The sequence below is a fragment of the Electrophorus electricus genome, chromosome 4 (assembly GCF_013358815.1).
Source record: "Electrophorus electricus isolate fEleEle1 chromosome 4, fEleEle1.pri, whole genome shotgun sequence".
Taxonomy (NCBI): domain Eukaryota; kingdom Metazoa; phylum Chordata; class Actinopteri; order Gymnotiformes; family Gymnotidae; genus Electrophorus; species Electrophorus electricus.
Window position 1 is genome coordinate 8,307,162 of NC_049538.1, and position 70,883 is coordinate 8,378,044.

The 70,883-nt window shown below is 43.5% G+C and overlaps 3 protein-coding genes, 1 long non-coding RNA gene and 5 other non-coding genes across 14 annotated transcripts; 4 read left to right on the top strand and 5 right to left on the bottom strand.

Moving 5' to 3' along the window:
• Positions 1-17,008: 17,008 nt before the first annotated feature.
• Positions 17,009-27,038, top strand: ctps1a (CTP synthase 1a). The gene is made up of 19 exons (XM_027009785.2): positions 17,009-17,177; positions 18,037-18,217; positions 18,446-18,616; positions 20,049-20,149; positions 20,286-20,402; positions 20,566-20,649; positions 20,804-20,884; positions 21,618-21,769; positions 21,976-22,108; positions 22,433-22,521; positions 22,796-22,890; positions 22,983-23,045; positions 23,193-23,236; positions 23,345-23,441; positions 23,547-23,602; positions 23,735-23,831; positions 24,563-24,707; positions 26,359-26,453; positions 26,630-27,038. The coding sequence occupies exons 2-18, from the start codon at positions 18,040-18,042 to the stop codon at positions 26,441-26,443; spliced, it is 1,788 nt and encodes a 595-aa protein (XP_026865586.2). The 5' UTR covers positions 17,009-17,177; positions 18,037-18,039; the 3' UTR covers positions 26,444-26,453; positions 26,630-27,038.
• Positions 27,039-27,072: 34 nt separating this feature from the next.
• On the bottom strand, positions 27,073-30,446 carry LOC113577246. Its single transcript, XR_003410603.2, has 8 exons — positions 30,432-30,446; positions 29,316-29,388; positions 28,744-28,807; positions 28,007-28,068; positions 27,782-27,821; positions 27,573-27,622; positions 27,338-27,400; positions 27,073-27,154 (listed from the first exon to the last, which is right to left on the bottom strand). It is a non-coding gene; the product is annotated as an uncharacterized LOC113577246 (long non-coding RNA).
• On the bottom strand, positions 27,466-27,536 carry LOC113577259. Its single transcript, XR_003410609.1, has one exon. It is a non-coding gene; the product is annotated as a small nucleolar RNA SNORD99 (small nucleolar RNA).
• Positions 27,885-27,966, bottom strand: LOC113577255. Its single transcript, XR_003410605.1, has one exon. It is a non-coding gene; the product is annotated as a small nucleolar RNA SNORD103/SNORD85 (small nucleolar RNA).
• LOC113577256 lies at positions 28,334-28,469 on the bottom strand. Its single transcript, XR_003410606.2, has one exon. It is a non-coding gene; the product is annotated as a small nucleolar RNA SNORA16B/SNORA16A family (small nucleolar RNA).
• Positions 28,888-29,021, bottom strand: LOC113577257. Its single transcript, XR_003410607.1, has one exon. It is a non-coding gene; the product is annotated as a small nucleolar RNA SNORA16B/SNORA16A family (small nucleolar RNA).
• A 194-nt stretch (positions 30,447-30,640) lies between the features above and the next one.
• rab42a (RAB42, member RAS oncogene family a) lies at positions 30,641-36,168 on the top strand. Its single transcript, XM_027009754.2, has 2 exons — positions 30,641-30,987; positions 32,472-36,168. The coding sequence occupies exons 1-2, from the start codon at positions 30,773-30,775 to the stop codon at positions 32,896-32,898; spliced, it is 642 nt and encodes a 213-aa protein (XP_026865555.1). The 5' UTR covers positions 30,641-30,772; the 3' UTR covers positions 32,899-36,168.
• Positions 36,169-38,278: 2,110 nt separating this feature from the next.
• Positions 38,279-38,414, top strand: LOC113577258. Its single transcript, XR_003410608.1, has one exon. It is a non-coding gene; the product is annotated as a U11 spliceosomal RNA (small nuclear RNA).
• Positions 38,415-38,611: 197 nt separating this feature from the next.
• On the top strand, positions 38,612-46,321 carry gmeb1 (glucocorticoid modulatory element binding protein 1). Of its 6 annotated transcripts, none has more exons than XM_035525693.1 (10): positions 38,612-38,695; positions 40,668-40,820; positions 41,865-41,911; positions 42,169-42,290; positions 42,739-42,842; positions 43,243-43,391; positions 43,706-43,837; positions 43,917-44,054; positions 44,383-44,505; positions 44,890-46,321. In XM_035525693.1, the coding sequence occupies exons 2-10, from the start codon at positions 40,687-40,689 to the stop codon at positions 45,750-45,752; spliced, it is 1,812 nt and encodes a 603-aa protein (XP_035381586.1). In that variant the 5' UTR covers positions 38,612-38,695; positions 40,668-40,686; the 3' UTR covers positions 45,753-46,321. The 6 variants fall into 6 exon arrangements, with proteins under 6 accessions (XP_035381586.1, XP_035381588.1, XP_035381587.1 ...); XM_035525695.1 differs by having other exon boundaries at positions 38,674-38,700; XM_035525694.1 differs by lacking the exon at positions 38,612-38,695 and adding an exon at positions 38,721-38,854.
• Positions 46,322-70,883: the final 24,562 nt, after the last annotated feature.

The following is a 70,883-nucleotide window of genomic DNA, read 5'->3' on the forward strand; positions in this document are numbered from 1 at the left end:
GGACCTTAAGCTCCATCTGCTGCTACTGTGATTGGGCCACTGGACCCACCGGCACACAGTGACCTGGGGCTCCAGAGGGTGGCTGCTACTCTGGTAGGTGGCGTTTGCCCTGGAGTGGAAGATCTCAGTAGCTTATATCTGAGAGCCAATGAAATATCAGTACATGTAATGGGACTGACTTTGTGTGTAACGGGTCTGACCTCAAACCCTACATGTGGGGCTGTGGAGTTGGATTTTTAGCTCACTTTGCTCTGTCTCATCTTCTCTCTTTCTCTGCCTCTTTACCCCATTGTCTTGTTTGCTTTCTCATAAGGGATATTGTTACCAGTTTTTGGGAGGAGGGGATGTCCTGAAAGAAGGACAAAATACAAAAAACAGCTTTTCTCTCTCTCTCAGGCAAACACGAACACACCCACACACACCCACACACACACACACACACACACACACACACACACACACTCTTCATGAAGCTTAAGCATGCTGCCAAAGTGTGGCATTGCACTGTCAGTCCCATCCCCCTCCCCCTTAATCACTTCCTCTTATTGTGAACCGCAGGAAGTGGATGGGCAAAGAGAGACGATTTCCTCTCTAAACTGACAAGGACAAACTCCTACGAGAGGAGGAAAAGCCGGCTCCCTTCCACCGAGCTCTGCTCCAACACCATTGTTCATGCCACATCCGTGTTTTTCAGAGAAGGAAAGAGGACGCTAAGATGAAAGCTGGAATGATGTGCAGACTATAACCTGGACAGCAGCCAGCCATTCCCACGTGGAACAGGTTTCTGATGTTCACATTATTTATGTTATATGTTACAGTATTTAGAGCACACTCTTACGCTGAGTGACTTACATATATTTGTTACTATACCAAATAACCTTGATGGTGGGAGCAGCTGTAGATGTAGACGTAATGTAGACGGGATACTATCTGGTGGTACCTTACATCAGCATACAAACAGACGAAGCCAAAATTTCATAAAGAATGCAAAAAGATCCAAGTTGGGAGTGTTATTCTATCTTAATCGAGTTTAAATGTAACTTATAGGTCCAAATAGTGCAATAGCACATTAACCCAGTGTCATTTACATTTATCAATCAAAAGCATACTATCAAGAGGTTGGATTAGTTATAGCAAAGTGCGTATGCTGTACATCAAGACACAAACCGTAGATTAGTGTTCACTGGCCAAGGAACTGAAGTGTCTGGAGAGAGTGGAAAGGTCATGTCCCATTCCTGAGGGTCAAGGGCACCAAAGCCGTAAAGGTCCTGGTTTGCTTCAGGCGCAGTGTAATCGTTTTTCCAGAGTCAACCCAAATTCAACCACATGCAGACACTGTAAACTTTCCCCCACCTAATCACAGTTTCTGATTGGGTGGAAGCAAGAAGCCGACCAGTGACACACTGACATCGGGACCGAGGTGCGGCTTATTCACTAAACCATTTCATTCTGATATTAAAGAAAGAATGTAAAGTTGTCTTTGCAGTGGTAAAATACTGATGATGATATCTGGTCACAGCATAAATCAGCAAATTTCCCCTCAGCTATCAACCAACGACTGAAAAATGAAACTAGGTGTTACTGTGTTGCTTAACTGCTGAAATACTTCAACAGTTATTTCTGTTAGAATCAGCCTAAATGAGTAATGAGCCATGTCCTCCTTCATCAACATTACAACTGACCCAGGTCATCAGTTTAATCATGTTCCTAATGTACATGACCTGTAAATAGACCAGCAGTGTTGACATGGAAAAGATAACACTGAAATATGTTTAAATAAAAAAAGCCATTTTATTTGAATCTAATTAAACATACATTAAACATATAACATATAAACAGACATTAAAACATACACTATTGAGTTTAGGCAGGTTTTGTTAAATGTAACAAAGTAAACCATCTAATGACTTGATCGGATTGTCTGATGCTTGGTAAAATGTGGAAGCGTTCTGTCAATAAAATTATTTTAACTGAGACCAAAGGACTGTGGTTTATAAAAATAACATGATGAATGTTCTCTGACTGCTCTCAAGTGCATTAGCATTGCATAAACAAATGACTCCCCCCACCAACATGCTCAAACACACACACGCGCACACACACACCTACACACACGCACACACACCTACACACAAGGCACACACACACACACACACACACACACACACACACACACACACACACACACACACACACACACACACACACTCCAAGACTACCAAGTCCACAGTAACACTACACTCACATAAGCACGTGTGCAGCCACCAAACCACTCGATGAATCATTAACCATCTGTTGTTCAGAAAGAGAGAGAGAGAGAGAGAGAGAGAATCAAGTCAACACCAGAGACTTGATATGAACAAAGTCTGCTCTTTATGACATCTTCTCTGGTCAACAACAACGACTCTGTTTAGGAAAATAAAGGATTGGCTAGCTGAAAGAGAAAGAAAGAAAGAGAGAGAGAGAGAGAGAGAGAGAGAGAGAGAGAGAGAGAGTAGAAGGACAGACCGAGGGAAAGCAGAGGAGGAAAACAGAGAGACGCTCTGTGCTTAGTGAGGGGTAACCGACGAGAGCCACTCAGTGAGAGTAACTCAAGCAGCTGTAGGGCAGACTGTAGTGAGCCTTGCAGGCCCATCAGCTGGAGCAGCTGCTGACAGGCAGGCAACAGACAAAGAAGCCAACAAACACAGACAAGGCAGTCTTAATAAATAAAGGGCAATCACGTATTACCTGGTACAGCTCATCTCTTGATTTTACGCTTCCCAAATCCACTTGATTTTACACATTTCAGATCCACTACTGCATAACAAACAAAATAACCCAACGAATGAATGAATACACAAATAAATAAATAAATAAATCACATGCATTCATTGGCAAAAAGAGGCGACTGATATATGATACCGCTGCTGGTGGTAGTAACACGTTCATCACTCAAGCCTATAGGTCCAGCTAGCCTTCTCCTCAAACTGCAGTCTTCTCTGGGGAGGCTACATGCAGCATATAGAGGCTTTAGCCTTATTTATCATCCAACATTCCAGTGTTGGAAAGGGCTGCCAGATGTTCACGCAATGACACTGGTATCACAAACAGAGTCTATAGAAACAAAAACAAATTCTGTGTGTGTGTGTGTGTGTGTGTGTCTCTGTGTGTGTGTGTGTGTGTGTCTCTGTGTGTGTGTGTGTGTCTCTGTGTGTGTGTGTGTGTCTCTGTGTGTGTGTGTGTGTGTGTGTGTGTGTGTGTGTGTGTGTGTGTGTGTGTGTGTGTGTGTGTGTGTGTCTCTGTGTGTGTGTGTGTGTGTCTCTGTGTGTGTGTGTGTGTGTGTGTGTGTGTGTGTGTGTGTTGGCAGGGGGTAAGGATAGTGCATATCTCCAAGCTGTCACACGTTTTGACTTTAAGGGGAGGGTCTTCTGTCTCGAGCCGCCACACTCGCTGGCTAAAAGGCTTTATTGTCAACGGCAAGTTAGTATGCAAGAGACAAAAGCGGCATTGTCATTCATGCAAACACACACACACACACACACACACACACACAGGGAGAGATGCACAGACAACCACAAGATGCAAGATGCGGCCCACTGTCGGAGTGCCAAACAGACCACAGGACAAAAGGGGGTACATAGAATGGCCTTTGAGAGAGAATTAAAGGGAGGGGGGCAGGTTTTTGGGGGAGGTCCTCATGGATACAGACGCTGGAGAGAGCTGTGTGCTTCTGTTCTCTCTCTGCACTCCTGCATTACTCTGAGGGCTCTCAGTGAGACTGATTCAGTCCTCCAGCATGTATGTTTCACTGAGAGTGATGGTGACAGGGTCCTCTCCTTCTGGACAATGGACAAATATCACCTTGTACATGTACTGATTTTTTAATAAGGCTGCATTATTACTGCCACCTAATTAGTTATCACCCTCCTGTAATGCAACCTTTAGCAGTATTCAGAGTGTTCCTTTAGCAGTATTCAGAGTGTTCCTCTAGGATTATTTATAGAGTGAGTTTAGCAGTCTTCATAGTGTACCTTTACCTGTATTCGTTGTGTTTGTTTAGCAGTATTTGTAGTGTGAGTTTAGTAGTATTTATAGGCTTTGGCTGTATTCATAGTGTGCCATTAGCAGTACTTGTATTGTGCTTTTAGCAGTATTCAGTGTGCCTTTACCAGTCTTCATAGTATGTGTTATGGTAGGCGGCCATCCAGCAGGAGGGACACACATACACACAGGCGCACACACACACTGCCCCTATCCCCTATCTCCTGCCTATTAGACAATGCACACCTGTTTCTTGTTTCCTTTATTTGAGCACACAGGTTTCTACCATCGGTGCTGCACGCTGCCTGCGCCGCTTTACTCTGTGCAAACCTTTGCTACGCTGTTCTTTCTTTTGTTTGGCTTACTGCAGTCGCTTCTTTCTTTCGCTCGCTCCAGTCACGGATAATAAAGACCCGCTGAACTCTTTCCTTCGCCTCTTGCTCCCTCTGTGCCGCCACCGTCACTGTGCGACGTTAGCAGCATTTATAGTTACTTCAACAGTATTCATAGAATGACTTTAGCAGTAATCAGAGAGTGCCTTTAGCAGTATTCATACTTTGCCTTTAGCAGTATTCATGGTGTGCCTTTAGCAATATTTATAGAGTGACTAGCAGTATATATAGAGTGCCTTTAGGAGTGTTTATAGTGTGACTTCAGCAGTATTCATAGTGTGCCTTTAGCAATATTTATAGAGTGACTAGCAGTATATATAGAGTGCCTTTAGGAGTGTTTATAGTGTGACTTCAGCAGTATTCATAGTGTGCCTTTAGCAATATTTATAGAGTGACTAGCAGTATATATAGAGTGCCTTTAGGAGTGTTTATAGTGTGCTATTAGAAGTATTTATAGAGTGTCTTAAGCAGTATTTTGTACATTATACATACAAAGGTACATTATATTGTACCTTTAGCAGCATTTATAGTTACTTCAACAGTATTCATAGAATGACTTTAGTAGTAATCACAGAGTACCTTTAGCAGAGTTTTAGTGTGCCCTAATCTTATTTAGCACCAAATATTTTAGATATTCAGGATTCCTGTTTGAATGTCAGCTCTGCTATGTGCATTGTGCCGCATGGGCTAGTCAGACATCTATGGGGTCGCATTGTGGAACCTTTAGCAGTTGCCTGCACGCAGTGCTGTGGCGCACGTAGCGCGGTGAAAGTCATATCACCTTACCGACCTTTGCCCTTTTACATTGCTGCTCTCTGCTATACCAGAGGGTTTAAACTGGGTGTTTTGAAACCAAGAGAAAATGGGAAAAAACAAACAAACAAACAAACAAAAAAAACTGTTTTTGCAATAGATCCCTTCACTGTTGTGCTGCCTTGGGGAAAGATGACTGTCTTTAAGCGCAATACTGACATGTAGTGTTAACTTCGTAAACAATCTCGTTTCACCTGTCTGACATTCCAAAAATGCATGCACACATATTGTTATGGGGTGAACCGAACTTCCCTGCTATAATTGAATATCCCTTTAGCAGTTAGTAATAGCTGCCAAGGGAACTGAATGCATGTGCATCTAAACCATTTCTTTTTCTGTCCTGACGTGACATACCTCCAATCCAGCAACACGTCTCTTTTTATGCATGTTATTGACCCAATTCTTGTTAGAGTGTAGCCTAAGGCTTAATATAAATTTCCCATTATCTACTTGGAAGTGACTTTTTAAGCCTTCAGTGGAATTTCAAATTTTAACAAGGAATCAACTACTCCTGTGCAAACCCTTATCATAACTGTGTTTTTAAACACAGAGTAGAGTACAGTATAAGTGGTGTTTTCATAAGCCGCGAGAAAAAAGACTTTGATAAAGTTTATAGTGTATATGTCACGGTATGGCCCCGCCCCCTCAAACGTCTCGCGCACGTGCGTGCGTGCGTGTGTGTGTGCGTGTGTGTGTGTGTGTGTGTGTTCGTCTACGTGGTCATGCCCCCTCGCGTCATACCTCCTTGTTATCGTACGTGTATATAAGTTTTTTGTCTTATCGTGAATGTTGTCGATGTTTGACCTATTAGCCTGCGTGCTAAGTAGGGTGTGTTAAGTGTGTAAATAAATGTATGTTTTTGTTCAGCGTGACTTGTCCCCGCATCCTGCTTAGCCTCCTTCCGTCACAGTATAAACAACGTTCCAAAAATGCTGCTTAGTGTAGCATGTTACATAACAGTGAAACACTATATTGACAGCATTGTGTTTTCACAAAGCAATGTATGTTCCTCTTTTTTTGGACACTGCCATAGAATGGACATCCAGTTCTCTCCTTGGATACCAAAAAAACACTTAGCGTTTTTCACTTCATTTTCAATTTCACTTCATTCAGTTATATTATTATTATTATTATTATTATTATTATTATTTACATTTACATTTACATAGTGCCTCTCTCAGACTCAAGGATGCTTTACAGACAGATATCAACTTTTAAAAACACACACACCAATGACTTGTTGTACAACTAACACATGGAAGGAAAACACATTGTCTACCAATGACCCTGTGTCAGCCTTTAAGGAATATCCTGTGAGTGTCTAAATATCTTACAGATATCAAACACTTTAGTCTCTATTTTTGCCTTCAATCCAATGCGCGCGCGCACACACACACACACACACACACACGCGCACACACACACACACACACACACGTAGACACACAATTTCAAGGACAGTGCTCCAGCCACACATAATGACACCCTGATCAAAACACATGCGCGTGCACACAAACACACCTCAGGTGTGTTTTATTAGTCTGAAGGCTACAGACAAAAGACTGTGATTGCCCATAAAAACTCAGTCAAAGCTCAGGCAAAGGAATCATGGATAGAAAAAAAATGCCCTAACGCATGTTTATGAGAGAGTGGAGCAGGATTAGAGCTATTTAAAGCTCTTCATGTCTGTCTCTGCACACACACACACACACACACACACACACACACACACACATACCATACACGCACAATATCCCAGGATGCATCAGGGAGTCCAGGCTGGCTTCTGCACTCAATCCGCTTATGTAACTTGCTCCAGCACAGGGAGAGGGGAGCCGTCTGAGCCCTAGGCTCTTCTCTGGCCTACTCTCCTTCTTCGCAACTTGTGATTGTGCGCTTTGTCTGTGTGTGTGTGTGTGTGTGTCTGTGTTTGTGTGCAGCGTGAGTCTGTCTGTGCTACAGAAGTTGCCACACTACTTTAAAAAAGTTTGCCCTGACAGAAGAGCCCAGGAAACTGTGTAATGTCTACACTGCCAGCAGGCGGCTCTCTCCTCAGGCATGCACAGAGCACGGGTGGGTGTGGCTGTCATCACAGGTGGGTATAGCTCTCATTGGCAGATGGCCCCTTATCTGCTGCTTCATCCTAATGAGCTAATGATAAAGAACTGCACAGACTCCAGATTATACACACACACACACATACACACACACATGCGGGAGAGGAGCTGCTCAGCTCTAAACTCTTATTGGCTTGTGGGACAACTTCTATATGTTATATATTTAATGATTACATAATGAAAAAGAGAAAGAACTGAACTTTGCAGTGAGGAGTGGGGAGTTTTTCCTGTTATCCCCAGATGTTTCATGGCTGTTTACATGTGATAATCTCACATAATAGACCATCAAGCGTCAGCATAATGGCAAAGATTTGTTCTATGTTTATGATGGTGAAGGTACTACAGTGGCACAGTGTAAGCAGCCCTCTCCTGTCGTATGAGTTTCATGCCCATTTGACAACATTTTCTTGTGTTTTGAATGCTTGTAAGAGACAGTCAGCCTGTTATCCTGAGGGAACCTCCACAGTGTTCTCCTTTTATTGGCTGCTGTGTTCATTATGCCACTGCCTGGGTGTGCTGTGTGTGCAGTGCATTACCATATCCTCCAAAGTATGTATGGAGTCATCTCCCAAACCTTCCACAAATAGGTCAAGTTTGAACTCACTGCTGTATTTGGCATGCGGAAAAAGAGAAGGAACAATGTTTTCTTATCAGCTTTGATAGGTTAATTATGGATAGGTTAATGCTGTCAGTGCAGCACATTTCATCTTTCCCTCCAACATAAGTCTACTATTGTCTCTGGAAAACACATGAAGGCAAGGAATTGGAGTTCCCAGTGTTAGCTGTGACTTTAGTGTTATGTTGTTATGCTTAGTGTATGAATTAATGGTTATTGTAATGTTAGTTGACTAAAGCCAGGAAGATTTACTTTCTCTGGCCCCTGCTCTGTTAAAACCAGACAAGACCCACAAGATTACACTCTGATCAGGTTGGATTTCTCTGAGGGGCAGTGATCCCTATCTGCCCATGTTTTGGTGGTGCCAGATCAAGCTGCCGTGTCTGTTGCCGATGACAACGGACTTGCCTGTCTCTTGCAGCTGCTCTGTATGAAAAGGACCCTCGATGCACAAAAAACCAGCTTTGCAAAATGGTCTCTTTTGTTCCACGGTGGTCCGGGACATTTGGGGGGGGGGGGGGGGGGGGGGTATTGATAACTGAAGAGGATGCAAAGAGAACATAATGAAACATTTACTACAGAATTCATGGAACGTGGACAGAACAGGACCATCTCTCTCTAAACCTAACCGCATAAAAGGCTTTCAAACTGAAGTGTTTGGTTAGGCAACAGAGCAATGGGAACTCACTCATATTAATCAGAGGCATAACGGAGTGGTGTTATCTTAAAGTATCACCTTTCAACCAACCAACATCTGAGCGTTTTAAAAACACTCTGGATGCCCAAAAGACCTCTTGTCATGTGACCTACTCTGTAGTCTAAGACCCATCATGTTTCTTGAGCTCCCACCTGTGGAATCTCGCTGAAGCGCAGATCTGATCAGGGGTGCACATCCCATAAATGTTTCATCTTCCCTTTACTCGTGATTCAGATGTGGTGACAATGTACCTGACCAATTATGCTGTTCAGTCAACTACCAGGACTGGACGTGGATTTGATGGTGAAATGTGAACACCCCTGGCAAAGAATATGCTCCAAGTTTGGAAACCCAGATACCAGGATCTCACGAATGTGTCCTAATAGCCAAGGGCTTCAGCCTTGCGTGGGTCCCCAGTGGCTGGAGGCTGTGTTGCCCCATCTACAGCACAGCCAGCCAACTGCCCATCCTGGCCTTGGATGTCTGCTGCCCACCAGGCTTGTCTGAATTCAGCGACCAGCTGAAGCCCTAAATGTAGGGAGCAAAGCAGGAGGGCAAAAACCAAGGAGGTGGCGAGGTGATCTGTCCCTAGTCGCGAAAAGTCCCAGCCATTGCGAGCTCCTCTATGACATCTGGATTTGGTACACGTTGCCCTAGCAGAGGAATAGAGGCACAACTTAATAATAACAGCCTTGTGATGAGGTATTTAAAAGATAGGTGCGATGGTTCGAACCAAATTTCCTTAAGATTGCCACACTTGTCTGCCATTCGGCGGTGATTCCATCATTGTTCTTTGACCAACTGGCACTTAATGGACATTTTGTTCTTCAGTATGAGCAATTTACTGTGTGATTTTGAAAGCCTGCACAGATGTGAGGGCATTTTCGCACAGCAGACCGTAAAAATGAAGGGACAGAGCAAAGCAGGAAAGACACAGCCTGACGTGGCTCCGTGGCTTTTACAGGGAGAGAGAGCCTTCACTTAAAGTGACCTCCATTTGCAGAAACAGGAAGTTAGACAGAGGGAAGACACCTATGGTTCCACCCTCCTAGCAAATATCCAGCTCTGTGTAAACACATCTGACTTTACCTGTTGTTTTGAATTTGCATGCCAGCAATGTGTGCCCACCAATCGCAAGCAGCCTCCTCCTCGTTTCTCTCCTTTTCTCATTCCCTACAGGGTGGGGAGTGGCACAGGTAGTGGCAGTTGTTCTGGAGATCCAGACTTCCCTTGTGTCATTTTCCTTCACAGCGATCCCTGATCTCATCATCATCGTAGGCTAATGCTTAAACTATAGTGAAGGCACAGGCTGTAGTCACAAAGTATTGTTTTTGTTGGTTTTTGTTTTACAGCTGGATCATTACAAGCCTTATATAAAAAGGGCATGCTAGCATGTGTTCGCTTGTCGAGGTTTGCCCTGAGCTCCAAAGTATGCACAGCCTCACCGCGTCTCATCACCGAAACGCTTCCTCGTGCTCCTCTGATGGAATGGTCAAGTGCTGGTGCAGCTCGCTGAGGCCTGGCCTGTTCCAGTTCAGAGCACACGCTTGCTTTGCGGGAAAACACATCAACCGCTCAATCAGGATTGTTTGTTCTAGTAAGGGCTTTTGCTGGAGTGAGGACTATTGCTAAATAAGCACTGGGAAGGGCCAAGAGAGAACCACAGAATATGTGTGTGTGTGTGTGTGTGTGTGTGTGTGTGTGTGTGTGTGTGTGTGTTTATGAGGAAGAAGGAAAGAATAAAACTAAAGGGATGGACAGATATGGTCCTAAGGCTGTTACAGATTTCATTTTGTTAAGCAAAAGTAAATGAATACAGAGAGAGAGAGCAAGGGAAGGAGAGAGAGAGAGAGACAGAAAGAGCATGGGGAGATAGCAGGAGGGAGGGAGAGAGTGAGAGGGAAGGAGAGAGAGAGTGAGAGGGAGGGAGAGAGAGAGTGAGAGGGAGGGAGAGAGAGAGTGAGAGGGAGGGAGAGCAATGATTAAGCTTATTGTTTTCTCAGTAAACCTCTCACCTCTCCTGAGCTGTGTCCATGCCTTAATCATGTGTTATGTGCAATCAGCAATCTAGTGTGTGTGTGTGTGTGTGTGTGTGTGTGTGTGTGTGTGTGTGTGTGTGTGTGGTATGTGTACTGACCGCATATGAGAGAGAGAAAAGCAGAGGAAATTCACCAGGGATGCACTCCATTGAGTCAGTGATGATCAGAACCAATTATGCCCCATCATGAAGCATAATGACAGGAGAAGGAGGCAGGAGAGAAAGACAGATCTAAGTGGAAGGGAATTATGCAACTCTCCGTTTCAACACACTGGCCAGTGTCCTTCTCTCAGGATGTTTAACCATTTTAGGTTTAGTGTACATGTTCTGTAATCTCACAGAACTGAAAACTTCTCGGTGTTCTATAAAGTTCTAACTCCCAGTATCTACTGACACCAGTAAAATGGCAGCTCAGGGGGCAGCAGCTGACTCTGCACTTCACGGTCATGCGTCCGGCTTTATTTTGAACAGAGAAGAACCTGCTTAGCTCAGGTTAAATAATGCAGTCCTTTAGGGCCAGCCGTGAAGGGGCACCCTGCTTTTGTGTGGACAAGAGAGAACAGCAGCCTAGAGTGCACTTCAACAGAGCTGTCTGTAAGACAACAGAAAGAGTGAGTGAGCATGTGTGTGCGTGTGTGTGAGTAGGAGGGGGATGTTTTCTTCTCCCCAGGACCTCCAAAGAGCTCCTGCTTGGTAGGAATGCACTTTGTCCCCATCACGCTGATGAGGGCAGAGCAATGACACTGCTCACAACATGATCCTCTGTCTTATCGCATGCCACGGCCAGCACGAAATGCTCTGTTCCTTGCTGCACCGTGCTCATCATGCACGTGTGTGCATGTGGCCGTGCGCATAGGTGTGTGTGAGTGTGTGTGTGTGTGTGTGTGTGTGAGAGAGAGACAGAGTGACAGAGGGATGTGTGCACCATTAACTAAAAAAAACCCCTTATGAACCCAACTCGTGATGTGTTCTTCTTTCCATATCTTTCACTGTCCTCTCTCTCTCTCTCTCTCTCTCTCTCTCTCTCTCTCTCCATCTCTCTCTCTCTTGCCCTCTCTGTTTTTTCTTGCCCTGCTGGGAACATGTTGTAGCCTAGGAACATTCCCAACATTCCGTCTCTCCTGATTGGTGGATTTGTGTGTGTTACCTCCCTTAAGGTCACTATCAGTGCACCCCCCCCCCACGTTCGAACGTCACCGTCTTATCACAGCAGATCCAAAAAAACTAAGTCTTCCTATCAAACACGTACGGTTTTAAGAGAAAAACGTCACCACAGTTAACATGTAGTGTACGGGTGATTTTCGACAGTCAGCATATAGGATGATATAAAAAAGTTGATATGAAAATGTTATTAAACTGGACAGCAGCTACTTTTAACTTTTAACTATATAAATATGGATAAATGCAACATCAGTACCCTGGATGTTACAAGGACTGTCTCAAAATAGAAGTTTTATTCTATTTTTAAATGCTGCGGTGCTTTTCTTCTTTTTCTCTGTGTAGAGCTGTTGGACACTGTAGGACATTTTGGCTGTTTAAAGTCTCATGTTTTCTGCAGTACTCTGGCCAGTGTAACTGTGGCCTGTCCGCTGAGTCCGAGCACGTCACAGCTGGGGTGTCTTCTTCTTCTTCTAGCTGGGATGGCTGTCACTTTAGCCTCCACTCCGCCCGCCTAACGGCTGGCTGGCCCGATCCTAGACGCCTCCTCCGAGCGCAGGGATCCGCACGTCTGCGGTTCAAGGTGGGACAGCACCCGCCTATTGCTGGATTTTGCTTTCTCTGTCTGCGCAACATCCACAACCTCTTCCTGTATGATGAGTTCACACGGCAGGTGTGCACTTTGACACAGCGATTGCAACATGCACGCCCATGCACAAACATGGTTGGTACAAATTGCCCCCCCCCACACACAGAGAAGGGTGAATACTGGTATGATAAGATGAGAAGAAGTGTACTCTTATACACACACACACACACACACACACACACACACACACACACACACACACACACACACACACACACACACACACACACACACACACACACACACACACACACACACACACACACCCATCCCCCACCTATTCCATATCTGGAGTTAAAATGCAGTACTCCGAGCCACTGGTCCCTGTCCTCTTTTTAAACATACCTCCTGCCTAATTCACCGGGGTTACATAAGAGACAATTATACAACCAATTCACTGGGCTCCTCAAACTGCACAGCAGCACAAAGGCCACATCTTGCAAAGGATGATGGGAGGTCGGGCGGGGGGGGGGGGGGGGCATGTGAAGGGGGCGGGGGTAAATACAGCACAAGAACAGCACAAACAGCACAAGGACAGTACATAACAGGACAATGATAAATAAATGATGTAGAGGGCATTCTCGATGAATCACACAGTACAGGAGACCAACTGCACCCAGAGCAGAGCCACACAAACACAGGCCACACAACGACATGTCAGAGGAGCAGAGGAAGAGGACAAGAAGGGTCATACTGTAGAGTCTGAGCGAGAGTTACTGCTAACGCAACGCAACTGGGTTATGGTGTCGCTGTTTCTCACTGTGTAGAAGAGCCGCACCCCGGCGGTCCGTCCTGCCCGGCGGGTATCGAGTGACAGGCTGTCAGGCTCAGCCTTGACGCGATCCCCTCACCCCCCCTCTGTAGACCTTCAGAGCGGTCTGGCGGCTCTGCTTCAGGGTTATGGAGGGCGCCACGTTGCGGATCTGCCTGGGAAGGCCACGGGAGCGCGTGTTCGCGTCGGCATCGAGCAGGCAGAAAGGTCGAATGCGTCATGCTTTAAATGCAGAATGGCCACGTGTGTGCCACAGCAGAAGAGCTGAGCCCTTTACAGCTCAAGGCGGCTTTTGACGCAAGAGGACGTTCACGCAGGTGGGAGGCGGAGGGGTCTGGTGGGACATACACCGCCGGCGGCCAGAGCGGCGGGCCTCCAGCACCCCGTAGTCCCCGGCGCGACCCATAATCATCCTCTACTTTTCAGCCCCTGCCTATAAAGTAGCTGTGAATTTAGCCACACTGGCTGCACCAATGGGAAGCCACTTCAGCCCACGGACGTCTCGTTTGGGACGAAGTAGGTCAGCGAGTTGGGGGGTGGGGGTGGGAGGGGCGGATTGTGGATGGACGAATGGAACAAACGAATAAATTGCCAATGACAAAAGAAAGAAAGGAAATATGGATCAAGAAACAAAAGGCAGCGCATCTTTGATGGCCCTGCTGCTCCATGCTGGGAATGTCACAGTTCTACAAAAATTCCCAAGGAGAGATTTGGATCAGGATGAGTCGGCACCGCAAGGCCACGTGTTTTTGCACACACAAGGAGGACGCATGCCGCTCTTCTCCATGCTGGGTATCTGAGAAAAGAACCAGCTGCTGTCCTAGAGAGGGAGATGGAGGGAGAGAGAATGAGAGCGAGAGGAAAAGAGAGAGAGAGAGAGAGAGAGAGAGAGAGAGAGAGAGAGAAAGAGAGGAAGGCATAGTGAGATAGAGGGGGGAGAGAAAGCAAAAAATGCAATTAGCTCATGGGCAGAGAGCACTGGAGGAGCCTGGATCTCTGTGCTGGGTGTGTGTGTGTGTGTGTGTGTGTGTGTGTGTATGTGTGTGTGTGTGTGTGGGGGGGGTCCAAGGCCCAGCGACGCGTCCAGATGACGGGAAGATAGCTCACTGTGCAGAGTGCCTGCTCAAATGTCATCTATTCTACATAATTAGATAAGAGTAAGAGTCGCCATGGTGGAGCAGAGAAAGACTTAAAGCACGCACACACAAACACACACACACCCACACACACAAAGGAAATATCCCCATATAAACAATAGCAATGCACTGCGGTGGCCTTTGTGTTAGAATGCTGTGTTTCTTAAAACCTCTTCAGTCAGGGCTAGACACAGGCTAGTACACAGAGAATGCTTCAGAAGCAGTTCATGCACAGTTTGGTACATGCCTCACACAACTAACCTTTCAGATACATAGTTAGTTTCTCACCAATTTCTCTTGTGCTTGGTACAAATCTATAACCTATGTTTAAACAAGGTGTCCTGAATAGCCTGTACATTCAGGATAAGGTACATCATAGAGATTTCACAGAATATCAAAATCCACTATGATACCAAAAGTACATTTCTACAACAGCTTACTCTGTTGTTTGCTGCTGTGTGTACTTGGTTGTCCATGGTTCTTTTTCTCTCTGTGTGTGTGTGTGTGTGTGTGTGTGCGCGTGTGTGTGTGTGTGTGTGTGTGTGTGTGTGTGTGTGTGTCTGCTGTGTGTGATGAAGAGGCAGACAGGTCTGATTGACTGCAACTCTCTGAACCTCACTGCTGGACTTGCTCTTTTTAATTAGAGGAAATGGCAGGATAGCTAAAGGTGGTGGTGTGACTGGTGCTGTGTGTGTGTGTGTGTGTGTGTGTGTGTGTGTGTGTGTGTGTGTGTGTGTGTGTGTGTGTGTGTGTGTGAGAGAGAGATAGATAGGAGAGTGTTTGTGGTGGAGGGAGGTAGCGTGGTGGGACTGTACTACTGGGGCAGTTTAATTAAATTTAGCTTTGTGGTCCGAGATGAATTAAAAATGTTTCATCATGTCTGAAAGTGGTTGATAATGTGTGTGGTGGGTCGGTACTATCTGGAGTTTACATGCGCAAAGAGCCACGTCCTCCTGAGTGGTCAGCTCTATTTCTTACTATCTTTCTCTGTGCATTCTTCCTTTCCTCTCTCTCCCTCTCTGCCCCCCCCCCCCTTTCTCTGGGAGTAAACTGCATCGGTCCCTTGACTGATCAGCAGTTGTATTCCCTATCGCCCGAAACACAACACAACACCAACAGGCGTTTGATTAGCTTCCTTCCTTACAACTCTTCCATGAGCAGCACGCCACTCCACGCCATACACGCTCCACGCCACTCTCTCTCTCCCTCTCACTGTCTGTAAGGAGCATGGAGTGAGATTGGAGCATGTGTGAATTAGTCTGCGATGAGGGTTAAAAAGGACACTGTGTTATGTGAATAGCCTGGGATGCTGTAAGAATGAGTGTTATGATGAGATATGGCATGTTGTGTAATCAGATATACAAATGAGGAAGTGACCCCCCCATGTACGCTAGTCAACTGCATGGCACCCCAACTCTGAATGATGCACACTGGTGTAATATAGATTTACAGAAGTAGGTTTGTGCATATGGGTATGTGTCTATGTGTGCCACACTGACTTTGTGGAACAGAGGGTCCTGTGCAAATAGTCAGGCCCTCCCACATCTTGCTGACAGCCCAAGGCAGTAGATTTTGATTTTTTTTTTCCTCAGTAACTCCCTCCTCTATGCTGTTCCCCTAAGTTTAAGCCTACCAGATGCTGCCATTACATTACTCTTGGAGTTAACAATTCATTCCACTCAGTGTTGAATCATCTCTTATGAGTCGTGCTAACATTTCAAGGACCTAATAGTTAGCTAATAGTTAATGTTGAATGAGTCCTGCAAGAGACGACTCATTTCAAGGTCAGTACTGTTGAGACTAGTGCGTCGTGACAGGCGGCAGGACGATATCGCCACCTGTTGGAGAATTTAAGCAATGTTTTCTAAATGTATATTGAATATTAAACAATAATTGTGAAAATAGTGTATAATGGCGTCACTAAAACGACAAAAAAATACTGTATAATATATGCCCCAAGACAAACTTAATCGATATTTTTTATACGTTTTTAAGGGTACTAAATGATATTGCTCTACATTTGTGGAGGGTGTAATATGTGAAGCAACAGAAAACGGCCAACTCCTCAAGGTTTGACAAAGTAGTTGGTTACCAGCTAATCGATGTTGATGTACGGGTCAGCATCGATGTTGATGTACGGGTCAATTTTAATGGCTGGTGCTGGCACCATAATACGCTTGCCATCAGTAGCGAAAGAAATTCTATCAAACTAAAAGTCACTAACCTATTAAAATAAGAAAAACGAAACTTTGAACGGTAAGTCGTTTAATTTAAAACACTGGTTTCAGAAAATTCATAACTTGAATATAAAAGTCTTACCAATATTGCATTTTTTTAAATCAGCAGAGAGGTTTATAAATTTGGGAGACACAAACATTTCTTGAGACCTCGCTAAACAGAGAAGTTATTTATTTATCTCTCCGGCTATTCAGATTGCTAACATTAGAGTGGAATAGAAGTGTAGCATGCTTTACATTTGGAATTTGATTATGAAGCAGTTGTGCAATTGACGGTCATACAGTAGGCGAACGTAGACAGAGCCTTTTATTCTGAAAAACCCTTGTAAGTTCCATGCCTCTTGTTCCGAGGTCATAGAAACACGTGTAGGACACTTTGAATGTTTTACTAGGACCGGTTAAACTTTCCCGGGTATTTGTATTCAGCTGGCTTTCCACGTTTTAGAAGCAAACTGTCTTTAAGATCGTCTGTAACTGCGACAAATAAAACTACACCAAATCAAGTCAACGTGTCTTCATTTACTCACAGGTGAGTCAGTGAACCTCTATTGTACTGCTGAAATTAGCACTTTTTTTTTTAGCTAACTTAGTCAAGCTACGATAGTTATCCACGTTATACGTTGACTTTGTACGAATGCGGTTAGCTAACTCGCTGTTTATCAAAGATTTGTAGCTATAGTATACCCAATTTTATATTTCTATCTTTAAGAAGCGGGATGTATCGATAAAGTGAATAATTCGCTACACTGTTTTACCACTTATTTCTATCTAGCAGTTAATGGTAATCTGAGCCACATTGCTACGTTACCTATGGAAAATGAGGAAGCAACAAAACTAATCACAGTTGCTAGTCGGTCTGCGATAGTTGTATTTAGCTAGCCACCGATTTGGTTTATTACAACTCTAACACAGTGTGATCTTGCTTTTAAAATACTATGTTTACGTATTGCTCTGGCTAGCTGTGTGTGCGGTGTCGGCTTTCGAAAGCTTGCTATTAGGTCGTTAGCTAACTAGTTACATGCTTTACTCTTTAAACATTGTAACATTAACCTTAGCTACATTATGTCGTCTTTGTCAAATGTGTCAAACAGAACGAGTTCTGAAGTAAACTGTGGTGTGCTATCTTGTTTTGTACGCAACCGTGCATCCACATGGCTATTTAGTTAGCATTAGCTGTCTTACTGACTGGGGCGTTATCCAAGGTTCAGACGCCGACCTCCGGGTTCACGTTGCTGAACCTTTGGAAAGAGACAGTGTGCTCAGCAGAACTGTGCTACGATAAGGGCTGCAGCAGTTGTTGCTCAATAAACAGCATCGTTGGCTACGTTTACAGTTTAAATGAACGTGTGCTGCTCTGCCTTTATGACCATATTCTGTCTGTTGCGCAGCCAATGAACGCTACAATGAAGTATATTCTGGTCACGGGTGGTGTAATCTCGGGGATTGGTAAAGGTATCATCGCCAGCAGCGTCGGCACGATACTAAAGTCCTGCGGTCTTCACGTCACAGCCATTAAAATTGACCCGTACATCAACATCGATGCTGGCACCTTCTCCCCTTACGAACACGGTAAAGTGGCAGCGCACCATTTACACTGCTGTTCCGAATCGACTGTCGATCAGATCCATTTAGTCCAGTCGGAACGTTTTGCCAGTAAATAATGGAGAGTAAGTAATGTTAACAGACCTGGTCCTGGTGGATTATTGTGTGTGTTTTAATGTTGCTGTCGACATAAAGCCCGGTTTTTGCCTCTTGGCTCACTGTGCTGAAGCCTGAGTTGGTCTGTGTTATATCCAGGTGAAGTTTTTGTGCTGGACGATGGGGGAGAGGTGGATTTGGACCTGGGGAACTATGAGCGATTCCTGGACATTCGGTTGACCAGAGACAACAACCTCACCACCGGCAAGATCTATCAGTCAGTTATTAACAAAGAGCGAAGAGGAGACTACCTGGGCAAAACTGTACAGGGTAAGATGCTTTTCTCTGGAGTGTGGGCAGTAGAAAATGTATTTCTCTCTCTCTCTCTCAAGCAGGGATGCTGGTGACAGTTTTACTTGATTTTACTTACAGGCTTTGATACTGTAGGCACTGTAGATATCAGTAGTACAGGCAATATTAGTAGTGCTGTCTTGTTATATTAACTCAGTGCTTAGCTAGTTTTTAAAAATGAATATTTAATAGTATAACATTACTTGTACAATTAAGCAGTGCAAGAAAATAAGCCCAGCATTATATGCAGATGAAATATGAAAGAAAATTTGGGTCTAATTCCTGGTTGAAACTAGTAAAGTCACTGGTGTGACAGTTTAATGGTCAGAGATGATGGGCTTTCTCTCAGAACAGTAAGTGCAGACTCTTGTACATCAGTGTGCACATTAACATGGTAACGAGTACCTGTGGCTGCTGTAAGGTGATGGTTTCATTTACATTTACGGCATTTAGCAGAGCGACTTACAAAAGTGCTTTGTCATTTACTCATAGAATATATCCTAGCCAGTACAGTAGGTTAGAGTCCAATATACCAATGAAGTAGAATACTTCTGAAATACAGGGATCAATTCTGGACAATGATGATTGCAATAAACAACAGGTACTAGAGTTTGTTAGTCAACAAAGGAGCAGTCAACATCAGTGCAATCAACAATACCCTAAAATAAGTACTAGTTTCAGTTAGTTAACATAGGATCAGGGTCAGTGGTCATTTAGATATTTCCACAAATAGATGGGTCTTCAGTCTGTGCTTGAAGACTACAAAGGACTCTGCTGTCTGGATGTGGAAGTTCGTTCCACCATCTAGGAGCCAGGACGGAGAATATTCTTGATTCTTGTCTTAGAATGCTTCAAGTCTCATGGATTTCAAGCTGAGCCATACTTGAGCTTCAAAGTACTTGAGGTACAGATTGGACTTTGACCATTGACATCATGTGTGGAGGGTCTGTTTTGGAGCCTCTTTGATCTAGTCTTCCATCCTAACCGATTGGTTGATCCAGCTAGAATCTGCAGTTTGAACTGTTCTTTTGAAGTGCAAATGTTTATACAAGAGCAGTAATCATAAAAAAAATCATACCGCTTTTGAAAAAGTATGTTGCGTGTTTTTGTGTAACCCAGTATTTCTGGCACTCATAAAACAGCACCGTGAGCTGATAATTCTGTTGCTTCACCTAAGGCCTTTGTTGTTGTACACGTCACCTTTTCAAATGAAAACGAAGCCGTTTGTAATGCTAAAGACTCCTTGTTCTAACGTCAGCGGAGTCGTAACACAACAGTCGGTGGTCTCTACTGAAAGTCCTCCCAACTCCCTGTTCCACTTCAGTCTCGCTACACTGTAGTGCACGTAGCAGCCATTACAATGAATTTAACCTCCACTCACTCGTTTGGGTGAATGAATTGTTCATTGCAGTGGTACCGCACATAACTGATGCCATTCAGGACTGGGTGATGAAGCAAGCCAAGGTACCAGTGGACGATGATGGCATGGAACCTCAAGTGTGCGTCATAGAGGTGAGTGCTTTGGCTCCAGCCAACAGGAGCTCTACTGGCCACGCTGAGTTTTTTAAAACTTTTATTTATTTATTTATTTATTTAAAAAAGCTCCATGGCCCACCTTCTGATTTTGCACGGGCGCTTGTCTCCGCAGCTGGGCGGCACAGTCGGAGACATAGAGAGCATGCCTTTCATCGAGGCCTTCCGCCAGTTCCAGTTCAAAGCCAAGAGGGAGAACTTCTGCAACATCCACGTCAGTCTGGTTCCTCAGGTGAGACTCATTGACAAGAACGCTGGCCCTGCTGCAGAAGGCTAACCGCAGCACGAGTGTTCCTCATTGCCTCTCGTAGCCTACAGCTCAGTGCTAGGTTGGCTGAGCTTTCAAACGACAGTCACCATTATGTTCTTGGTTTGCCTTGTGTCTGATAATCCAGCCCAGTGCCACCGGTGAGCAGAAGACCAAACCAACACAGAACAGCGTGAGGGAGCTGAGAGGGCTCGGCATATCTCCAGACCTGGTGAACAAATCTTCTCCTCTTACAATGAACTTGCCACGAAGCCTAACAGCCTGGTTACAGAGCAGGGCACAATTTAAGACCCTGTCACTACAGCAGTGTGATGGTGTGAGTGATTTTATATTTCTCTTTTTTCTTTTCTTTATCCCCAACCAAGATCATGTGCCGCTGCTCCACACCCCTCGATAACTCGGTAAAGGAGAAGATCTCCATGTTTTGCCATGTGCAACCCGAACAGGTGAGGTTCAGGAGCCAAGGTTTTTTGTAACAGTCCGAAGTACGTTATTAAGCTTCCTGTCTGTGTAAAAGAACCCCCTATGTGTTGTGATTTGATGTTTGGATATGCTAGCGAGATGCTATTGTTGTCTGTGTTGCTGGACATCTGGGCTAGGAGTCTGCAGTCAGTCGAACACAGAAGCTCAGTGTCGTGCTAGTGCTCAAGATGTTTTACCATGATGGAGGTAAAACCTCCTTTACAATGGGTCAAGTTTCCACATGCATTTCACTTTGCTTTTCTGATTTCTCTAAAGTAGAGAAATCAGAGTTGTAAACTTTAGCACTTACTGCCATCCATCTTCTGCTAGTGCTACAGCAGAGCACATTGGGGGAAAAAAAATTGTATTACATGACACACCTGTCCAGGCACATAGGTGCCTCCTTACAGACGTATTTTTTGACTAATCATGTATTTGAAGCATACAATGCATTAGTAGGAACCAATAAGTGGAATCAATTTTTTTATTTATTTATTATTTTTAAGTGGGTACCTAGTTCTTGGAATTTAGGATCTGGTTCTGAACCAGAACCAGGTTTCAAGACCTGCCCCTAACCTTGATCATTGATTAGGCAATTTAAAAAGGCTGGTATTTTGAGTTCATATTTGCAAATGCACCAGTCAAGAAAATGCCCAGGGCGTTTTGAACATTACAGGTCTGTATCGCCAATTTTCCATGCCCTCTGCTCCTGCCCAGGTGATCTGCGTCCATGATGTCTCGTCCATCTACAGAGTGCCCCTCCTGCTGGAGGACCAGGGTGTGGTGAATTATTTCTGCCGCCGGCTGGACCTGCCGATCGAGAGCAGGCCCCGGAAGATGCTGACCAAGTGGAAGGAGATGTCCGATAGGTGTGCCACATGCGGGTGTCCTATAGGGCTGGTCTTCCAGACGCTGATGGTTTTGTTTGTTTGATGACGGATAAAAAAACCCCCCCACAGTTTAACTAGTAGTTTAATAGTCTATTAGTAACGCACATTACACTGGATTTTGGTCAGCACAACATCTATCGCATTTTCAGTATTTACACATGCATTTGGTGACACGTTTGTCATAGGTCGGACAGATTGCTGGAGCACTGCTCCATCGCCCTGGTGGGGAAGTACACAAAGTTCTCAGACTCGTACGCATCGGTCATCAAGGCCCTGGAGCACTCGGCACTCGCCATTAGCCAAAAGCTGGAGGTTAAGGTGAGCGCAAGTGCCCGTCTCGTTCCCGTCCCACCTCATCCTCGGCCCCTTTGTTCCGGACCGATGGTCCTGCATTGAAGCCACAGAACTAAGACCAGTGGAAGAAGCCCAGGCTGCCGTTCTGATATGTGGAAAGGGCTCAGGCAGGTGTGGCTGGCTGCCTACTTCATACGCACTTGCATTGTGGTGGTGTTGAAAGGGCTGGGGCTTGAAGTGGTTAGCCAATCATGGTGGTCTTCAGCAGCTCTGTTTAATCCTTTCTTTTGTCTTGACATCCATGCTTGACCTCCTACCCTTTTTCTCTCTCGTTCCTTCTTTTTATAGTATATCGACTCTGCGGACTTGGAGCCTGCTACCTTACAGGAGGAACCCGTGAAGTATCATGAAGCCTGGCAGAAGCTGTGCAGCGCAGAGTGAGTGAACTAATTACAACCTCCGTTACATGATCAGTGTTGGCACGAGAAAGAGGAATGCCTGGTGAGCTGATCTTGGATCAGGTCACAGTCAGTTGTAACCAATGGTAAATGAATGTATTGGTCCTGCTATTGCTTTAAAATAAATAAATAAAAATCTAACTGAAGGCCTGGTTGAAGTAGGATTGTCAGATCTTGGCTGCTGTGTTTGGCTGTGACCCAGCCAGATGGTTGAGTGTGGAGTTTAATAGTTCTGGTTTTTCTGTGCTGGCAGTGGTATCCTGGTACCAGGAGGTTTTGGAGTAAGAGGGACGGAAGGCAAGATGCACGCCATCAGCTGGGCTCGAAAGCAGAAGAAGCCTTTCTTGGGTAAGCGCTAACATTTCAAGGGAGTTCCTGATCCTACGTCCTGATGACCCCTCCTTGCAAAATGGTTCACTGGTATGTTTTGATGCGTTCAGGTGTGTGTTTGGGAATGCAGCTCGCAGTTTGTGAGTTTGCCAGGAATGTTCTGGGCTGGGCAGGTAAGTGCCAGTGCTTTCTTCCTCATCCATGTCCTTCGTTGAGCTGGGTTTTAACTTCCATTTTATGCTCCTGCTGCACTGAAATTTCCGAGCTTGCATTATTCATCCGTCTCTTGTATTTTCCCACCTGTTCCATGTGTTCAACAGATGCCAACTCCACGGAGTTTGACCCAGAATCAAAACACCCTGTGGTGAGCTACTGTTTTTAGGGTTTATCTCAAACTATGACAGATGGAGCCAGTAAGACCAATGGATACAATTGATTGACTCTAAAAAGACATTTGATTGGTGTCTTGTAGGTGATTGACATGCCTGAGCACAATCCTGGACAAATGGGCGGCACAATGAGGCTGGGAAAGAGGCGTACCATCTTTAAGACAAAATCCAGCATCTTGAGTAAGAATCCCTTTAAACAACAATTTAATTCAATCCTGAAACCTAATACAGGGCACATTGCACAATATTTGTGATCTGAATTAAATCAAATGCATTTTCTTTCAGGAAAACTTTATGGGGATGCAGACCATGTGGATGAAAGGCACAGACACCGTTTTGAAGTACGATCCCTCCAGACAGTGCTATTCCCTGTTTGAATCTCAGATAAATTAGTTCATGCGTCCGGTTTAATCTGACTCACCAACTTGCTGTTCTAGGATGTGAAGTGATGCAGTATAATTGTACCTGTGCAGGTGAACCCAGAACTGAAGCAGCATTTTGAGGAGAAAGGCTTCCACTTCGTGGGGCAGGATATGGAGGGAGAGAGGATGGAGATCATAGAGCTGGAGGGTGAGCATGGCCGGCTTTGTTTCCACGACGATGACATGCAACACAGGATGTATGGTGGCCAGCTTCGGTGCAGTAAACCTGCAGTGACGCAGGGGAAGTGGGTGTACGCAAGGATCGGGGGGGATGTGTGAGGTTTGTGTGAATAGATGCAGTTGGTTCTGTGCTGAACATACAGAGGAGAAATTTGCAGGTGGATATCCTCTCATCTTCCTTTATCAAAGGTGGTCAGTTTTCCATACATTTGGATCAAACCATTTTAGACATAAGGCACGTTTTGCAATTGGATATTCACTGAAGCATAAAATGTGTGTGAAATTGTTTCTAAACAATCCAATATCCTTTTACAGTTTGTAAATCTAGCATAAATGCCTTGTTTGTACAGAATGCTACATTTTGTACAAATCTCTCACACACACTGAAGATTGCAGGGAGTAACTGCCATGTACTGTGGTTAAAGATGTAGAGATAGAAAGAGATGTGTAGTATACAAGGGTTCCAAAGAAAGGGTTTCAGAGAGAGGTCCTTCATCAGCTGTGCAAGCAAAGTGTGTTTGGAGTTCAGGGACTGATTTCACTTCCCAGAACTTCAGATGTTGCACAGCTGATAAAGGATGTCCTTCTGAAATGTTCAGTTTCTCTGAAAACCTTGTTTACTACAAGCGGTGGGTGGTGGTGGTAGTGTTTGCCTTGAAACTCATATAGCCACTGACCAGACTTTCTTCTCCACGTCAGACCATCCCTATTTTGTGGGCGTGCAGTACCACCCGGAGTTCACATCCAGACCGATCAAGCCTTCCCCTCCCTACTTTGGCCTGCTGCTGGCTGCAGCGGGGAAGCTGCACAGCTACCTTCAGAAAGGATGCCGCCTCTCGCCACGGTACGAAGCTCAAGCCTTGAACTGCATTTGAAGATCATGATACAACTTGGACTGCATGGAACGGCCAAAGCAAATAGGCTAATGTGGCTAACGGTGAATGGAAGATAGCAGTCTACGATTAGCATGCTGTCATTTGACCACTGAGACCACTGAAGACCACTGAAGCCCCGTGTGAGGTTTTTCGTCTGTGCCATGTTCTTCTGTCTGTATAAATGTAAAAAAAAAAATAGGTGTTTTGGAAAATTGCCTTTGTCGCACACTGGTAAGCAGAAATAAGACAAAAATATTTTGTCTACATATATTCTCCCAAATATCACTGGGACGCTTTTAAGCACAAGATTAAGGAGTCAAAAAACAAAATTTACATTTACTCATAGAATATATATCCTAGCCACTACAGTAGATTAGAGGTCAAAGTACCAATGACCTAGAATGCTGTTGAAGTACAGGGATCGCTGTTGATGCCTAGAAGTGCATAACACACAAGCTCTATAACAGACAACAATAAATGTAATAAACAATACCCTACAATAAATACTAGAGATTCAGCAAGTCAACATAGCAGTAGGATCAGTGTTCATTTAAATTAGCTAGTGATGAGTGATTACTACTATACGTGGAAACATAAGACTACCACCTGTGTTTGTAGTTGTCTTCCAATGGTGCACCTTCAGTTTCATCAAGGCAGCTTAATTTTGTTTGCAGTTGACCGCTGTCTTGGTTGGCTAAAGCTATTGTAATAGCGGCTATGATGCACTTAGCTGGCTAGCTGATGCTGTGTAATTTGTCTTCTGTTCATAGCTTTCTCGGAGTATCTTACAAGCTTAAACTACACTACCCAGTAGGACCAGAATTAACATGGTTTACACCCTACACTGCCTTTAAAAGGTTGACAAAGAGATGGATTGATGTCAGTGCTGTAGCTGACCTCAATCAATATATTAATGCGTTGTAGTATTACCTTATATGTAGCGATATTCGACTAACTTAAAGGGGCAACAAGTATTTTAGTAATGATTCTTCACATTATAAAACAGCCATTATACTGCCTCCTAGTGGCCTGGATGTGAGTGCGTGCTAAATCCATTTTAAACATGGATGTCTGCGTGGGGGCACCTGCTCTATGGAGCATACTGGCTCATTTGAGTACTAACAAAGTAATTTGAATTATCTCGGTTTTGTTTTTTTTTTAAAAGTGAAAATATGTTTCACAAAAAATAGTTTGCTACTTTTTGGTGGTAAAATGACGATGCTTAAATATTCTCCCAGTTCAGAGAACCCAGTAATACTTGGATGGAGAAATTACATGGAATGAAATATCAAATGTTAAATGTTTAGCACAGGTTGCAACACTTAGAAAAAAATTCCAGAGAAACTGTTTAGACCCAGAGTGCCTAAATCAGACATGGCACCCAGCTTCAGTGGTCAGTTTGGTTTTGTTAACCCTTAGTTTGATGAAATTGCTTGAGGGCTAGTGAGGTGATTTCTTGGCCTGTGTTGAGGGATAAGACACTTTCTCCAATGTGAACTAGCTAGTTAAAAAATTAACACAGCTCTGACCATCTGTACAGCACAGTGAACTTGCTGACTATAGGAAATGTTGCAAATTGTCGTTACATGCCCACAGGTTGTTTCTCTCCTGTCCTTCCAGAGACACATACAGTGACCACAGTGGCAGCAGTTCTCCAGACTCAGAGATAGCAGAATTCAAGCTACCCTCCCTTTCCCAGGACTGACCCCTGAACAGTATGTTCCCCAGAATGCTGGCTCCAGTCAGTGGTTGACATGTTTATATCCAACATCTAGCCAATGAAAAGTATGACCATCCAGTTAATGACAATGTTAAAACAGGGCTTTCTAGGTGTTTATATGGGGCCTTGGTACACTTGATTTGTACTTAATAGATTTCTCCTTGTGTGCAGGACTGCAGTGAAAGGCACTGAAGACTGTTTTAATGCATGCAGCCAACCACCCCCTGCCACTCCAATGGTTGTTTATCCACAATGCGTCTGTTCATTTTCAGTAACAATAGTACTAATACTGTTAACTATGTGTTCAATGGCAATGAATTACAATATTGAGCAGGTGGCTGGGTACTTTTTAAAAGGCTTTAAAAACATTAGCCCATGTAAGCTATATTGCACCAGAGCTCAACCTACACCTTAAAGCAGTTCCTTACATGAAGTTATTATTCAAGCAGAAGAGCTTAAAGTATTTAAGTTATCATTATGAACTTTACAAGATTCTTCTGGAGGTAAGAATTACACAGCAAGTCATTTTTATTAAACTGAAAGCTCAATGTTTATTATATAAATAAAGTGGTTAAAAGACCATTATGAGTCATCCCTCTAGAAAAGAAACAGGAAACCTTTAAAAATCAATTTTATTTTGCATTCCATTTAACAGAAGTTGAAATCCTCATGGGTTTTAGCCAGCTCACATCCATCCTGAGCAAGAAAGGGGGGAGAAGGCCATCAGTGACACAATACATACTGCTCTTCAATTCCACCCCAATCCCAAGCTCAGTCCCATATCCGCATGTTTCATCCAACAGTCCAATTTGAACAAAGGGTTTCATCACTGACTTGGATTCCTGACTATAGTAAGGACCTATACTGGTCAAGGCTTACCAATAACTGGACGTGGCATGACATTGTTACAGCCCTCTCCACAGGTGGCTCAGGTCTACTGGACTGAAGGAGAAACCAGAACATATTCAGAAGACTTACACAGCAGAAGTAAAGCAGCACATGCTGCCTTCTGATCTCAGTCCCATATCCGCAAGTGTCACCCAGCAGTCACTAATCAAACAAGTCATCCTTGATCAGTATAAAGCAAGTTCTGATCTATAGTGAACAGACATACCTGGCATTTGACTTCAAGCATACACCTTGGACCTTTGCACCAGGGCAGCCCTAGCCAAGAAAATGAACATCGTTTTGGATCAAGTGTACAGTCATGGATATTTCTGTAGGGCAGTCGGTGTCCCCCTTGCATGTTAGAATCTCATGCGCAAGAGCAGAAACTCCAGAAACATGCAAAAACCCACAAGAACTCAAATCTACTGTTCTCACCTGTCGCTCACGACCCAGGCCCCTGAAGAGGTTTACAGATCTAAAAATAAACAAACTTTATGAAGTACAAGAGCAGGTGAAGTCCAAGAGCTGTTCTACACAGCCTGACTCAGGAAAATGAGGATTTAAGATTGTCTCATAACAGATCTGCTCTCAGATAGGGCAAGTGGGTCATCATAGTCAAGTCAAAGTTAAGTGGTAAGCAAGAAAGGCATTTCAGTTTACCCCTTTCCCGTAGAGCTCTGGGCGATCACCTCAGTCCCTCCTTCAGCAAAACAGGAACGCAGCTAAAAGGAAACCGGTAACATTTAAATACATTTAAAGCAAGTAACAGAACAGTAGATTGGCCAGTGTCAGATTAGCAACCAAATATTTCTCTAGCTCAGAATTCAGATTATGACAACTGGAGTTGCTATCAGATTACCAGCACTGATACGTAGCATTCCGTCTGGAGTAAAATATAGGCAGCTGCAAATACACCATTGATGGGTGCAAAGTAGCCACACGCTAGAATACGTATTTACTAATCCAGTGGCTACTGCAGTACCAGCAGTTTGTCCTTTCATTTAATGTTGCTGAAACGACTAAAGTAGCAGTCGTACAGCGACCGTCGGTAAAAGTAATACTATAGGTCTCTTTTTGACCGTACCTGCTACAAGTAACAGGGACGACTTCGATAAAGACCACACAGGCGCATGCAAAGGTACACGTGGAAGTGTTAACCCAGTGGTTAAAGTACTTGACTTGTAATGGGAAGGCTGCTGGTTCAAGCCCCACCACCTCCAAGTTTCCACTGTTGGGTCCCTGAGCAAGACCCTTAACCCTCAATTGCGCAAGTTGTAGACAATCAATTGCGGCTCAAGTCGTTTTGGATAAAAGCGTCAGCTAAAAGCCGTAAATGTAACAGTTAACTCAACTAATGGAGCAAGTTTCACGTATATCCTTAGAATTTGCGTCGTTACCTTGATCGGAGTGCTGGCGGATGCATTTCATGGCAAAGCTGCCTACGATTCTGCGCAGTCTTGACTGTAACGAATCAAAATGAGATTGAGTGGCGCATACTTGATGGTGCAAGGTTTTTAGGACACGCTTTTAAAATTGACGTCGACTATCCTACCACAAATGTTGCCGTCAGCTATACACAAAAAACTGAGCAGCGACCGTCGGTGGAAGTTATACTGTAGGCTCCTTGGTGACCGATTTAAGCACAATATGTACAAAATCGACGTTAGGGGCCGGGAGAAACTCCTAAATATGCACTTGTTAGCAGCTACAACTAAATTACAGCAAAGCATAGTTTCACACAATATGTAGTTGTTGGAGCTTATGATAGGCTGCAGTATTTTTAAATGAATGGACTTGCAGCGTTGTTGGCCGTGTGAGGCATGAGATCAAGTTAACGTGCAAAAGTTCAATGTATTGTTTTACTCATTGGTAATCTCGAAAGCCACATATTATTAAAGTCGAATAACACAAAATTAGAACCAAATAACCGCCACAACACTTTGGATGGTTAAGGATTACAAATACGTACCCATACTGCCGGCATACTTCGCGAAAAGGAAGCGAGCTGGCGGCGTTTCCTCTTATTTCCCCGCTCCTTTTCGCTGATTGGCCGGAGGATTGCGTTAAAGCACAGAGCATCATGGGAGTTATAGTTCGAAATAATAATAAAAAAAAGCTTGGGTATAATCATGTAGAATTTGTTTTATAATGTAAATAATGCATTTGGTATGGTATATAGGTAGAAATCCATAGTTGTATGATGGCATAACTTTATCCTGTGGGTTAATACACAACATATTTCTTTCTCTGTGCTTCCAAATACAGCGCCAGATTACTGATCTTATGTAACTGTCAGGATATAGTTTAAATTTAACAATGAATATTAGCATTAAAATAGTTGGAAAAGTGAGAAAATGGCTCTAAATTAGAAAAAGCGGAAACCACATGAGCACATTAGTCGCCAAGTGGAGTAATCATTCAAAGAATAAATGTTATTGGATACAAAGCATAGACGGTATATAACAAGGCCCGTTTGTCATATAGGCATATATTCTTAAAAGGTTTGGCTATCCAGATATCACGTATAGATGGGCAGGTGGAATAATCAAAAATATATTTCGTGATCCAACGTCTTGACTTTTTATCCTAGTCACGTGTTCAGGACCATGGACAGGGCTAATAACTGCCTCGTTCCATGATCAAATGGATACGGTTTAAGTTTAGTAGCAAGAATAATTTAACATTGGGACACAGTCATACAAGCTACTTAACTACATACATATACCCTAGTCGTAAAACTCTGATCTTCAGATAAATCGCTAATATGCAAAATTCCCACGATGAATTAACACACCAATTGATCGTTTTTGCGCAGCTGTAAAAGCTCGTAACAGTTGATTTAAAAGTGCGGATACTGCTGTGTTCACGGAGCTGTCAGATCTTTATTGCTGTCCTTTGGGCGCGGATTTATTACGACCATTCACCTTTGCGCACAGAAATGTATAATCCTATAGTAAAAGTAATTTCACAGCATTTAAATTACAGCACGGTTAACGATTACACTTCGAAGGTTCCCATATAATCTCTTATCAGAAGCCCTGTCACAGTGTCCCTGCAGCGCCTGCAATATTTAATTCACTCTTACCGTGTTGATTTTTGTCCAGCTCTACTTAAGATGAATAAAACTGTAGGTGTTAACAGAACACCGGGAATTTTGACACTTGCGCATGTAGTGTGTGTCCGGAAAATGTTAAAGAGTTAGTGGCCCGCGTCGTAACTGAGTAAATTATCCAACACTCAGGTGCTCGGATCAGGACATGAGGCACATCTATGATCACATGACTGCAGCAGGACCAGCGCTCGCTCGCACGCACGCACGCGCTTCTCAGTTCCTACTCGTTAGAACGACCGTTTTCTCAATGTAAACACCGTCTCCGCGTGCTTTGTTTTAGAGACCGTTCCCCTGGGCTTTTACCTCGTCATGCGATGGATATTCTGTGGCAATATCAGTTCAGGATAATTTTACTTGGGGATTCGACAGTGGGAAAGTCGTCTTTGCTTAAAAGGTTTACGGATGGCATATATAGCGATGTGGCGGATCCAACGGTTGGTGTAGATTTTTATGCCCGCTCCCTAGACATAGAGCCGGGGATAAAAATTAAACTGCAGCTATGGGACACTGCTGGCCAAGAGCGGTTCAGGTTAGTGTTATATTAGTAGATTTTTCAGCCTGTTTTCTGGTTAACCATCTTCCGGCCTCAGCCATCCGCACCTGAGCTAATGATGTTTCCGAATTCTGACAAGGCATTTTCCCCCCCCCCCACATGCATTTCGTTGCACGATATATAGTGTGATATGTCTGAAATGCCAGTTTACATTAACATTTGTCACGTTTTCGGTTCCTTTACCTGGCAGAATTTCAGGTTAGCCGCGCAGCTAAACCAAATAAGCCGTGAAAAGTCAGCTATTGGGACGCCACCAGTGCGTTCTGGTATGACGGCCTCGCTTTGGTGTCGTGAGCTATATAACGTTTTCATGTGACATGCTTAATGTCGCTTTGTTATCAAAATATCCATGCATTAAGGTATCTTTAAACGATAGCATGCACGTTTTCTGCCAGTTAGTAGTGGTTAACCCCCTTTAGATCAGGTTTATGGCTCCTATGACTACAGTGGAATAGCAAGGTGCACTGCCTAATACTGAGTGAAGTAATGTAAATAAACAATCCATTCATCAGTCCACCGCCCCGCGATGTGAGTCAGCTTCAGATCTAGTGGGTTAAACAACTTCCTGTGCTCTCAGAACTTTAGTTTTCTCATCTGCTCATTCTGTATTCAAAACCACTGCATACCTCTGGGATTGTGCAAATATGTACACCCATTTTCCTAAAGAATAACATATTTTCACTATAAGAACTGTCACATGCTCTGTCTTATAGCCTACATGATTTTTCCTGGCTATGGCAGCCATCCCAATCCCATGGTTTAAAATGTTAATGTTATATGAATCACTTTAGGTTTATTAGTATTACTGTGCATGTGCAGGGTTAATTTTGTTTGGATTTAGTGCAATAAACAATGTTTATTGGTTTATTGTAAATAAAATCAAGGTGCATCAGGAATCAAAGTAGTTTGGCTGTTCAGGGGTCATGGAGACAGACTGAACTTTTTCTGCTCAGCAGGCTTTCTTGAAATGCATCATCGCTGTTCCTGAGGTTTGCCCAAGGAGGTGGAGATTTCAGTTCCAATGTGATCTTGCCCAAATTAGATATATTGAAGCATCTTTTTGCTGAAAGACCTGCAGCCAGACTTTAATGTTGTTGGGATCCTCATGTCACCCAGCTCTAAGTCTTGTCCTGTTGATAGTGCAGTTAGATGGCATGTACTGTATATTCTCACTGTGGAAAACTATAACCCTTCCTGGTCTTTCTCTATGTAACAGTTATAAGGGAATTGTTTTTTTTTTAGCTTCGTTAAGGTGACCACACCTTTACACCATATATTTTCAGGTTTCCTGACTAGAATGAGGTATGTTAGTTAGATTTCAATTAGAATTAGATTTCTATGTACTTCAAAATATACAATTAGCACAGTTAAAAGGTAAAAGTGTCATTGAAATAGGCAGGTGGAAAACTGGATCGCTTGCTGATGGCACAGTACTGATTTTGGTGCCTCTGTCTTTTCAGGTCCATCACTACTTCATATTATCGTAACTCGGTGGGCGGGCTCCTGATGTTCGACCTGACCAACCGCAAGACCTTCGAGCACGTCCGTGAATGGCATCGTGAGGTCAGCGAGGACATCCTCCCGCACCACATGGTCTACATCCTGGTGGGCCACAAGAGCGACCTGGGTCGTGAGCGCAAGGTGACCCGCGACGAGGCTGAGCAGCTGGCCGCCGAGCTGGGCGTGCGCTATGTGGAGACGTCGGCCAAGTGCAACAGTAACGTGGAGCGAGCCTTCGATCTGCTCATGCGTGACATCTACGAGCTGATGAAGATGGGCGAGATCGCCAAGCGTGACGGCTGGGACGGCGTGAAGAGCGGCCTCACCGCCAAGGTGCTCTACCCGGCTGAGGAGGAGGCCGAGAGGGAGAAGGGCTGTAACTGCTGACACCACCCACCCCCTCCACCTCCTGCCTCGCCGGCCCCCACTTGGCAGCCGCCTGTCCGTCTTTGCCGAGGCGCACACCTCACGCTTTCACGCTGCCATGCCGCCCCTGGGTGTTTCCGAGGGCCTGGGGCATCATCACTGCTCACCCCCCGCACTTTTTTTTTGTCGTTGGTCTCCATGATGGGAAATGTAGTTCTTGTTAACGAGAGCTGTGGATAGGTTCCGGCTCTGATTAATCTGAACTCGGATGGACGGAGCACAGCTGTCGGCAAGGAGAGAGGTCAGACCCAGGAAGACATTTAGTGTTGTTGGATGACTTGGGGCAACTTTTTGCTGAAAGACCCGCTGCCAGACTTTCATGTTTTTGGGTTCTTCATGTTGTCACTCAGCTCTAAGTCTTGTCCTGTTGGTAGTGCAGTTAGATGGCATGTAATGTATATTCTCTCTGTGGAAAACTATAAATGCTTCTGGTCTTTCTCCATGTAACAGCCATAAAGGAATTATTTTTTTAGTTTCGTTAAGGTAACCACACCTTTACACCATATATTTTCATGTTTCCCGACTAGAATGAGGTATGTTGGTTAGATTTCATTTAGACTGTGTAATTCAAAATGTATAATTAGCACAGTTAAAAGGTAAAAGTTTCATTGAAATAGGCAGGTGGAAAACTGGGTAGCACTTCCATGTGGTTTTGTAAAGTGTACACAGAGAGAATTTTTATAATTTCATCTGAAGTCAAGCTATTCTGGTATTGCCTTCTGTATACTACTGTGTCTTGTCGTAAACAGTCCAAATTAATATCTGCCAGGAATTCCATGTGCATACTTGCCAAAATAGTAAACACTCCATCCATCAGACATGGATCAGACATGGAGTGCTGTATGTATAACCTTGTAAATGAATAACTGTAAAATATCTAATATGCATCACCAAGATGCCGTTCCATCAGCTCAGAATCCAAATGTACCTAGCGCAGCCTGCCCCGCCTGCGGCTGCTCTCTGTGGTCAAACCACTGAGTCATGAAAACCTCCCAATGCCACCTGCTCCATCTCCAGCTGGCCTGAGGACCCGCGTTGTCGCCCAGCATCACCACCATCGACGGGCAAGCTGGCGACCTAGTCAGAGAATTGGGCGGAGCACTATAGTGGGCACGCAACTTCTCCCCCTGCTCTAGAGGGAACTGCCAAAATCTTTGCATTTGAGCTTTGTGTAGGCTGGTTGAATTTGGTACTTACTCTAATGCATACAATAGTGCATTCAAGGTCTATTAGATATGTATTTGATATATGCATCCATTGTTACCTCTAATACTCTCAGAATCTGTCTATTATTTTAATATGCAGAATGTGAGTGAAATGAGATGAGTTAATTACTCATTTTTGAGTATAACTCTTAAAACAATTCCAAATGTTTGGTGGCAACATTTTAATTCATTTTTTTATGAGATTCATGTGTCATGGTGATGCATCTTCTTTGGTTCTGCTAACCAAAGCACGACTTTTCCCTTTATTCTGACCCATGGTGGTGTGTATATAAATGGCCAGTGTCCTGCAGAGCCACAGCTTATAGCTCACATCGACTGTTCTACATCCATATCTCACCAGCATGTCATCAGATATCCACTTGCTCCTACTGTAGTTGACCACATGCAGTTTGTGTCCTTTGCATACATTCTGTTAACCTTGCCATGTGCTGTGTGTGGGTGTGGGTGTGTGTACATGCACGCTTCTGGTGTGCTATAAGGCGAGTGCATATAGGAGTCTCCAGAGTATGCTGTCCTGGGCCTTTACTAGCCAGGTTAAGATCTGGTGGGTGTTAATAGCTAGTCCATCTTAACTCTGAATTACTGGGCTTTGAAAAACACTTTACATATGAATGACTATATCTCTCCAATGCACAGATCCTTTATGAAATACTAAAATGTATGTTCTCTATTTTTCTCAATTTAGATCATAGTGCAATATGCCTTCCATAATCATAAAGAAATAATTTCATCACACAGTGAAAAAATTGATTGAATTTTAAATAAATTTGACCAATGCAGTAGATCTTGCCAGCACCAGATGTGACATGGGGAAGGTAATCTGGAATACAGGACCTCTTTTGAAGTTATGGTACTCCCAACAGTTTATTCAAAGCTGCTATACACTCAGTGCCAACAATTCATCCTTCACATGCTTCCTTCATATAAGTGTCACTAATACAGGGTTCATTTTGTACATGAGTGTTTTATATAAAGGCTTCTGGTATGTGCTGTAAAATAATTGCTTTTTTTGTGCATGCAGCTCATTCCACTAAATTTCTTTCAAACATCGGGTTGGCTGGACCATGCTTGAGCAGAGAGAGCAAGAGCTGTATTCAGGTGGTGGCATATTTTGCCACCAAAATAAAGTACAGAATCAATTTGGGATAGTTATTCTTGGAGTGTAAAAGCTAAAGTATATTTGTGTAGCTGTTAATAGTATCAATTCTTAGAAAGCTGTCAGAGAATAATAGAATATATATCAGCTGACAGTGACTGACAAACACAATCACAAGATGTAAGTTGTTATGAAGTAGATAATAAACGGTACCGTTACTGCCTGACAATAAAATAAGCATACAAGGCCTCACATTGTGACCTTTGTCAGTACATACTTGATTATTGTGCAAAACTCATTACTATAGTAATCTTCTGTACAAAAAGAGACTTTGAACAAATGCATTACATGCTTTATTTATATGCTACCTGGTTATTAAATGCTTAATTGAGCTTCCTTTTTATAGTAATTTTTATTACCTTGCCATTGCTTTATTGTACAATTGTACAATGGCGCCCCTCTGTGGTAGCAAAAAACTGCAATGACCAGCTTTTACTCCAAAAGGGGATGGAGATGGAATTTTATGAGATTCTGTTTCTGTTGTCAAATATTGTTATGGCCTGTTTCAGGCTTTCTCTGTTGCCATTTGAACTACTAAATCTTCTGAAAGGTAAATTCACTACAATAAATATAGCTATTCAAAACAGAAAAATGGTATGTACGAATTTTATAATTTTTTCTCCAAACTAGATCTCTCTTGCTCAGATGATAGGCAGCCTAAAAGCTCCATCCTGGAACATGAAGTCAACTGATCCTAGCATAAACTGACACAGATGGGTGAAAGAAACAAGTAGATGTTACAGCTAAAGCTTCTAGGAGTTATGTGCAACAAGCTTTTAGACTTTGTAAAGTGTCACTATAATGTTGTGATTTAATGTGTGGTGTGAAAATAAATGATTTATGTTTAAATAAAATGTCTCTACTAACTTAATTCTCTTCAGTGCTCACAAAAAAAAAATGGATGGGATAGCTTTTCAGAAACACAGTGTGTGTGTGTGTGTGTGTGTGTGTGTGTGTGTGTGTGCATGCGCACGCACGCACACGTGTTATTGCAGTGTAGGATATTTTCTAGTTACTATTAATTTTCAGTTTACAAAACCTGAATTCTAATGATGATATAATAATATTAATATCATTAATAAATAAAAACTGCCAAATAAATAAATAAATCGGTCACAAGTGGCAGTTCCAAGTTCAAGCACGTATGGGTCCTTGTGCCTACAAGGCCTAAGGGTCACACCAGAACCTGCTAAATATCACACCCATGTATAAACCTATAGTTCACAGGTCCACTCTTACCAGGACTCATAAAATCGGAAGAAAGTTGAGAAACAAAGTTTTGTGACTATTTGCAAAGTAGGTAATTGTGCACCATATAGCTTCCTGGTTGCTAATTTGTCTTACCATTATACTGCATTACATTTGTTTGTAAATGTATGTGTTGATGTCTCCAACTTTACCTCCCTTCTGCCCTTAAGCAGTTTGTACCTGTGAGGCCCGGTGAGGATGTTTTATTAGACTGAACATTCATTGACCTTTTAGCCTTTAGACAATGCTCTTGATTTTTTTTTTTTTAAATAACTAGACAGGCAGTCTGAATTTTGACATGATCAGTAATGGCAAATTTATTCAGCTCATAAATCTGAATTTCTATGGCATCCAACAGTTATCTGTAGTATGCATAAAATGATAATGTGAGTTTTAAGTATTTCAGATGTTCTTGTCCCTGTAGCGCCCCTTAAAGGGCCTCCTCAATTTGGACCAAACGTTGCAGACCAATTTCGAAAGGACAGGATCAAAGTCCTAGGACTAACTAGAAAGTGCAATTTTTTAAGAATGCAAAAAAAAACCCAGACATTTTTTAAAAGCACTTGTAATTACAAAGTTGTTAGGAGTACTGGAGAGAATCACATGAATCCAAATTTATATTCGTAACTGAAAATATATTGTAGTTATACTTGATTTTCATGACTGGTCAATGCTAAGCTTGTCAAATGCCTGCTGAACACTGATTGGCCAATAGCGTTCATGATTTTCGACAGACATTGCAACATATAACATATAACGTATAACATTGCACCAAACATACAGCATGCAAAGTTTCAGCTTGAACTGATGTTAGAATACTGAGGTGTAGCTTTCTATCTTTTACAGCGCTCCCTATTGACTTATATTCGCCAAACTAAACAGACGACCTTAGAATCGTGCTTAAAAAATGATCTGAAGTTTCATTAATTTCCTTAATGCACATGCACATGGCGGCTATATTGTTTTGAAATATTAAAATGATTTTTTAGAATTATTGAGGTTCAGACTCGTGAATATTTTTGACGATATTGTGAAACTTAATGGTTCCATATTGTGCTTTTATTTGGTTTGAGCCAAAGATCAGAATCTGCAAAAATGTTGTGGTAGAAGTTAATGATCTCAACGCGTTTTGCTCTGCTGTAGCGCCCCCTTCAGGCCGATTTGGCTCATCTCGCTCGCGAGAGGAATGGGAGGGATTTGTTGACTGAGTTTTATGCCTCTAGTCCATACGGTTTGATCTGCACAATGCGTTTTAGCGGGTTAAAATAAAAACAAACAACAATTAAAAAAGGGTTCCAAGCACTAGGTGCTCGAACAACAACAACAACAACAACAACAACAACAACAACAATAATGAGGATGTTTCATAGTTGTCTTCACATATACCGGGTCAATAAATACGTGCAAAGCTAATCGTAATGTTTTAATCGCTTTGCTCAGTGGCGCTCTCATTTTCTATTGGATGGACGGCATGTCTATCAGGATAGTGCATATCCCATAATGCTCTACATCCGATTTTCGCAGATTTATACAATTTCACTTTTTTGCTGAAAAAATGGTTTTACAACTATATAAAGGACACAATTAGTAATATACTTAAATAATGCCAGATTCGTATTTTATAATGAATCTTTATAATGATACTTTGGTTACCATAGCCGAGACGCATGGTATGTTTGGAGTCCTTCTCTACACCGGCAATGGTGAATTTAAAAAGGGCATCTGTTGTGACTAACACAGTAGGGAAAGGGACTCTCTAACTCTACTGCGGAATCGCTATCAAGAGATTTCGGATGCACAATTTTTAAAACTAGGGGCTGCTAATGATCGTCTGTCTTGGCGCCCCATATTTATTGTCAACAACAATTAAAACAGAAAATCGCCAAATAGGAAGTATAATACAACGTGTGCTTTTAAGGTACCCGATTTTGCAGTTTTACTATCCAGTAAAAATAAATCGCTGGTTTCCAGCTGTTTTATCCTTATGAAAACTGGTGAATGGGCAGTTTGTGGCGAAAGATCTTCCACGGGTCGTGCTGGAACGGAGAGCTACCAGGAAGTCTAGCTCCACAAACTGCGCATGTTCGCCAGTCTTTCGGAAAGGATGTGTCCGGCGTCGCTGTAAACGGTAAGGTCGGTCAACCCCAAAAATTTTGTTAATTTTAACTCTGCGCGCGGTGCTCGTGACAGAGGGCGTGCGTGAAGTTGATCGTTACCGAGCGCGGAGAGCGTCGAGACGCAGCCCACCGGCATGGCGGAGACGCGTCGTCGCGGCGCTGCTGTCCGTGTACGTGCCGCCGCACGGGGAGACGTCATTTTGAGGGGGAGTGAGACATTCAAACGCGCGTCGACCGACGTACCGTACGGTTTTTACTATCCAGCGGCACGACGCACAGCCCACGAACGTCTCGTAGCGCTTCTCCTTCACGATGAAAGCCGCCGTCCAAAGGGAATCCTGTTTTCTGTTCAGGTGTAGGTTAGCTTAGCATGCTAGCAGGATGTGTGGACAAACGAGATGGCACGCAGCTATTCTGTAGCTAGCTAACGTTCATCCGGCCAAATTATGGCTCAAACACGCAAAGGCTTCATATCAGCACCCGGGTGACCCAACGAGATGTGCTTTAGTTGGGTACTGACATTAAACACGTTTCCGCCGAGAGTCAAAACTTGGCCACCAAAACTAAACAGCAGTGTTCAATGTAGCTAAATCACCTAGCTTAGCTAATCAAAGTAGCATATAACGTTTACATGGCAGCGAGGAGGTGAAATCGTGTGCTGCTTGTAAGGTCACTTTTTCGAGGACGTTCTGCTGCTTAGTGAGGCCAGTCAGTTTTATTGATTTCAGTGTAGTTATCTTTCTTTAAAAAATACCATTAACTAAAATGTACGACAAGGGATGGGCACCTAGTGATGTGTATTGCTTAGTCGCTATTCTATGCATATAATTTCCACCCAGAAAACCTAAAAACAAAGTAAAAACCGGTCTTACTACGTAGCTAGCTACTAAACTTGATAGCAGCAAGCCATTCAACATTTAAATGAAAGCGAAATGTGTGATAAATGTTTCTATATCCTAAATAATGCATTCTGTTTCAGAGGGGGGAAGTATATGTCCTTCGTTAGTGTAAAAATGTAGCTAAGAGAAACATACTTTTTATTCACATTTTAAAAACAGACTCATTACTTTTAGTTGTTATTTGTTGTTTAAAAAACAAATCAAGCAAGTTCTATTAAGGCATCTCACCAAACGCCAATTCAGCCATCCAGCTGGATGTGAACCTAGAACGGGGGTGATATTGTTTTTGGATATGTTTTGGTTCTTCATAACTGAATAGGAAAACAGCAAACTCATTAGGTTTTATTGTTTTATAACTTTTTAGTTGTCTACATCCACATGAATTGTTGCTGTGTTTGTCTATTAAGGGTTTTCTCTGCAATAGAAGAAAAAAAAGTGAAAATTTGTCATTTTGCCAGTGATAAATGTGTGTCTAATACACTGGTATTCAAATCTTGACCTTCAATCTAAATCCAGTACTGGATTTTGTAATCCCTTATAGTTGATTAAATGATGAATGTAACTGGTTGGCCACCTCATCCCACCTGACTCCTAGATAAAGGCGGAGTGGAAAATCTGTGGGTCTGTGGTTGAGGACTGTGATTTGAATACCCCTGGTCTAAAAACAATTATTGTTGTGTGTTGCGTACATCTAATTAACACTCACTGCCACCTCTGCAGTGGAAAAATAGAATCATACACCGTTACGCCCAGACATGATTGTCACTTCAGTTTTCATTGTTCTGTTATAGGCAACAACAAATTTGGAGAAAAAATGCAAAGAACTGTAATGTTCATGAAGCATTCATTTAATTTGAAGCTGATATCCTTGGTTTATCTCAGCTATTGCCTTTCTAACAGCATTTATAATGGACGCTGGAACCCGGTCTTGTGGCCGAGTGAAATTTCAAATTTCAGACTGTTGCATGATGGGTTTGACTCGCTAAAAACTAAAAAAAATTATTGGTTTGTTTGTTTTTTTTGTTTACTGAGCACAAGAGAGGAGGACAGCTTTTTGGTGTTTGACTGCTCTACTTCTTCCCAGTGGGCACCAGGAGTGGGGCATGGCAGAGACAGAAATGACCGTGTCTGTGGGGGACGTGGTGGTGGTTAAGGCTGCTGAAGAAGATGAAGACACAAGGGCTACTGACGCCAGCAAGACGCAGGTCATCCTACAGCTACAGCCTATCGCATCTAGGTGAGTGAGCGCATACCACACATCTCATAAGGACACTGAGCAATAATGTCCAGGTCAGCCGCACACCAGCACCTCTGCAAGCCGAGAGGCTGCACTAGTTCAGTCCGCATTTATTTGCATTTATTTGCATAAAGAAGACTAAGTGTGGATTAGATTACAAGGCATGCGAGAGAGAGTATGGATTACAACCTGGAGTGTGGCAGAGAGTTTATTGGAGGCCAGAGCCTCAGGTAATCCATCACTGTAGCAGGAATGCGAAGGGCATGTGTGAATGGCTACAAATTAACCGAGGAGCACTGGCCCATGAGGGCAACCACAGCAGGGCAACCACAGGAAGATGGCTCACTGGCATCATGTTAGGCATAGCTGCAGTGATGATGGGTCACTCAGTCATGTGATTGCATAACCTTAGATAAACCTGGAAAGGGATACATGTTGTCTGTGTGTGCAGCACGTGACCTTTACCACAGGTGTGTAATGCAAACAACAACAATAAAAGTAATACTTGACTTTATATAGCACAGAGTCATACAAAAGGTCACTTTATAATATAGTAGTTAAAAAGAAATGTAAAAATAAAAATGTTAATAATAATACAGGTTTTCAGTGTGGACATTATTATTGTCCTGATATGTACAGCCGTGTGTCATCAGTATCGCAATGGAAGCTACGGCAATTTTTTCGCTTACATGTCCAAGATGATAATTGTCAGGTAGAAGAATTCTTAGCCTCTGTAGGTCTGTACTGAAAGCAAGCAGCACGGTCAAGAGCTCTGGCCCTCACTCACCCAGAGGTTTTCAGTAGATTATTGATGACCTTAAATAGCATCACCCAAGGATAGTAGTCTTGGTATTGTCAAGAGGTGCGAGAGGTACATCAGTTGTGCAAACATATCTGAAAAACCATTCGAGGCTGTGCAAGAAAATGCACTTTAGTTTTATGCGCCATTTTGTAAGTACTCTTTAAGCATTGATGGAGCATGGTGTCACAGGATCTTGATAATACACCAAGGGCCTTGTTCTAAATGGACCTCTCTGTCTGCAGGATTGGGGAGGACTCGGGTGCCACCGTCGTCACAGTGGAGGCACAAGGTAGGACAGCGTAGTGTCACAGTGGAATGATTTAGGGCCGATTTTCCCAGACTAGGGTTTGTCCTAAACTTTGATAAAAAAGGACTTTCATTAGTGAATCACAAACAACCCAGTCTAGGTTAAACAGTCCTTGGTATTTAACTCCCCCCCCCCCCAGTTTTGAGCTTGTCCTTGTGCATAGTTTGCAGGCTTCACATGTGTGGTGTATTTTATCGCATGTGTACTTGTGGTTATGTGCTTGTGGACATGCAATCCAGATGAAGCTCTAGTAACAGGAGAGGATGTCGAGCTGGGATATCCCATTACATGCGGAGAGAGCAAAGCTGTTCTTCTGTTCAAAAAATTCGTTTGTCCCGGTATCAACGTCAAATGTGTCAAGGTAAGTATCTCTGAACGGCTTCCGATTAAAAAGACTTTCAGAAAATGTGTCAGATTAGCAGCCCAGAGGTTTGTGTGGAGAAAAATGTTATGATTGTGAATCACTCGCCTTGAGACTAATAAGTGCTGCTGCTTGAGAGTCTTCTTGAATGAGATGTTACTATTCCGTCTGCATTGAGAGATTAGTGTAATAGCAACACACAATCCAATTTCCTTGAACAGCGCTTAAGACTGTGTATCACTTCTCCTGGTAGCCCTATTACGAGAAAAATAGTCATTTTAGAACCTAATCTCTAATAGGAACAGAGCTTGGGTTGCTTGCTAGCTGATTGACTCTCTCTCTCTCTCTCTCTCTCTCTCTCTCTCTCTCTCTCTCGCTCTCTCACTCTCTCTCTCTCTCTCTCACTCTCTCTCTCTCACTCTCACTCTCTCTCTCACTCTCTCACCAGTATGAGGACCAGCTAATCAGTCCTAAGCAGTTTGTTCACATGTCCGGTAAAGCCACTCTAAAAGACTGGAAGCGTGCCATCAGAATGGGTGGTGTCATGCTCAGGTAAAAGGGGTTGTGGGAGGAATCCTTTACACCTGACAAAAGAACACAGATACCCATAAATGACCCCAAAGTGCTTTTCATACATTCAGACCTTTAAAATGGATTAAAATGCACCCTAAATGAGTTACGTGTGGTTTTGCTTGTTTCTACTATCTGTTCTGGAGTACCTTTTCCTGTCTGGTTTGAAACCACGTCTACAATAAATCTGAGAATCATAATCATAATAGATGTGTACACATTTTATTATGGTATAATATAGTGTTATGCTGTATATGTTCATTGAATCCTGCCCATGACAACTGCTGTCTATTTCAGGATGCCATTTATGGTTCTGGGAGCGAGGACATATAAATCTTGTTTAGAGAACATGTGAATGCCTGTATTTGCCCCCTGTGTGTAGGAAAATGATGGACTCAGGGCAGTTAGACTTCTACCAGCACAGCACGCTGTGCACCAACACCTGTCGCAGCACCAAGTTTGACCTTCTTATCAACAACACTCGCTTTCCTCCCGACAGCAGCCTGCTCAGTACTCCCTCTTCTGTCCAAGGTGAGTTTCACACACACACACACACACACACACACACACACACACACACACACACACACACACACACACACACACACACACACACACACACACACACACACACACACACACAGAGAGACACAGATGGCCACCCTGAATTGACCTTTTTGTACTATGCTTACAGGCTCTTGCACATATTTATTGCAATGCTTACTAAACTTTACAAAATAGGAAATAACACGCTGGCTTGTAAACCCCAAACCCTTGAGAGTGTATTCTCAAAAATATTTGTGTGCAGTTCCTAGTTTAGCATGCTGTACCTGTGTGGTTTTCAGGGCAGGTTGCCATGGGTAACGGGGGAGAGGTTGTCATGCTAGAGGAGAAGCCCGAGGAAGCGTCTGCCTCTTTGGAATGGAGCTCAGCTACCGTGGAAACCATAGAGAAGAAGGAGGTGCCAGAGATATCTGGTGAGCTCCACGTACAACGTCAACAGCCTTTCGGAGAGCTTTCCCAAAGACTGTCCTCATGACCTGCCTTGTCTTCCAGAGGAGACTCTGAATTTCTGGAAGGGCATCGCTGACGTGGGCCTCATGGGGGAGGTGGTCAGCAACATCCGTACGGAACTGCTGGAGATGCTGAGGGGGGTGCAGCTCCACTCCGACCAGGCCGGCCTGCAGGACGCTGGTGAGCACGCAGGGGGCCAAGTACTGCAGTACTGCTCTGCGTGCGGCCCGGTTGAACATGCCACAGCCAGTTCTCTGAGCCACGCTCGCAAGGACCACAACGGAAGGTTTCAGCGTGGACTAGAGAGTTCGACAGTCACTTGGTTTAGACAGAATTCATTTTTGATGACAGTTGCAGGTTGTGCAGCAAAACACACGTGTTTCCAGACATAAAGTGGCTTGTCCACGCTTGCTGTGCTAGTGCACCTGCAGGTTTTGATGTTGACATGAAGGCGTGCTGTGTTTTTGATGCCGGCAGTCAGGCGTGCTGTGTTTTCTCTGTTGTGCAGAAGTGGCTGTTCTGAGTAACCTGGCTCAGGTGTTTGGCCTGCTGGACTCCATCAAACGCATCCTTTGCGTTCGGCGACAAATGACTGACCCAGGACAGAAACAGGTCCTCAAAACTCTGACAAGTGAGTACTGACAGAGAGAGCAATCCCTTGTTATACTCAAAATTAAAGCATTTTGGATTGTTTGTTTATTGTTTCCTCTTTGCTCACGTTGCAATGCCTTAAAGAGCATATCAGGTTACCTCAGCAATAAAGAAGTCAAAATATTAGAAAGATCTTGCAGACATTCTTTGTGAAGCATTGCATGCTTCTGTGTGTGTGTGTGTGTATGTGTGTGAAGCAGCCTGTGTAGTGTGTAAGGCTGCCTGTGTTGTGTGTAAAGCAGCCTGTGGGGGTGTGGGTGGGTGTGTGGTGCGGTGTGATGTGTGTAAAGCAGCCTGTGTCGTGCGTATTGTGCGTGTGTGTGTGCATGTGTTGTGTTGTAAATCAGCCTCTGTGTGTGTGTAGGTCTGGAGCAGCAGCTGGAGGAGCAGAAGAAGCAGCAGACTCAGAACTGGCTGTCTCAGCCCCAGGCCCTGGGCAGCCTTCTCTTGCCCTCCCCTCCGCCGGCCAAACGCGCTCCCAAGAGGCCCCGCCTCCAGCGGCCAGCCTCCGCCACGCTGCTGAGCCCGGCGTCGGCACAGGCCGTGGCCCTGCGGCCGCCCCAGTTCACCATGTTCTCCCCAATCACGCTGTCCTCCATGGGGCGGCCCTTCACCGTGGCCGGCCTGGCCCAGCCGGCCAGCACGCTCACGCTGCACACGCTGTCGGCCGGCTCGCAGTTCTTCACCCGCATCGCCACGGCCGCAGACGGCAAAGGCGAAACCATCACGTTGCACCCGACGCAGGCGCTCACGTTGCTGGGCACGGCGGCGGCGGCACCGGAGCCCGCCCAGCTGGGCACGGTGATGGGGCCCGTGGAGCTGTTGCGCCTGGCCCCAGGCACGGCTGGAGTGGCCCAGGACGGCGAGGTGGTGACAGGGACGGTGCTAGTACGGGAGGATGAGGGCCAGGCTCAAGCCGCCACGGTAATCGAGATCGACCCCGTTCCAGGGGAGCACAGAGTGGGCGTGGTGGCACTGCAGCTCGAGGGGGATCCGATGGAGAGCGCCATGACCTTGAAGGAGGGCGACGGGGAGGAGTCAAATGAAATGGTGGTGCAGGAAGACTCCGAGGAGGTGCAGGGGCAGTTAGAAGAGGTGCAGGGGCAGTTAGAGGAGGTGCAGGGCAACACGGAGGAGCTGCATTTGGAAACCAATGGGCAAATTCACAACCTGCAGATCTTAGTGGTGGAGGAGGAGGAGCAGACAGAGGCTGAGGACAAATCTTAATAATATGCACTCACACACACACACACACACACACACACACACACACTCTGACCGTTGAGATGGTCGGAGACGTTTGCACTTGCAGCCAAGTCTGTTTTTTGTACCTACTTTTCTTAATGAGGTCTGCATGGCCACGTTTGAAATCTGTGTATCTGCTTTTGTATGAGCTACTTCAGTATTCTTTTTTGAACTTCAGAGGATGCATGTGCATTTTGTTATGATTTTGTAGAAACAAGTTCAGTATTTTTTATTTTTTATTGGATCACAGAAGGTTAGATTGGGCACTTTTTTTTTCTTTATCATAGTGCCAAAGTGTTAGGGACCCCCATTACAACAATGCCCTGTTCCCACTAACCTAGAATTTAGACTCTAGTAGACTGTAATACTTGAAAACTGTGTAGATGCTTGTGAAACTAGAAAATAGTAATATTTGTACTAAGTTGTAACATCTTGGACTGTATTAGAACTTGCACATTTTATCATCATTTCAAGTGATCATTTGCCCTTCATCAAATGATGACTGTCAATGCAGTAACACTGTCTGGTGACTGGCTTGTGTGTGTGGAAACGTAACAGGGTACATCACACTGTTTAAGGATATGTGTTTTATCAGAGTGTTATTGTATATATCAGCACAATATAAAGAACTGTTGAGGATTATTTTTTGAATGTGTTTGAGCAAGTCCTTGCCTAAAACAAAATGGCCCTTCTGTTTCCCTTGATTATAAATGGCAGGTTTTATGTGGTGAACTGGGTTTTGTAGTTCTTCCTTGGCTCTACGATACTATATTGGAAACAGGCGGAGTAACGAATGGGCTATTGTGATTAAGTCCATAATTTTAGCCTTCAGTGGACACAAATAATTTATGACACAAAGAGATAAGACTGAAATACTTGTCTTGCCGGTTTCTAAACATACTTATTTAATTAATATTAATTTATTGTAATTAATATTTGCTCTGCATTAATAGGCAACATCAGAGGGGAATTAGTTGCACACATGCAGTTGTATTAAAGTATTTAAAGCATAAAGTGGAACATTTCTGTTAATCTCTGGAATAAACATTCCTTTTCCTCTACATCACGTTTATGTACGATGCAGAAATTAACTGCTTGATCCCTTCTGAAGAATAAATGCATCTTATTAACCCATAATCTCCCAACTGACTGCCGTTATACACTAGAGGTAGGGTTTGAAAGTAATCCTTGCCCTACCTTAAGGCTGTGGTCGTACCGTGGCAAAAGCATTGAGAGGCAAGGCTTAGACTGGCTTTTTTATGCTGTGCTAAACTCTTCGACCCCAGGGAAACATGGCCATTTTGACCGTGTATGCTCATTGAGCAGGATATTGTATGCTTGTAGCACTGCATGTGGGTCGAGACGGCTCGTCTCCACAAGAACAGGACCATTTGGCTCTGAAGGTGGCCATTGAGTGACAGAATCTTAGACAATTAGTGCCTGGAACTTCAATATTACAAAGCTCTGTGTGCATTCTGGCACAGGATAGTGTACCTTGTCCGTCTGATGCAGTTCTGTAAAGGAAATGGTTCCCTTGTTATTTACGGACATGCTGTATTGAACAAAAACTGTCAGCTATTTGTAAAATGCTACGGAGTACAAAGACAAGCCAATAAAGATATATTGGTTAACCAGTTGCACTGTTCTGTGTTTTGCATACCAGTGTATTAAAAAAAAAAAAAGGTAACTGCATACTTTGGCCAGCAGGGAGCGCTCAAGGTCCATCTTGACTCTGCAGCTAAAGCATACGCATGAGCAAGTGGTCGCTAACCACATTCATAAAAAGCAGAAAGGGATCGGGGCGACTTTAATCTTCCCGTCCCCGTACCTTTCTCTGTCGGCGGCCCCCTGCCTGTTTGGCTGTCACGCAGCGCATCGCGGCCGTGATGGGTGGGAGCTGTCACGGCGCCGGAGCCTTTGACGCCGGCCTGTTTGTGCCAGCCGTCATCACAGCCGCAGGGTCCTGTCAGCGCCCGACAGGCCAGCGGGGAGGGGCGGCAGGCGCCATAGAAACGCATTCATGTCTTTTCGCCGAGCGCTGTTTTATATTACCTTTTTTAAAAAAAAAAACACCTTTTTTTCGCAAAATGTAGCTGCTCCACGCGGTGTATTGCATGTTGTAGCCCGCGTTTGAATAGGCAGCGCGTTGCCACTGTATTCAGTCCTAAGAGGCGGGTAAAGGCCGGCCAGTTTTTTTTTTCCCCTTTGCCGGATACTGTTGTGTCAGCCGACTGAATCCTTAATGGGGTAGCTCACCTGCCTTTATGGCATGACTGTGCACACAGCCAGACAGTTACAATGACTTGGCAGCCCAAGATGAACTGTGCTGTGAGTTTTAGAGTGCTTGTCTCTGCTCTCAGTTCACTGTACATATGAGGCCTGGGCCGTGTGAAGCTTGCAAGACCTTACGGGCATGGAGCGGCAGGCGTGTAGAATGTGGGCTCGGGTCCTCTGGGATTTGAACTCCTCCGGATTCAATAGTACTTGCATGTGTTTTCACTACAGTGCGGAGGGGATTGTGACTCTGCTTCCTGCAGGCATTAAGAGTTGTTTCATAATAGGTCCAAAGCTTTCAATTTCATCCCACTCCATGCATTCAAGTCAGGTACTTGCCAAATAGCAAACTCGGATACGGCTATCATCAGGCTCTCGCCAAACCCTGTTGGGAGGACAGCGAAAACATCTCCATCAAGCAAAGCGTTCACAGCAGATGGTTTGTTTTTCTATTACTTTCATTCCTTCCGGTTCAACTAAAAAAGGTAGTAGAGCAACATCTGTGCCAATCGCAGGAGCTCTGGATATTACTGCACTTTCGTAGACATATGTGCCCTCCGTTCCTAACGTCCTCGCTAACTGGACTGTCCCTTCAGCTGATAAGAACGCACTGACCCCCTCCCCCTAGCCATCGTGCAGACAGAGGCTAACAGTTCAAAAAGCTGGTTCAGAAGGTTCAAAACAGCAACATTGCCCCATTAAAGGTTTGCTTCCTCAGAGAAGCAAAGGAGCAGAATATGAAAAGAGACTACTGCAATCTTAAAGGCCTGGAAATTCACATATGGGCTTGTCCTATCTATTTTCCACACTCGAATGAATCTTTTTTAAACCAGCATAGTATGCAGAAAGAAAGATAGTGCTTGAATAACAAACTATATGAGCCACATACACCCCACCCACCTTTTAGATAGGTTTGCACATAAGTTCATTAAATCAAATGTCAGATTCTGGCGACTGCTCATAATGTTGTGGGAATATGTTAGTGGACGCTTTGGAACTACCAGGACTTCTACATAAATGGTTCCTAAAATGTGACCAGACCATCTCAGTCCCAATAGTACACAAAGTAAACAAACTGTAGAAGACTGTACATTGCCACATATTTGTAAAGGATATATTTGATCCTTCCAAGTGTAAAGGATATTTATTTTCCATCCGTTTGGCTCCATTAGATTTTGCCCCATGCACACTTTAATCTCATGCATGTGCCCAACTAGTGTGTTAGCGTTTGGTTGAAAGTAACCCACAGCACAGCTATGCCACCAGATTGTTACAAGAATGCAATGGGAATTTTGTTTGTTGATTCGCAGGGACCAATTTACTGTGGTAACATTTTCTGTAGCTCCCAATGTAATTGTGGCAAACTGGTGTCTGTTGCCTCTTGACAGTCAGAACTATAATTACAACTGTTGTGAATGACCCTGTACCTTGGCCAATGAGGTGCAAATGCAAAGGTGAGATTGGCCGTTATTATCCAGACAGTGATATGGAGATACAGTTATGTTAATGCAAGATGTAAATGGGGTCTTTATGTGCGACTGTCTCCTTGAATACCCTTTGGTCTTGGCTGACTCTATTCACCACCTGACTCAAGGACCTACTTGCAGTTGTTTTAATCCTGAAACCTATTAACTCTACTATTACACTATTACTGTGGCAATTGCACACACACAAACACTCTCTCACACACACACACACAAACACACACACACACACACACACACACACACACACCGATATTCCAATGTAGAAAATGATTGTAGACTAAAGATCCTGTTCAGTCAAACATGAAGCTGTTGGGGGAAAATTCACCTGTTATCTTGAAGGTGATTAGGAGGCTGTCCTCTGACAGCATCCTCGGACAGGGACCGGCTATTTCTGTATCGTCCTTATTGGAGAGACAGGTGTGAGGATGACAGCAGCCGCAGAGTCGCCGTGGTGTGCCGAAGACTTTCCATGAGCCTTCTGGAGCAGGACGGTCAGGGCATGATTCAGCACGGCATTATGGGGGATGGGATCTAGGCTGGCGGCAGGTGAGGGCGATAGCACGCTTCCCCCTTCACAGTCCCGCATCGCCACGGCAGCTGCACGCAAGAGGACTCCGGCGACAGGTGCGAGGGGAGGCGCGACAGCTTAGGGGGAGGGGGGTGTGTGTGAGGGGTGCAGGAAGATGGACAGAGGTGCAAACTCCTTGGTAGAGCTGGAGATATGGGGCCTGCTCGTGTTTTGGGAGAAGGGGCGAGGGAGAGAGAGACGAGGGGAGACGTGCGCAGAGCCGGATCATCACCCTGTCTGTCACAAGCCTTGCCGTAACCAAAGACGACAGGACACACAGTGGGAGTGTGCTTAGAGCTGTCTCCACCTAATCAACCTCGCTCTCTCTCTCCGCCCCTTCCCTCTCTGTCTCTCCCCACTGTTTCCTTGAATTAATCCTCTGATGTGATGTGACTGGGAGTGGGGAGTGTTTTGATAGATTACCCCATGGCCCATTTTTAGAAGCATCTGCCACAATCTCCCCTAGATCCACCACCTCCATACAGTATTCCTCATGCAGCGTCACTGCTTCTGAGCTCACTATGCTAAACAAAGCCAACTGTTATTCTGCAACTTTGGTGATGATTGCAGAGGCATAACCGAACCCTAAACTACATTCGCAATGATTTCACAGTTAAATATGTGGACCGTGAACTGTACATTTATAGACCTTTAATTGACCCTGCTAGATCTTTTAACACATCTTTAATGTATTGTCTTTTAACGCGGCTCCCTGGTTCAAAGATCTTTACGCTGAATCATCTGAATGGTTCTATTTATAACTCTTACATAAATTTCCCCGATATCTCCGGTGCTTGTAACTTCATTATCCGTGGTCACCAAGAGGAGGATGGATTCCCCTTTTGACTCTGTTCGTGGTTTCTTCCTCATGCCTTCTCCTCGGGAAGTTTTTTCATTGCCACTGTCATCCTCGGCTTACTCATCATGGGCCTGGTCCCAGATCTTTGCAAAGCTGCTTTGGGACAATGTCTAACCACCCCAGGCACTATTTATACTCCCCGCACACTTTCGAAACACATACCCTGCACGTACACTTCACTGACTACTTCATTAAGCACACCTACATTACAGATGTACAATTACTATAGTCCATGGATTATAGTCCATGTTTGTGCGCGCCCGGTTTGTTTGACGCTTATCACACTGTGCGTCACTAGTCTGTTTCTGACCACGGTTGATTGAGAGTTTTTTGGAAGGCATGGCCATTCTCAGCACAGCAGGGACTTGTTAGGTGTATGATAGTGGGTGTTTTGCTGGTGTGACTGTATGAGGCACAGCAGTGTTGCTGGAGATTCTAGCCTTGTCAGTCGCACTGCAGAGTTAGAAGTGGTTTGCCTCCCTAAAATATTCATCCAGCAGCATTCCTGTGGTCAGAAACTGACCTCTGATAAAAAAAAAAGTGGGTAGTTTAAAATGCGTTTAGGACGTTGTTTTTTTTTGTTTTGTTTTTTGTTTGTCAAATTCTTGTTGAGTTGGAGATGATGCAAAAATTGTGCTCTGGAATTATGCCCTGGAAATTGTCTATGAGAAGAAATTTGGCCTTGTGTGTAAGTCTAAAACCAAGCATTTGATAAAGCCTAAATCCATTTTAAACTATTATCAACACTGAGCAAAGTCTATTTTTGACATTTAGGACCGGCGCATTCCTTTAAGGCTGTTATTTTACTAGTTACATTATGGACACATTTTTTTTAGTGGGCATACTCCTCTTGTTTCAAACCACTAACATTTAAGCCTTTTCCTACCAGAAACAGTAGGTGGTATCCAACCATGATACATTCAGAGTAGCAGAGTGGTTCCTGCTGGGTTTTGTTCATACCTTCTTGTTGGTAATTGCTCTAGACGTGGTTAACCATGTGTGGAAATGGCCTAATCACACACAATAGCAGTAGACACCGCCGAGCTCCTGAGTTGTGAGCCTGTGCCAGATGGCTCCCTCTGAGGAGAAGTGCTTTGGGGAAATGACCAGCAATGACAGCTCAATGGATTGGAACTCTGCCACATCCTGGTCCAGCCCACAGGTCCTTGGGTTTTGTAGAAAAGGTGTCTGTCGAGTTCCATGGTAAGAACAATGCGACTGCGTTGCATGAATTGTAGATTTTGAACTATGGGGGATCATAACCCAGGCTAGCACAATTATGCTCTAAAGACACATGGATTTAATTGTTTATGAGAGGGAGGAGCCTAAACTCGCAACCTGTACTCATATGAGAAGACTATGTTATGTCTGTAGCTACTTACCTAAAGTAGAGTTGTACCTAAAGTGGCGCAGTGGTTCTTTTATGTGATAAAGGAAATTGTAGTAAAACAACAAATTACCCAAGACCATGTAAAGTGCATTGTTTGTCAGAGCAGGGCAAGTGAGGTTACCCAATGGGGGTACCATTAAACATTACATCAGACATTTCTGTCATCCCCTGGTGAAGATGAAATACAATCACTATCCCCTTTTAATGTCCAATTAATATAAAGAAAGAGAAAGGAAAAAAAGTAATTGTCAGTTTTTTTATATAGTGCTTTTTACTACACATGTTGTCACAAAGCTGCTTTATGGGTCCAGATCCCTAATGAGCATGAAATAATTAACACCGCGTAGCAATGACGATTCTTTGGAATGTTCAGAGTGGATCTCAAACCTAACAGAGCTTTGCATCATTTAGCCAGAGGAAACCAATGCGAGCAGCTGATTCAGTGAAGAGATGACAAAGTCAAACGAACGAAGCGAGTGAAACGATCTGGCAGTGAAACAGAGTCAATGAGAGGTGTTTAAAAAGCGTCAGTCATCAGAGATGAGGATGACGAGCCCGCCGGACCGACAGCCACTTACGCCAGCCTGCTCGTCGTGGTGTAGACACACTGTAAAAGTTTAATGAGAGCGTTTTAAAATTCCAGGATGAGTGACTCACTTGCGCATGAGGAACCGAGCTGTGTTTGCGGACGTCTCTGACACTGGCATTGATTCACAGAGTGCAATTTTTAGGATAAGGAACAAACTAAATGCTTCTCTTTGGTGATATGTGTGTTTGCATATGTATGTGTGTGTGTGAGAGGAATATTTTAAATGAGGAAAAGAAAATAGTGGGACTTTTTAATATTAGATACTGTTTTGTTTTGGAGCTGGAGGGAGAGGTGGTAGGGTAAATTCAAAGAGGAAAGAGTGCCGTTCAACAGAGAGGTGAGGTCTTGCTGAAACCCCAACTTTCACTCCTCCATTTCAGTCTGTCTATATTTAAAAGGGTACAGATACTCACAGGATGAAGAGGCAGCATGAAGAGGTATAACAGTGGGGAAGGCATGCGTATGCAAGCCCGTGAACGGCACATATGATACAGAAATCTGTGTCCACTACCTAAAGATCTGCACAATTTGTCAGTGGAATAGTTTTAAGCACACAGGAAAACAATTTGGACTCAAACCACTTCACTAAACCCCTTTTTTATGAACAGCTGGAAAATATTTTACAGCAGAAGTCCATTACTGGTGATAACACACCGTCTAAATTTTTAGCATTAAGAAACAACAACAAATAAAACAACAGGTGAAATTGTTTTGGGAACCATTCCATTTGAATGTAATATTGTATATGGTCATGACAGGTTCTTAACAATGTAGCAAATGATGTATGAACACCTTCCTGCTCTACCTACTCACTTAATAGCAGTGTGTCAGACCCTTATGGACCTAAAACTCTTTGAAGAATATCTCTCCCTCTCCAGCTTTCCCAAGGGTCATCACCATGGCAACCTGGCACTCCTGCATCCTATTCCTATAATAGGAGAACAGCAGAAGAGGTTAGAGGAAAAGAGAGAAAAATGAATAGGAGAGAATGAGGGAGGTGTTGTTTTAACCTGGTTCTTCATGCCTAAATCTCTGTTTTATGTGCCCATAAGGCATTCCTGCTGTTTTCGCCTGGAGTATATAAGTTCATTGTAGTGCCCTGTCATTCTCTCTCTCTCTCTCTCTCTCTCTCTCTCTCTCTCTCTCTCTCTCTCTCTCTCTCTCTCTCTCTGTGTTGTTTTAATGCTGATCCCTAAAGACTTTTGTAATTGCTCTGTGCTCATGAGCACAGCAAGGCTCAAAATACCATTCCATAAAATCAGAGAGGGAGAGAGACAGAGAGAGAGCTATCACGTAACATGTAACAGGTCAGAGCTTGTACTGTCAAGTCTAATACGTGGATTGCGTTCTCTCACTCTACACTGCAGAAATAGTGTCTGAGGTGGGGAAACAGGCAGAAGCCCCCCTGTCATCACAACATCACCTAAATAACACTATGGGCTTAATATCAAAGGAATCTTCATAGTCCAGTACAGTAGAATGTTAGGGTGTGGGTGTTTTAGGGTGGGGGGGGGGGGGGGGTTATGACTAAGTAGAATGCTGTCTTTATGCAACTGGAGTGAAACAATTTTTGTTATTTTTGTTCTGTACGCCATCATACTGGATCTGAACTGTGAGGTTAATATGCAAAATATGGAGCTACAAAGTATTGCAAAAAGTCCTCACCCAAAACTACTCCTTCTGTCTCTTTATACGCCCAAACTTCCCACTTTTCCAAATCCTGCACTAGCTCTGCTACACCAGTCATGTAGTTATCTCTGACTGTCTCTGACCTTTCAGAGCCTTCCTCCGACAGTGTGACATCAGCCTCCAGCTATCTCTCACTATCTTCGACCTTTCAGTTTTGTTTGTACCTACCTCATTGGAACTCGAAATTGCTGCATCCAGCGAGGACCTCTTGCCTATTAGCCGGCTTCCTTAGCTTTATCGGCTCCACTCTGTTGCCTCAGGTCAGTTGTTAGTGTCCATACCACTTAACTCCTAGTCATGGCCCCTCTCGGTACATTTGCACCAGGCCTCACCCGATGACCTCCCCCCCCCACTTGGTGCATTAGGACTGGGGGCATCGAGGCCAGTGCTCCCCCAGCTCTGGCTACATCCTCGTCTGAATCTTACCTGCCTTCAATCTCTTGTGAAGCTCCACAGTGCCGGTCTAAGCTGACCCCCCCCCCCCCCCCCCGCAATCACCCCCTAAACCAGCTAACTCCTCTGATTTCTCAATCAATCCCAAATTACATTCTTGCTCTGATTGGCAACCTTACCTGCCATACCTGCTCAATGGCTTCCTTTTGACTGGCCTACCCATCCTCACCAGTGCGCACTACTTTCTGCTACCTTCTTCCAAACCTTCTTCCTACTAATGAAGGCTTGAAGATTGGCTGCTTCCACTCCCCTCTGTCCCCTTTTAACACTCACCGCATTACCCCCATCGACTTGACTACTTGCAAGTACTCTGGCGAATAACCCCAAACCAACCATGCTTATTGTCAAGCTTGCTCATGGTTCTTTCACCTCCAGAGCTGTACCTAGCGCTGGACGTCCCTCTGCCATGAGACTGCTGACCGTGACATTTTTCTCATCACACATTTTACTTTACTGTGTCATGGCCTATCAACTCGTTGCCCTCTCAGGGTCCCCCTTTCACCTTAAAAGACCTTCAATTTCTCAGCATCTTCTTGAAGTGACCTCCTTCCAAGTTTCCTTCACTATGAATAAGCTCATCCACAATGCCGCTGCTGTGCCTGATTTCATGGCCGTGCCCTGTTGCACCAAACTCCAGCTCCTGTGTCACCTGGCAACTGTTGTGTGACATCATCATCCCCCAGGGGCAGTTCTTCATCTCTTATCACTTTATCCTCGCCTTCTAGGCCTCCTGCCTGCATGACTCAGTCTTCCTGAAAATTCAGATTTAGCTCATCCTCCACGCCTCTGCAGTGGCTTTTCCTTCTGCTACCAGGATGATGTCTCTTTCCCGACAGACTTGCAGCTTTTTGCCGACACCACGTGTAGTACAGCTCCAGGGGTTTCTACCATGGACACTGGTTTTAATTCATTCCTTTAGCAGAGGATTCTCATCTGCCTTGTGGGAGCTTTATCGTATCATCAGGACCATAATTCTCTGGGGGCACCAATGGTCTAAAATTCAGAGCATCTGTGCCACACACAGACGCACATCCAATTCCAACTCCTCAAAGCCCACTTTCCTTTTGGTATCTTTCTTTTTTTTTTTGGTTAATTATTTTCATTTTGGGATTTTTCCCCATTTTTTTCCCCCAATTCAGATATAACCAATCCCCCCTGTCACACAATAACTGCCAACCAAAAAGGAAAAGGGCTGTCATGTGCTACACCCAGGGCCAATCACCACATCTTTTCAAGTTGCAGCTTATGCAATGTCAAGGGGCGGAGTAACACACTCAGAGGATGGCGTTATCTGTTCCTTTCTTATGCATGAGCACACAGATGCCCATGATTAGCCAATGTTGCTTGTAATTGACAGGGGAAAGTGAGCACGCCATCCCTCCCTCCCTGACAGCACAGCCAATTTTGCTCTCTCAGCATGAATGGCTGTGTCATCATCAGGGATCAAGCTAACAATGTCTCTGTGACAAGGCAAACACTTTTCTGTTGCATCTCTTAGGAGCCCTTCTTTTTGGTTTCTGTAGCTTTGATGCCCCAAAGGATTCTCTACCTCAAATACATGTGACCCCGCCTGCCACTCTCAGATGTAACCATCTTCAACCACAACAAATTATTTTTATCTCTCAAGTGCAGCAACCTGATCATCTAGGGAAAAACACTCTAGACCTTTTCCTCCACTTCCCGTTCACTCCAACCCCTGTTATGCCATGTCCATCTTAGAATTGGTCAAAATGCCCAGCCAACCGATTTTCTCTTTACCCCCAAAAGTGGCTCCATCATCAACCAGCTGGTTCCATCACCATCTTCTCTAAGACCTTTTCATGAGTGGTCACCCACCTGATTACTTCTCTGACTCTTTCAGGATTGGCCCAGCACCCTTTCGTACAGATAAGGCATCCCGGATCACACCGACACCTCAGATGCTGGTCCTCCCAGGCATACCATGGTTACATCAGCATCAAAAAGATGTTCTTCTCCCTATTTATACTCCCAAACTTCCTTTTTTTCTCACAAATCTCATGCACCTCCCCCACTCCCATTTCCTCTCTGGTTCTGATACCGCTTGCACTCTCTTTCTCTCTCTCCATATCTTTAGTAGGGGGTGCTGGCTTCTCCCACCTATGGAGTAACTCACCACTTTAGCCCAAGGTTCACCCCACCTCCTACAGTTTCCCGATCACCTCTATTCCAGCCCCTATTGAAGGCATGGTCTGCAATCACAAATTCACATTTAAATTGAGTCACTGCTAGTGGCTGACTCATATTGGAATCATAACCATTCTTATACAGTCATCTAATATTGGGGGATCAAATCAACAGCACCCAATTGATATATTATCAAATACAATTGTCATATAATAGTTGTCTTTGCAAAAGATTCCTGAAGTTTGTAAACCATATCTCTCTGGAGATGATCTGCCAAGACTGTAATGCAGTCATATTCAGTTTCTGTTTATTCTGGGGACTTCTTGCCTTTATTCTTCTTGCTTTTATCCAGTTTATTCTTTAATCAGTAAACGTCATGCTCTGATACGTTAAGGTCAAGTCCACAACACTGGGCTGGATAGGGGCTGGAATAGAAGTGATTTTGAAACTGCAGTGGGGAGAACTCGAGTGAACTTTGGGCTAGTGTTCTGGGTTGTAAGCTAATAAGAAGTCTATAGTTCTCGCTGCCTCTTCAGAGCCATGACCAAACACAACCCCGAAACCAGCTGATCACTCTACTGCCTTCTGAATGTGGCTTCAGGAACATCAGTGCCCATACTGCCAGACTGAGGACACAGTTATTCACTACAGCAATAAAGCTTGACTAGACCTCAGGGACTTCATCCGTACTACAACAACAATCATCACAGACCTACGGGTGATCTGAACATTCCCTAGGACATTCTTAGTGTATTCTAGTGCATCTCAATCAATAATATTATAAGCCTATTTTTGAATTGCTCACCGTATATTATTATGAACATTATGTGTATTATTCAAAGTATAGTATAATGTATATCATCACTTTTGCACATTGTCCCCTTTAACAGCATCTGAAGCTGCTAACATGATTGATGACCTCACTACTGCCCATTGCTATATTGCTTTGTTATTGTTCACACATGACATTTATGCTGGAACCTTGTCCAGGTCACTGTCATTTAGTACTGCATCATTCCAGCCCCCCAAAGCCTTCTTCTACTTCATCTCATATTTACACATGCATATTTCATATTTCATGTACGCCTATATGCACATATGAGAGTGTGGCACCTACGTACTTTCACCACTGGACTACCTTGTATATATTTTATATTATCTTCTATATATTTTATTTCACTACCTTGTATATATATTTAGTTTTCTCATTTACTTTACTCCACTATATAACTCAGCGGAGAAAGCACACTGTATTTCGTTGTACCTTTACAATGACTATAAAGGCTATTCATATTTGTATTCCTATTCGTATCCCATTGTATGACCCTGAAAAACTACACCAGGTCTCATCTGTTCACTTTTCCATAAACTATTACCCAGTCTTTTCTGCACCTTGAAGCTCATCAGAGGTTTGCATCTTGTGCCTGTAAGCCTGTAAGTCTTTAACATGCCTTTGCTTGGTTAATGAAATCAATCGTTTACACAATTCTTTTTTTTTTTTTTTGTGATTATGAAAAAATATTATTTGGTACTCTACTAAGGCACTTCTGTGATGTACCGAGTCACTATCTACTGCTAAGTAACACTATTTTATTTTGACAAATCTAATATTTTGGCTATGTTTCTGATTGGTTTGTTTTGACCCAGTTTAGCCTCATGATGGCCCAGTGTGCAGGTTGTGACCCATCTTTGGTTGACAGAGACGTGACAGAGACTCCTAACCATCTGCTGGAAATGCTCAAAACTCTTATAAGCTCGTATGTGTGAACTATTGACAAATTTGTCAAATATTTCCTCAGAATGGGTGGACAGTGTATAAAAAGGGTTATAATTCCTATGTGTTTCACATAATATGAATTTAAATATCGTTCATTAATCCTGACCCCACAGTCAGTGTTTCATTTTAAAACTAGTGTCATAGGGGTTGGAAGCAAAATAACAAGAACTGTGTTAGAGTCTGCACTCTGCCTGGATAAATGTGCAGGCATGGCAGTAATAGGGAAATACGGAAAGAAGAAAGAACCCATGACTGGATGTGACATACACTTTTCCCATCTGAATTCAAACAGAAAGACGTTGCTATGTTGCTGCCTATGGGCTGTTGTATTTTGATCGGAGAACTTCACTGTGTCTGTGTGCGCCGCTTGCGGGAGCCGTTTTTTATCTCTGCATTTATGAAAATAATTCCTGACAAAAGAAGGTGAAGGAGAAAAAGGAAGACGTGGGGAGAGAGAGAGAGAGAGAGAGAGAGTGAGAGAGAGAGAGAGAGAGAGAGAGAGAGAGAGAGGGAGTGAGAGTGAGAGGCCAAGAGAGTTCCAGTGCTCTTTCCCAGTCTACCATCTCACCATGAAGAATAGTGCTCTGTGCTGTCAGGCCGACACACCTGGTCTGCATTGAGATGCATGATGCTAACCCCTGACCACACACACACACACACACACACACAGTCCCAACAGCTCTGCTCACAGGGCCATGGCTCTGAGCATCACTCTGCCACATCTTCCTCATCAGCATGCACAGGCTGTTGCCACAGATGTCAGGTTCTTCCCTCTCTGCGGCTGCTGCCCCCCCCCCCCCCCCCTTCCTCTCTCCCACTTAGCACATCGTCCCATCGCTGCGTTCTCTCTGGCTATTTGCCTCAACCTCTTCCCTGTTACTAATCTCTCTCTCTCTCTCTCTCTCTCTCTCTCTCTCTCTCTCTCTCTCTCTCTCTGGTTCTCTTCTTAACGCATGACTACACAGCGTGTGTGTGTGTCGTGCCATCCCAACTTTATGCCTCGCTCTGCATCATACCAGGCATCTCTGCATCATACCAGGCATCTCTGCCCACTCCACAGCTTCTCAAACCGACTCAGAGCTCATAAAGTATGGAGCCGAGCTGAGAGTCAGCCAGGCTGTGGGTGTTAAAAACCAGGAAAACAATCAGTTGTACTGTACTTTGGATTTAACTTCCACTTCTTCCCAGAAAATGTAACATGCCGCCTGCCCCATCGACACATGCCCGCACATTAACATAACCTAAATTACACCAGGGGTGTTAGAAAGGGGAGGAGATGGCTTTAAATTGTGGAAACACGTGGCCAACAGTTTGTTCTTTATCAGACTGTACAACCTGATGAATGCTGCCCTAGCCTTGATAATCTCCATTGATTGCAGACTATTTGAGTGTCATGTCTGCATTCTCCTTGTCTCCTGTTACAGCCATTCGCACAAATCTTGATCCTAAAGCGTTCTGACATTGTTTTCAGCTTCACAAATACGATCATTATGGCTGTAACAAGCGGCAGCCCTGGGGAGGGAGCGTCACCGTAACATTAATTAAACATTTGATTACCGGTCTTTTGCAAGCTTACCCAAGGGTGGAATTGGATGCCGTCCTTTACTTTATTGACGGACGCTTTCCAGCAGAGCTCAATTCGATTTGAAAATTGATAGGACTATGGAAAAAAGACAAAAAAAAAAAAAAGTCTCTTACAGGGATACAACTAGACTTCGACTCCCCCTAACCTCCACCCCACAAACAATCCCTCCCCCTAACGAATTTATCGCTTTTCTGAGAGAGAAAATCGATTCTACTGTTCCCATTGCACCCTTCCCTTAAAAGGCCTGACTGCAAAGAAAGCAATTTGATTATTTTCATAACTAGCTGAAGAGGACAATTCCCTGATTTGCTCCAGGCATAAATTCATATTTATGTTAATGCCTGTGAGTCACAGACCATCAGCTCTCCAAGGAAATATGTATGAGTAGGTGCCAGGCAAAAGGTCAGCGTGTTTCACAGAGAGGTCAGGCCTGGTGTATGTAGGTGTTGCTTTGTCTGTGTAGAAGTGGTTGACTGCTGTCTGAACATTTTTGTCACATTTTCACCTTTATCTGGCACTGACTCTCCAAGAGTTATAACTGTGTGTTTAGCGGTGTGACTCGTGCTTAACACACAAGTGCACCTCATGGTAAATATTTGTAGTGTTGTATTCTAGAAATTTCAAGAATTTCTGTGTTGATACTGTAGCGTTGATACAGAAGAAGGGTGAAGAGAAGACATTTCTGCTCAAGAAGGATTTCTATATCTCTGTGAAGAATCCATTAACAAACCTTACAAAGAGCCTAAACAAGCAGAAAGGGAAAAGCTATGCCTGGGAATATGTGTGTGTGTGTGTGTGTGGGGGGGGGGGGTAGCTAAACTGAAAACACATCACACATATAGTGACACATTTCAGTAAAAACTACAGAAACTACAACTACAATCCAACACATACACATAGTTCAGTTATTTACATTAAACATTAAATTTAACTAAATGAGGTTGCATGGCATTCTGGGACACCTCGTCATCTTCCTGATTGGTCCACACCTTAAATCCATTGGTGGATGCCACACAGCCCTCCACCACAAGTGTCACCTGTCCTGGTGACCCACCAAATCCCAACAAACAGTCTGTCCGCACCCAAAGTCCTGCCCACTATCCTGTCTGGCATAAGTGCTTGACAGTGAGCGTCCCCGGCCCTCTCTCAACCACAGTCCATTTGGCCTCCTGGCCCAACACAGCTCTTCTCTCAAGGGGCAGGGGGACTTCCCATGCCTTCTCACTGGGGTGGGGGCACTCCCAAATGAAGGCGGTGAAGCTGAAGATGGCAGTGGAGTTCCAACAGCAGACGTGTCTGCTTCTGCTCCTCCTGGTTATTCTGCTCCTCCGACTCGTTCTGCCGCCATAGTTCACACTCCGCCTCCTGTGTCATACAAACCTTCTCCTCACTTGGTGCTGCTGCCTTTTGTGACTTTTGCTTTCTCTGTTGTCAGCTGCATTGTCAGTGCTGATGAGAGTGCTACTCGTGTGTGCTGCCCACAGCCCTTGGGGATCTTTAAGCTCAGCATTTCCATCCTGAGGTCGAGCGCGGCCCCGGTCATTGAGTTAGACCGTTGTCACCTCCCAGTGATCCAATGTGCTGTTTGTGGGGTGAGGGAGCATGCCTAGTTATTGTAGAGGCACTGACAAGTCAGTGTCAGTGAGGACTATGAGCTTTTGGCAGCTGCTGGCCCCTCACTGAACATCCCCCTTTCCAGGTCCCTTCCGGTTCAGGTTCGTGGCATCGACTCTGCTGCCACTACTGCAGAGGCTGCTCTGCACATCATCTCCTCATGGAGCTCCTTTACCACAGTGTGGCATTATTCACCCTGCCGTTCTTACGCTGAGGTCAAGTTCTGATTGGAGGCTGGCCAGTTCGATGATTTGTACATGCTACCTCAACAAAGCAGCACATTCAGGAACTGTCGTAGCACTTCTCGAACATTAGGTATGCCTCCCGAGCCATCAGCCATCCACTGGGGGATCACCTATGAAGCTTTCGCCTCTCCAAGAGCAGCTGCCTGACTGAGAACCCTTCCGGCACTTGTCTGAAGCTTCGCTGAAGGACCATTGTAAATGCCATTTAGTTGCCGTGCTGTTCCGGCTGGAGATCTACAAACATTTGTGATGATTTTCCCTCTGGTGCTAAGCATAAGGTGACAGCTGCCATCCGGCTATAACGGGGCCCTTGCCATTGCCATGCTCTGTGCTGCTACAATCTCTCTCTCACACTCTTCCTCAGCCGGCTGCGCCACTAGCGGCTGGCTAGACTCATCCAGTAGGAGCCAGGCATAATGTTTTGGGAACTTTCCTCCGGGCGACTTCTATTTCACAGTCCGCATTCGAGTTTTTTGATTCACCTCTTGATTCCTTCCTGCCCAGTGGCTGCATTCCACTCCTGACATCAATGTGGCGTTGATGTGGAAGAAGAGTCAAGAAAAGATGTTTCTGCTTAAGAAAAGGATACTTTATTGTGAGGGTGCAGCATTTAACAAGGCTCACAAACAGCAAAAACAAGCAGAAAGGATGGAAAGGTCACAAAACAGAAAAAACATCACAATTACAAGTTTTCCCACACTAATGACTATAAAAAGAGGTATGAATGCATACACACAGTTCAATTAACACATAACATGTAACTAAATAAAGTCCCAGGAGAAAACACACAATTTTCTGATGCCACATTTACTTAACACTTTGAATGCATTAACGTTTTATACATACAACTGTATAGAAACAGTTCAGTACACTTGAATATTTGTTATACATCATAATATGGTCATATATTCTGTATAAACTGTATAACACTGTCACAACTCAGACCTTACTCATACTGTAGGTACATGCTCATATTCTTTTCTTAGATATATATTCTATTCAGTTGTATTTTATAATACCTTTGTTTATTTATTTATTTATTTTGTTTAGATTCTGTCTGTTTAAAAGGCAGGGGATGTTAAAAAAATGAATCTCGAGAATTTGGAGCATTTGCAGAAGTCAGAAGTCAGAAACTGAAAATAGAAATGGATAGCTATGCACACAGATAACAGATTACTTAAAGCTCAGAAGTCCATAGTTCTGTCCACCCAGATAATTTCACTTTTTTGAGGTAACCCTTTGCCCTAATAAATAAACAAGTATACTTAAAGTACAAAACTACACAGAATCAAAAGATTTAGTACTTGATGTTATAATAATATAATGTTCAAAATGATTAGAGTGTAATATTTATATTAATGAATGAAAAATAAGTAGCTGTGGCATTGAAATTGTTAGGTTAATTAAAATCCTGTCTTTACACAATGCTTGTTATTCAACCCAAGTGTCGGAAAATACCACAGCAGACAGCTCTTTGGCTTTGTTATTGCTACTGAGCAACTCACTTTTACATATCAATGTGATGCACTCGGCAGAAAGACAAATGATCTAAATATGTATGACGCAAGCCTGAAGCTTGGTAATCAGAGGAACACACAGGAACACACACAAAGAGAATAGCTTTGAAAATACAACCCCATGGCATGATGTAATAGGCAGATTGGATGGTTAAAGTTGATTCAACTCAGGTAAGTAGAAAATCATCAAAAAATATACCTAACTCAAAATAGTGGATTTATGTATGGGATATATTCAGATTTGTATACAATAGACTTTATTTATTTGGGTTAAAACAAAATGTGATTACAATGTGTGATCGGATGGCGGGAATACATATTTTCAACATGACTCAGAGTACTCAGAGTACTGAGAGTACTGAGTTACACTGAGACACAGAGGTTGCAGTGGGACCTGGAGACACTTCACTGACACTAAGTGCTACCTGGATTCATGCCAGTAGGTCTAGTCAAAGCACCTTTGCCAGTGCCTTTTGGACAGAAACAGCTTTGCACTCTAGAGGAGCATGCATAAATCTATGCAGTAATGTCTATTAGCGTGATGGCCTTGGCCTACAAACAGAGAACACCTATCATTGACATGAATAAAAAATTGTTTCTTGCTCAAACTAACAAGTGTGTGCATTATAGCATTAGAGTGTGTCTAAGACTTCTATCATGTTATGCTAAAGAATGATTTTTGAGTGTTAGTGCTCAAATGACGGCATGGCTAATACTATCAAGGCTTCATTTTGGCACAGTCCTGCTTTGTGGTGGGTGACTTTCAGCAGAAACCTTGTCCAAAGTTTTTTCCTGTTTCTAAACAGAGTAACAAGCAAATGTAATGCTCTGTCCTCTTATGTGAAATGTCCCTGCAGTTTTAATTTAGCTCTTAGAAGTTGCCTACCTATGGTTGAAATATCTGGAATCTTTGTTAACTTAAAATCAGGGTTGCTAAATTCATGCTCTCTCTGTGAAAAGGTTTGTACAACATTTGATTATGCACTATAATTTGGGTTTTCTGTTTAACTAAACACAATTACAGTGTTTTTAAAAAGTTAGTTGGAGTTTGCAAATCCCTTACAAGATGCTATGTAAAAATTAGGTTTAAATACAAAAATACAAATATAATCTCAGTTTTGTATCAACAGTGAGTATGTAGATGGCTTACAGGTTAAATAGAGTAGAGAGTAAACAGACAGTAGTAAACATTAAGCAGTCAATTTTAACATTATTGGCAGTGTACATCTACAGTGCAGCAGTGTTGATTATGTACATGTGGTGCAAAATATTTTTGGTATTTATACTGTTGATAGTTTGGGAACTACAAGGCACCAACAATTCTGACAGTAGTACAAGTAGAGCAGAATTCTATTGTTACCTGGTAACTTATTTGTGCAGTGCACTGAGTGTGTGCATGATTTGTTGTAGTTCAATGTGTGGATTAAGTATCTGGTAAGGGATGTAACAGCTCAACAATTATGAAGGGGTTTTGAGGGACTGATTCAATGACGTTATGGGTCTGGGGGAAAAGGTATTCCTCCCTCTGCATGTGTTTGCATAGATAACTGGATGGAAGGTGGTTCAACAGATGATGACATGGGTGCATGGAGTCTACAGATGCTGACTGCTTTCATGAGGCAGTGAGCACTGTAGATGTTCTTCAGGGCTGGGAGCAAGCACTGGAGATGACCCACTGGAGAGCTTTCCTGTCAGCTGCTGTGCAGCTGAGATCCTATACAAAGACACAGTATGTGAGGATGTATCTATGGTGCAGTGGTAGAAGATCACCAGCAGCTGTTGGGGCAGTCACACTTTTTTTCAGTGTCCTCAGGAAAAACAATCATTGTTGTGCTTTCTTGACAAGCACACTGATGTTAGTGAACCATGTGAGGTCCTCTGAGATGCAGATGCCCAGGAACCTGCTGGTCACCCTTGACATTAATGAAGACTGGAGCATACTCATCATTCCTTAACCTCTTGAAGTTCATGAATTGTTTATTGGTCGTTGTGGTGTCGAGGGACAGGTTGTTATCTGCACCTCCACTCTATATGCTAATTTGTCACTGTTGGCAATAAGCCTAATCACTATTACGTCAAACTTTATAATGGTGTTGGTGGCAAATGTAGGGACACATTTGTGTGTGAATAGAAAGATGTTTTTTTGAAACTGGTTTCTGCCAACACCACTGTTTAGGCATACAAGCCCTTACTGCTTTCTAACTGTTTATCCGTTTTTTCCTTGGACTTGGCTATATTCTACATGGAAATTGGCAACTTCCGCTAGACATCAAAGACTAGTGGAAATCTACATCCAAAGAACTACCTAAAAATGTAAGTAACCTTAACATTTTTCTTTTTCTATCAAGGCCACTTCCGTTGTTCTTCAGTGTGCAGAGTGCAACATCTCTGTCGTCTGATTCTAGCGCTGATCCAGATCTTAGAAAGTGTTAGACCTATCCAGGAATTAGAAGTACAAGCTCTGGATGCCTTAGACAAAGTTAACAAGCCATCAACCCCTGCACTACAGCCCTTGCAGCAGTAGTTAGCTGTATAGCAAGGGCCGGGGTGCAAGCATAGGTTCTCTAAGCTAGTTATTCATGTAGGAGCTAATGACATATATCTTCGCTAGTCAGACATGACTAAAAATAATATTGCAGAGGTGTGTCAAATAGTGAAGGCGATGTAGTATGCTCTGGTCCCATCCCAATACGGTGCAGCAATATAGCGTACAGTCAGTTATCTTCGCTGAACTCCTGGATGCCCAAGTGGTGCTCACAAAACAATGTGTGGTTTGTAGATAATTGGGATGGTATCCATACTACCAGGGAGGGTGCTACTCTCTTTTCCTGTAACATAAGCCATAGTCTTATGACAGACCTAGTAAATCTATGGCAATCCAGAGCAGAGGCCAGGCAGCAGACAAAGAGGCTAAACCAACCATCTGCTAGTTGCTATGTGATGTCACCTGAGGTTCATCATATTGACACTGTGTCTGTTTCCCAAGCTAAGCAGAAATACAGAAAACAAAGAAAAGGTCTTAATAACCTAATTAGTATTAGAGTAACTGATTCACAGAACACTGCCTGCATCTTTCATCTAAAGCTGGGTTTACTAAATGTTGGCTCCCCAACATTTAAAGTGCTCATGATAAATTAAATCCTAACAGAACATAGATTTAATGTACTTTGTCTAACAGAAACCTGAATCAAGCCAAATGAGTACATAGCTTTAAATGAAGTGTGTCCTTCTGGCTACAGCTATGTACACCGCCCTTGTTTAACAGGCCGTGGAGGCGGCATTGCAGTTATTTATACTGACACATTAGGCATAAGCCAAAAAGCTGGTTATGATTTCGAAATTATTTTTACTAGCATAAATGATGCAGCCAGTCATAAGAAGCCCACTTAGTCTCTTCCACTAATCTGCATCTACAGGCCACCAGGACCCTTTTCAGAATTTATTAACAAGTTTGCAGATTTCCCCTCTAATCTAGTCACTCTAGTAGAAAGAACCATTATTGTTGATGATTTCAATATTTACTTTGATAGAGCCCAAGACCCTCTGAGACCTGGCTTTAGTTCTATATTAGAATCAATTGGTTTCAACAAATGTATAAGAGAACCCACACACTCTGGTGGACATACACTTAATTTAGTACTGACATATGGTGTAGACATAGAGCACATAGTCATACTACCCAAGTCTGATGCCATCTCAGACCATTCCCTCATTTCATTTGAACTACATATAATTCACAATATTATGCACCTCACTACCACACCAGATGCAAGATCACATCAGCCACTGCATCTAGAATTATTGTGAATCTCCCAGACTTATAATTTGTGACTAGGATACCCTCAAACCCCATAGAACTTGATCAAATGACTGAATGCTTAGAATCAGTATTCCACTGCACACTCAATGACATTGCTCCACTTAAGTATAAAAAAATAGGGACAAAAAATTAGTGCCTAGGTATAATGATCACATTCACAATGAAAAAAAATATTCGAAAAATATAATGTAAATGAAAAAATGTACAATGTAAAATGTAAAAATATAATATAAAATATAATGTAAGCTTCACTAAGCTTGTAGTTGTAACGTGTGGTGGCCCAAATGCCGCAGAGCGAGGGGCAGGACGCACAGACTCTAGCGACTGGGATGTACATTTATTAACATAAAACACTAACGGCACTCACAAGATTCTCACACGAGGAACATGAAACGGTTAACGTTAGACAGATACAAGAAACAAGAGTACATTTTACATTAACACGAAACATCCACACTTTATGCCTACAATAACCAACACCCAGCACACTTTGATACGGGTTTACATACATTTAGATGAACAGGGTGCAGGTGTGTACAGGTGTTGTTACAAACAAGACAGCCCTCCCACTGCATGTGGCGGGCCAAACCACATGACTCAGGGAGGCGAGCGTTCCGTGACAGTAATCTTCCAGCTTGCATGGAAGGAGAGCCGTCTCAAGTATAGAAAGGCACTTATTACTGCTCGAACAGCTTATCTCTTGACCTTAATAGAAAATAACAAAAATGATCCTAGATTTCTATTTAGTACAATTGCACGTCTAACTAGGAATAAAATTGACACCAATGCTCGGATTACAACATCCCATAATAGTAATGAGTTCATGAATTTCTTCAGTGAAAAAATGAAGCACATTAGAGATAACATTCAGCGTATTAACATGACATTGGGCAGCTAATTAGAGATCAGAACAACCAAGCCAAAAAGACTCTAGAATCCTTTACACCTATCCAATAGTCAGAAATTACATCTCTGATTTTGCACTCCAAATCTTCTACTTTCTTACTAGATTCACTGCCCACACACTTTCTTAAGGAAATCCTACCTGAACAAAATTAAACCTTTAGTAAATTGAATAAACTGCTCCTTGAATATTGGCTATATGGCTAAATCATTCAAATTAGCAGTAATCAGGCCAATTATCAAAAAATCTAACCTCAACCCATGTCAGATGTCAAAATATAGGTTGATCTCAAACCTTTTGTTTATTTCCAAGTTTCTAGAAAAGGCTGTAGCTCAGCAGCAATGCTCATACCTTAGTCAGAACCAGATTTATGAACCTTTCAGTCAAGGTTTAGGCCTCATCATAGTACAGAAACAGCACTGATTAAAGTCAGGGTTGATCAGGGTTGTGTCTCTTTGCTTATATTGTTTGATCTGAGTGCAGCATTTGATACTATAGATCAGAACATTTTACTATATAGAATTGAAAATGCTGTTGGGATTAGGGGAATAGCCCTTTCCTGGTTTAAATCTTATCTAGCCAGTTGTTACCAGTTTGGTAACATAAATGGAGACTTCTCAGCATACAACAAAGTTAGCTATAGCGACTCACAAGGATCTGTTCTAGGTCCTCTGATTTTTAATTTTTTTCTATATATGCTACCTCTAGGTGACATTATACATAATCACTGTGTTAGTTTCCACTGCTACGCTGATGATACTCAGCTGTATGTCTCAGCCAAACTAGGGGACATATATCAGCTTAGTATTATTGAGGAATGCATAAAGCATGTCAGACACTGGATGTTGAGAAACTTTCTCTCACTTAATCCTGACAAAACAGAGGTGCTTCTATTAGGCCCAGCTAGATCCTCTCTCTAAAATTACTCAATGAACCTCAATGGTCTCTCAGTCACATCTAACAGTTAAAGATCTTGGAGTAATTATGAATCCCAGTCTCTCATTCAAAGCTCATCTAAATAATATTTCTATAACCACCTCTCTCCACCTCATGAACACTGGAAATATTAGGAACATACTCTCCTCATACTATGCAGAAAAACTAGTCCATGCATTTATCCCTTCAACATTGGAATACTGTAATGCCTTAATATCTGGCTGTACCATTAAGTGCCTAAACCAGCTCCAGCTAGTTAAAAATGCAGCAGCCAGAGTTCTTACTAGAACTAGAAAATTTGATTATATCACTCCTATCTTTACATTTGGTCCCAGTAAAATTTCACACTGATTATAAAATATACCTTATATATATACCTTAGAGAACTCCTAGTACATTACAACCCACCATGTCTGCTTAGATCAAAAGGTGCAGGCTCTTTACTAGTACCATGTATAAGAACCTTTTCCTATACAGCTCCAACACTATGGAATAATTAAGCATTTTATTAACTACTTCCCATCTTAGGTAAAGGTGTAGATCTGGGGGTCCATGGGCATTGAGTATTATGGTAAACTGGGATGTTATCTTGCTGTCACTTCACCTCTGTTTTGTCACTCAAGTTTGTTGACTGAGAGCAGTGGAGTGCTGATGGTCCAGGGAACCATCATGGCTGTGGTTCCTTCTGGTTCTATCCTTTTAGCTGTGCTGCCATAGCTAGATCTGCTGGAGTCCATCTTTGCACATTATAGTTCCTTAATTTACACACCCTTGTACCTGGACATGCCTAATAATCTATTTTCTCTTTCTGGCGAGGTGCACCTACCCCTGATGTCAGGATGTCATTTAGCCTCAACCCGTCTCAGCTGCCATGGTTCCTCCCACCACCCCTTGATGCTCCCCTGCTGTAGCCCAGCACACCTCCACCCAAGCCAACTACTTCTCCATAGCCCTTGATGGATGTTCTCTTGCAGGATTTTTCTCCTTCACTACTCATTTTGCTCCTTATTGTCTATATTGTTACTATTGTTGTGATTTTTGTCGGCTAGAGGAGGATGCCCCCCCCCCCCCCCCCCTTTGAGTCTTGGTTCCTCTCAAGGTTTCTTCCTCATGCTCTTAGGGAATTTTTCCTTGCCACTGTTGCCCTTGGCTTGATCACTGGGGGTTTGGATGCAGACATTTGTAAAGCTGCCTTGTGACAACATCGGTAGTAAAAAGTGCTGTATAAATAAATTTTAATTTTAATTTGAAGAAGCGTGCC

What these genes read in the sequence shown, in the direction of transcription:
- ctps1a (XM_027009785.2), top strand. Translation starts at nt 18,040, where the DNA reads ATGAACGCTACAATGAAGTATATTCTGGTCACGGGTGGTGTAATCTCG. An exon ending in GCCATGTGCAACCCGAACAG is followed by an intron (nt 20,885 to 21,617) that starts GTGAGGTTCAGG and finishes GCTCCTGCCCAG; the next exon opens with GTGATCTGCGTCCATGATGT. An exon ending in CAGAATCAAAACACCCTGTG is followed by an intron (nt 23,237 to 23,344) that starts GTGAGCTACTGT and finishes GGTGTCTTGTAG; the next exon opens with GTGATTGACATGCCTGAGCA.
- rab42a (XM_027009754.2), top strand. Translation starts at nt 30,773, where the DNA reads ATGGATATTCTGTGGCAATATCAGTTCAGGATAATTTTACTTGGGGAT. An exon ending in GCTGGCCAAGAGCGGTTCAG is followed by an intron (nt 30,988 to 32,471) that starts GTTAGTGTTATA and finishes CTGTCTTTTCAG; the next exon opens with GTCCATCACTACTTCATATT.
- gmeb1 (XM_035525690.1), top strand. Translation starts at nt 38,997, where the DNA reads ATGAAAGCCGCCGTCCAAAGGGAATCCTGTTTTCTGTTCAG. An exon ending in CGTCACAGTGGAGGCACAAG is followed by an intron (nt 41,912 to 42,168) that starts GTAGGACAGCGT and finishes CATGCAATCCAG; the next exon opens with ATGAAGCTCTAGTAACAGGA. An exon ending in GGTCCTCAAAACTCTGACAA is followed by an intron (nt 44,506 to 44,889) that starts GTGAGTACTGAC and finishes GTGTGTGTGTAG; the next exon opens with GTCTGGAGCAGCAGCTGGAG.